The sequence below is a fragment of the Sciurus carolinensis genome, chromosome 8 (assembly GCF_902686445.1).
Source record: "Sciurus carolinensis chromosome 8, mSciCar1.2, whole genome shotgun sequence".
Taxonomy (NCBI): Eukaryota; Metazoa; Chordata; class Mammalia; order Rodentia; family Sciuridae; genus Sciurus; species Sciurus carolinensis.
Genome location: NC_062220.1, coordinates 118,058,892 through 118,130,980, shown reverse-complemented (window position 1 = coordinate 118,130,980; position 72,089 = coordinate 118,058,892). Strand labels below are relative to the sequence as shown.

General features: G+C 39.2%; 1 protein-coding gene across 1 annotated transcript; it reads left to right on the top strand.

The window, feature by feature from the left end:
• Nucleotides 1-44,659: 44,659 nt before the first annotated feature.
• Nucleotides 44,660-50,356, top strand: LOC124991212 (melanoma antigen preferentially expressed in tumors-like). The gene is made up of 4 exons (XM_047562073.1): nt 44,660-44,704; nt 47,613-47,920; nt 48,267-48,872; nt 49,780-50,356. The coding sequence occupies exons 1-4, from the start codon at nt 44,660-44,662 to the stop codon at nt 50,354-50,356; spliced, it is 1,536 nt and encodes a 511-aa protein (XP_047418029.1).
• Nucleotides 50,357-72,089: the final 21,733 nt, after the last annotated feature.

The window sequence follows — 72,089 nt, the reverse complement described above, 5'->3', positions numbered from 1 at the left end:
AGTTTGTGTGTGGAAAAGGGATTGTTTGGCTATAAATGACTATCTACAGATTATCTCTGGAGTGGACTAGCTGTACTTTGCCAAGATTCTCTTTTTTGGGGAGTCCATACTGTTCATCCTTGGAATTCCTGATAACCACCATGTTTCTGATGAATATTTGAGTAATGATTAAAGTTCCTATGCCCAGATATGAAGATGGATCCTTTTCTGTCTAAAGCTGTAGTTTGAGGATGAGTTTGAGGCCACAGAATCAGCAGCACAGATCTATAGAACCCAAAGGAAAGAGAGAGGATGTATAAAGAATTGTATAACTTTCTTACACAACAACCAAATCAACTGTTTTCCTACCAGATCCATATATTCATCTGCCTGTCCATCAATATGTTTGTTCGTTTACCAATTATCCATTCCAGCAACAGACTGCCAACTAAGAGGCTGTCAATCAATTCCACACTGCCATGTTCCTAGTCGCATGTATCATGTTCAATAAATCATTCTTGATTATTTGTGATTAAACCTTTAATTCCAACTTCCTATCAATGTAATTTCCCAGTGTTCTGCACAATACACCCTCCATTTCATTAATGTATATCTCTTCATTTTTCCTACATATCTCTGACTTTCTAACTCTTCTCCAAGAAAAATCATGACTAGTATTTTTCTTTCTAACTCTTCTCCAAGAAAAATCATGACTAGTATTTTAAAACAGTTCTATTAAAAGTGGAATAAATCTGACTTAAATATCCTATGTACATATATAAATATACCACAGTGAAGCTCACCTTTATGTATATCAACAAGGCATTGACTTAAAACTATAATAGCAGAAAGATCCATAGAGTAGAGGGAAGGGACCAGGGGGAGGGAGGAGGGAAAGGAAAGGGGGAGTACTGGGACTGATTTACAGCAAATTATATTACATGCTTTTATAATTATATCAAAATGAATCCTAATGTTGTGTATAACTAAAAACAACTTATACAAAAATAAAGAGACCAAGCTTAGTTGTCCGAAGACAGAATCTGAATGCAAGTGTTTATAGGGTATTTGTAGGGGTCTTGGTTCAGTAACTTAATGCAGGACTTTGAATACAAATATCAGATTTGAATCGGGCAATATCCTATATATATAGACAAGAATTGGTGGATCCAGTGAGTCCTGGGTGCTAGAGAATGTCTTGGTGAGTGAACAGTTGTTAGATAAGGAAAGAGGGTTCACCAACTTGAATAATCCATTTTACCTCACAAGTCCCTCAGACCTTATTGTCTCAAAAAAGAGCTGGTCGATGACTATATATTTCAGACAAAAGTATTTTCAGAAATTTCCTCAAGTCATCAGTGAAGCTATATATATTAATTCACAGCATTATTTCCTGGAAAATGATTTCATAGAAGAAATTGAAGTAGAGATTTTGACAATTAAGCAATCTGAGTGAAGTTGTATTTGAGTTTGCTCAAATTGTAATACAATGATACCAGTGACACTTTTTCCTTTTTTTTTTTTAGGATTCATTAAAATAATGTGTATAAAATCTTTTGCAGAATGTCTGTCATTTGGTAAAAGTAAGATGGCAACTAAATATCTTCCTTTTTTAATTTTGAAAAACATAGTTTTAGTCTCTTTTCTTTCATGAAAATTTCCTCAGAAGTCTTTTTCATGACTCTTTAATGTTTTAAAACAAGGTTTTAGTACTTCAGGACTTGTCATGAACTGGATAGTAATTGTTTTTAGTTTTGAGTCTTTAAATGGGAGGAAGGGTCAATGCCTTCTAGTCCTGTGGGTTGTTTATTTCAGATATTAAAGAAAAGGGTAATATAATTTTCTTTCCATTGCCTTCATCTTAGTCTAATTTTGAAATTAACCCTATACTTCATATATAGTTAATTGGAGTATAGCCCTTTTTGTTTTATTGAATTTTTCAATAAGATTGGAATAATTTGCTGAAATTTTGGTATTTTGTTAAAATATCATGGGCCTCATGCGTGTGTGTGTGTGTGTGTGTGTATGAAAGGGAAAGACAGAGAAAGAGGCTCTTTTAAAAATATTTTTAGTTGTAGATGGACACAATACCTTCATTATTTTATTTAATTATTTTTATGTGGTGCTCAGGATCAAACTCAGTGCCTCACATGTGCTAGGCAAGCACTCTACCACTGCGCTGCAACCTCAGCCCCTGGACAGAGGTTCGTCTTAGCTAGTGATTGAATTTATATATTAGCTGTTGCTAGTATTTAAGTTATCATTTCTTCATGTAACTTTTGAAGAGTTTTTACATTTTATACACATTTTCAAATATGTTCACATAAATTTGTTCAGAATATCTCTTTACTGTCTATCTCTTTTAGCTCAAGGGATAAGTCTTCCTATTAATTTCTAATACAGGTGTGAGATTTTTCTTCAAGCATCTCACTAAATCTTGCCCTGCTTATCTCAAACAATGCATTTTAACTTTAATTTCTCATATTTATATTATCATTTTCTATTTCATTCATCTTTCTTCTCATTTGGATGCTCTTTCATTTATACTATTTTTGTTTTATTCTTAAGTTGAATGTTCTAATTTATTTTTATATTTACTTCATTAATTCTCATTCTTTTTAATTAACATGTGATAATTGTACATAATTATGATATTTTAATACAACATAAATAGAAGTATACAATACATCTCAATGTAATCAGGTTGTCTCATAATTTATATTTGACCAATTGTTATTGTCATTGATTACGAATATTGTCTAATTTTCAACATGATTTTTATGCACATTTGATTCCAAATTAACAAAATTAGAGATGAAAAAGGTAATATCACCAACTACTGAAATCCACAGCATCATTAGAAACTATTCTGAAAATTTGTACTCTAATAAGCCAGAAAATCCTGAAGGTATTGACAAATTCCTAGAAGTGTGATCTTAATTTTCTAACACTGCCACAAATGACCTTGTACATCAATTTTTTTGTATCTTTTGTCATCTTTCTTTGGGACAGATTTTGTGATGTAGGATTGGTAGTTCATATGGTCACAACCTATGCAAATTCCCTTTCCACAGGTGTGGAATCATGCTATCCTAAAAATAATGTGTGCATAGCCACATGACACAGTTGGATGTAAGAGTTTCAAATTTTTGTCTCTGTTAGATGAGAACTGTCATCTCAGCAGGGTGCACACAGTACTCCTGAGTCCTAGAGTTGAAGTGGGATGTCTCAGGCCAGTCTTATGCAGCCCCAACACTGGCCTCATAAAGAAGTAGTAATTAATGCAAAAATAATCCCACCCACTGCCTACAGGTAACCTGCCCATGCATTTATTCAGAACCTGGAGCTAATGTATGAAGGAGACTGCCAGGCAAGACATGAAAGAGGAGAGGTGCTAGGACCACATTCAGTGAGGACACAGCTAAGTCTTTGTGAACAAGTGTAGATCCACTGCCCCAGATCTTGAATTTGGAGAATGCTCTGCTGTGGACACTCAGTGTGCAGAGCCTGAGAGCCTCACAGTACCCCATGGCAAATATCAGTCTCTCAGTGGAAATCGGGTCAGTTGTGTCTCCCAGAGAGCAAGGTCACTGTCAGTCCACAGACAACCCCAGACACTCCAGTACTCTGTCCCAAGGTAAGTGATTCTGGTAAATAGCCTTTGACTCTGAGGAGTTCTTGGTGAAAAGGAGCAAGATAAGGGAAATATGCCAACCACAAAGTATAAAAAGGCTGCAGTGATATAAGAATGCTGAGGACCCTGGTAGCAAAGTCCTGAGCAGCTTCTTCCACAGAAGCCAAGAAGGGAGGCAACTGTGATATGGGTATGAGTGGAGAGGGGGTACTGAGGTCACAGAAAACCATCTGAGCATACCATAGTTCTAAAGAGAGATGTTCTTATTAAATGGCATGATACGGTGGTGATAAAAGAACACATCATTCCAGGAGGATTAAACAAATGCAATAAAAGTGCAAGAAAACTTGCCAGAGTGTGGAGGTCCTTCTATGTCACAGTGAGGCAATGTGCTCCTTTCATGTTTGCAGTTGTTAGAGATTGTAAGCAGGAGACACAAAGGATGCAAATTATACTTCAGAGAAACTTCCCTGACATCTGTTTTGGAAAAGTTTCTGAGAACACTCCAACTTTTAGGCACAGGCAATAACTTTCTCAATAAAACCCCTAAAGCTCAGGAAATAATGCCAAGAGTTAATAAAGGGGATGGTGTCAAGTCAAAAAACTCCTGCAGAATAATTAAACAATTAACGAATGTGAAGAGAGAACCCATAGATTGGGAGAAAATCTTTGCTAGCTACTCTTCTGACAGAGGATTAAGACCTAGAATATTTAAAAAGCTCATAAAACTTTACAACAAAAAATCAAATAACCCAATTAATAAATGGTCAAAAGAATTGAACAGACACTTTTCAAGAAAAGAAATACAAATGGCCAACAAGAACATGAAAAAATGTGCAACATCTTAAGTGATTAGGGAAACGCAAATCAAAACTACCCTAAGATTTCATCTCACTCCAGTCAGAAGGGCAATTATCAAGAAAACAGGTAACAATAAATGTGAGGATCTAGGGAAAAAGACACACTCATACATTGCTGGTGGGAATGCAAATTAGTGCAACCACTCTGGAAAGTAGTATGGAGATTCCTCAGAAAACTAGGAATGGAATCACCACTTGACCTACTACTCCCACTCCTTAGTATAAACCCAAAACACTTAAAATTAACATCCTACAGTGACTCAGTCACATGGATGTTTATAGCAGCCAAATTCACAATAGCTTAACTATGGAATCAACCTAGGTGACCTTCAACAGATGAATGGATAAAGAAAATGTGATACATATACACAATGGAATATTACTCAGCCTTAAGAATGAAATTATGGTATTTGCAGGTAAATGGATGGAACAAGAGAATATCATGCTAAGTGAAATAAGCCAATTCCTAAAAACTGAAGGCTGAATGTTTTCTCTGATAACCAGATGCTGACCCTTAATGGGAGTGGGGAATGAAGGAACTTTGGATTGTGCAGAGAGGAGTGAAGGGAGAGGAGGGGCTGTGGGGATGGGAAAGACAGTAGAATGACACAGACATTATTACCCTATATACATGTATGATTACACTACTAGTGTGTCTTAGCACCATGTACAGCCAGAGGAATGAGAAGCTATGCTCCATTTGTGTACAATGTTTCAAAATGCATCCTAATGTCATGTATAACTAATTAGAACAAATTTTTTTAAAATCTAAAAATTAATAAATTTTTAATAAAAAATTTAAAAATTTGAAAATTAAAAATAAAACTACACTGAGATTTCATCTCACAGGAGTGAGAATAGCAATCATCAAGAATAAAAATAATAATAAATGCTGGAAAGGATGTGGAGAAAAAGGAACAATTTTACACCATTGATGAGACTATAAATTAGTACAACCATTATGGAAATCAATGTGGAGGTTCACCAAAAGACTAGAGATGGAACCACCAAATGATCCAGATATACCACATCTCAGTATTTATTCTGAAGAATTAAAGTCATCACACTATAGTGATGCATGCATACCCATGTTCATAGCAGCGTGATTCACAATAGTCAAACCACCAGCACAGATATCTGCCAATGGATAAATGAGTAAAGGAAATATGGTATATATACACAATGGAATTTTATTCAGCCATAATAATATGGAATTATGTCCTTTGTAAGGAAAATGGATGGAAGTAGGAGCCATCATGTAAAGAGAAATCAGCTAAACTTAGAAGGTCAAGGGTCATATGATTTTTCTGATGTATGGAGTTAGAGAGGAAAAAGGGAAAGAGAGTTGGGGTGGATCGTCTAAAAATCAAAGGGAGATGAATAGAGGAAAGGGATCTAGGGACAGGAATCATGGAGGTGGGGGGGAAGTGCTGGGGAGTGATACTGGCCAAATTATATTGCTATACTGTGTGCAGGTATGAATATGTAACAACAAATCCCATAATTATGTACAACTATAATGCAACAATTTTTAAAAAGAAGAGAAGCAAGCCCTGTCGTGTCCCTCGCACCCCCTGACCACTGAAAGTTCTGATTCCCGGGTTTCGGCACCACTTATCGCATTCCCTCTGCCCGCAGAGAGAGACACGACAAACTGGTTGTTCCTCAGAGCTCTTTATTGTTCTTCTTATTGCTCTTCTTGTTTGTTCTTTTTGTTCTCTAACAAGGAAGTCACGGTCATTATATATGAATCATGAGCCAATCAGGTTACAGAACATGTGGGGAGAGCCAATCAGGTTACAGAGCATGTGGGGAGAGCATGATTACTATATAGAATACACTAGGGGCATGAAGAGAGCACGCAGCGAGCACGAGTCACCTCGTCCAATCAGGTCAACTTCCTTAAGCAGTGTCAGCTGTTTGTTGCAAACCAGGCCGCCCCGGCTCAGTGCCAGGACTGAAATGTTGCAAACCAGGCCACCCCGGCTCAGTGCCAGGCGTCATATTGAAGTCCCTGAAAGCCAGGCTAGGGTGGGGTCCGCAGTACCCCGACAAGCCCCACTAGAAAATGCAATTGCTAACAGATTTTTTTAAGAACAGAACGTTTTAATAATCTGGACTTTCTAGCCAGATGAAACATTATGAGGGATCCTGTAAATTCCAAAATATGTGATTGAAATTTTACTGAACTCTGTGATCTCCCTAGGTGTCTGACACAGTATAAGCACTCAGTAAATATTTGTTGAAGGTTGTAAAAATAAATAAGTATATAAATAATTTAAGACAGGGAAAGAAGGTTCTGAGGTCAGAAGAACAAATTAGAAGGTGTTAGGAGGTTTGAGGGCTGACCAAAGAAGGATCTGGAGGCAGAAACGAGTGAAAGGTGCTCAGGAAGAAGAACCCAAAGGGATGATTCTGTCCCTCTAAGGAGGGCCAAGGAGGGGTGGCGAGGAGACCAGGTAGATCTTCTTCCTCATTCACCCACATGGATGGAGACAGCAAGGGAGATATATACAGTGAACTAAAAGGATTTTAAGAGTTCATGATGACCTGTGGTCATGCATTTGTATTGCAGTGTAGGAGCTACCTTTCAGGTTGAGCATCAGAGCATCAGTTCTGGGCACAGAGTGAAGAACATAAAACCAGGACAAGAGCAGGGAGCCACTCCTGCTGACAGAATAGAGGAAAAGCATCAAAGTCAAGTAGAACTACATGAGGAAATTCCACGTTTATTTGTTCCTGTGCTTCTACAATCACATAAATTAAACATGTTCATTAAGCAACTTCTGCTCAGATTCGTGCTCCTGGTTTCATTCAGGTTGATTTGGTTAATCATATTGTTCATATATATTTTATATGTATACTTTTTTCTTCTTATTCTTTTTCATTGGTAAGGTTATGTACCCATATCCATAACAGAGTGAACTGGTAGTTTCTATTTTACTTCTTCCAATTTAGAAGATTTCATACAGACTCAGTATATATACATATATATATATTTGAATATATATATTATTGTAATGTGTTTTTGCATAAAATGTCCCACTTTTCTGAAGTAAAATTTCTCTCCCTTTGACTATTTGGGATAATACCAGGATAGCCACATCAGCTCTGTGTTGGCTCATTTGTCATGATATAACGCTTAGACAATGCTTATGTTCAACTTTGCGACATGTTTATTTTCAGAGTATCTCTTTTCATCTAGTATATCAATCCATTTGCATTTCCTTGAGAATTATTTTTGTGACATGAAATAATTACTGATATTGACTTTGTATGTACATTTCTCTTATTTCACTTTTACTTTATTGCTTTATTCCTCCTTTCTTGCCTTTTTTGCTTTTTTCTTCATGAATTAAATATTTTCAGCATACTATTTTGTGTGTAGAAGGAATTTACTTTGTATTCTACAGTTGAAGTAATATTCTTAGAGTTACAACATGAAACTTTGACTTACTGCCACATTAAGTGAAAACTCTTGCTAAATTTCCTAAGATTCCACAAGCTTTCAAAAGTGCATACACAGCCTTTCTCTTGTGGTAATTATGGTTGCTAGATGTAGTATGTTTACATAGATATGATTGACAAAAATTATAATAGCGAGCATTTTAAAACCAATATAATTGTTTTTTCTAACACATACTTATCCCTGCAAGTGACTCTACGAGATTAAAAGTGTGCAATTGGCAGGGTTCTTCCAGTTCAGCACTAAGAAACTGCTGAAATCCCCCTTTCCCTGACTTGGAGAGGTTTGGATTTATCTCTTTACCCTCTGAACATGTCTAACTTATGTGACTGTAGAAACTCAGGAACAAATAAACGGGAATTTCCTCAGGTGAGATGGGATTTAGCATCTTTCTTTACAAGGACAGTGGTGATTTGAAGCCCAGAATCTCTAAAGCATGGTCAATCCTTAAAGTCATTGAATCACACAAAAATCAGTTTCAGTATCCTTTAGCATGATCAGGAATACTTTCTTTTTTCAGTGTATGTTAAAATCTACTGCACCTTTCTCTTTCCCAATCTTACTGTGATTCTCCAGGCATCATTCCAGTGAATCTTTCCATCTCTTTTATAGATAATCACAAGAAGCTGAATACTTCTGCAAGCTGGTTTAGGTAGAGAGAGAAACATGGGATATATTCAAGTTTCCTCCTTGACTCTGTAGAATATTAGCACTGCTCTTCATTGATCCAGTAGTAACCACTCTCATTCCTAAACCAAAGTTCACCTTAAGACATGAACATACACATCAAGACAACATTTCTAGACGTGTTGGGAAAAAAAAGAGTGTTTCTAACTGGGCTGCTTGCCTATGTGGTGTGGGGATGACCAGATAGAAGGAGGATACACTATACTGTGAATCAGGAATGTTCACTAAAGTCCCATGTGTTGAATGTCTGGTCCCCAGCTGGAGTAACTACTGGAAAGTCATGGAAACATTAGGAGGTGAGGCCCAGTTGAAGAAAGTAGGTGACCAGGGACGTATCCTTGAGAAGTATGATTTATGACATAAGGCAAAATAAATCTTTCATTTTTTAATATCTCAACAATGGAAAGTTAACATGAGCATTTCTAAGTCTATATTTTTAAAATTCATGGCTTTATAGTGACTAAATTGTCATAGTGAAAATGGTATTAATATGATTTGTTTCCACATTAGTTGTAATAAGAACATATTCTCTCTCCCTCAGGATCAAGCAGATAAAAATTAAACATATTTCAAGAATGCATGTAGCAGTTATGTGTGATCCTTGACATATGAATCATAGAAGGAAGGACAGAAAGGCAGGACATCGATATGCCATTGGTTCAGAGGCGAGTTTTTTGCTTGTCTCCCAAGCCAAGGATTCCTGGTAGTCCTGGGACTGAAGGCTCCCCTCCCCAACCCAAGAGACAGCACAAGCCTCTCATGCAGGCTTGCATCATGAGGAAGATGACACATGATGTACAGAATAGGACAAAGAAATCACCTTCTCATTCCTTGGCTTTGTTTCCCACATTGTCCTTTCTAAACACACTGACCTCCAGGACATCATCTGGCATTTGCAGTTGTCAGAGTGAAGGTAGTAGTGGACTGATCACCTTAGCTGCAGAAGAATACTCCAAAGAGATTGTATGAATTGCACTTCATTTTGTTTCTCTTATGACTTCTTGGTACTATCTCTGGATATGAGAGGAATTGAATGTGCAGAGAAACACAAGTACCACTTTTGTTTGTTGATTTTGCTGGTGCCAGGATCAAACCCAGGGCCTTGTGCATGATGGGCAAGTGCTCTATCAACTGAGTTATATCCCCCTCTCGTGGAACATTTCTTGACCAGAGAAAAAACAAGGAGAACCAGCAACTGGTAAGAGCTAGGGAGGTTGCAGAGAGGAATGAAGTTGGGAACGCAATCCCCCAAATTACTTATGAATTTCTGGATTCAACTCTGCACTGTACATACAGGGATCTGATGCTAAAGAAGGTAGGAAGACAGTGAACAGAGTTTTAAGGGATAGACCACCACCCAGTTCCCAGGTGGGAGATTACATGGTTCACACACAGAACAGATGAGAATAACATTGAAAAGCTTTTGTTAGTGAAACTGCCATAGCAGTTTCATACACCCACAGCAGTTCCAGCAGTTCTGAACTTGTCTTCTGAACTCATCTGGGAGAATCCACTAATCAGAAATATGCAAATAGAATCCAAAAGAGGGGCTGGGGGTATAGCACAGTGGGGAGAGTGCTTGCTTTGCAAGCATAAGGCCCTGGGTTCAATCCCCAGCACCGCAAAAAAAAAAAAAAAAATCCGAAAGAGACGGGGAGTTTTACCAAATAATATTGCATCATTCCATGATGGAAATTAAATGTCTTGGCACTAAAAGTACCCAGAGAACTTCAACGGTCCTGTGAAAGACAGGAGATGACAAAGGTGTTGAATTTCTCTCACGAAGGCTTTAGGGAAGCTAAAATAAATATTATCCCAGAAATAAGGCAAACCCTGCTGAAGTGAATGGAAATCTACAAAATGACAGGGAGGAAGTTAAAGTGTGAAAGAACCAAGGCACTCTGAAGTGGAGGTTACACACTATGGATGGGTGACCCTGATGGCTGCAGTAGAAACTGATGAAAATACAACACAGGCGACAAACAAGAAATGAAGAACTGGGCTGGGGTTGTAGCTCAGTGGTAGAGCATTTGGCGCCAATGCTCAAGGTGCTGGGTTCTATCCTCAGCACCACAAAAAAATAAATAAAGGTATTGTATTCATCCACAACTAGAAAACATTTTTTTAAAAAAAGAAGTGAAGAATCCTCCTAAAAGTAGAAAAAAAATCAGTAACATTTGTAATAACCTCATGATCCATTTTACAGGTAATCGGTGTCCCCAAAGGAAAAGAAACATGGAAGGAAATAACAGCTAAAGGTATGTTTGTGTAAGTACCACTAAATTCATGACTCCCAGAAGCTCAAGGAATGTCAGTACGGACACACAATGAAAACCACATACAACATTCAATGAAAACCTTCTACAGTCCAATCAGGCTTCTGTAACTCTCCAATGGGTAGTAAAATGTCAGCTAAAGAAATTTGTTCCTTGGGGATATTTTCACAAAGTCACGTTTTCTATCTTGGTCCCAGTGCTCACCACGACAGAAGCTTAGTCCCACAACACCTTCTCACCCTTCCACTGTGGGTCCTGGATTCTGGTCATGTCATCACACTTGACCTATTTGTTCAGGAAAGTTGCACTTGGTGTAACTAATTTATTATGCTGGATGAGAGGGTGTGAATCCATGTGTGTTCCTTCCTGAAGTCCCAAAAAAACTGAATCAAAAAGTTCAAAAAGTTGCTGGGTGCTCTGGAGCAAGTCGCTAATCCCAGGAGCTCAAGAGACTGAGGCAGGAGGATCACGAGTTCAAAGCCAGCCTCAGCAAAAGCAAGACACTAAGCAACTCAGTGAAACCCTGTCTCTAAATAAAATACAAAATAAGCTGGGGATGTAGCTCAGTGGTCAAATATACCTGAGTTCAATTCCTGGTACCAAAAAAAAAAAAAAAAAAAAAAAAGTCAAAAAGTGCTCACAACTAAGGACATCAGAAGGAGAATGAAGAATGACAGTTTTAAAGCCAAGTCTCACGTTGACAATTTTTACTGCACTTGGATCATTAGAGAATCAAATGCCCAGTATACACTAAGAATCATCTTGACATACCTGAATGATTCTAAGGGGACTGTGGGTTAGCAGTGATGGGTCTGAGGCAAGGTGAAACGAGAATGAGTGGAGCTAATAGAGAACCAAGTTGATCTCCATCTTTTCCCCATGCATGGCACAGCCCACCAGTTGCCCCATCCTTATTTATTCTCTGCAGGAGATAAAACACAGCTGCGGAATGAGAATCCTGGGAGAGCCTGACATCATAGTATCTTAAAGAGAACCCTATGTACCTCACTAATGCTGTGTCCTGTAATGACCTCTCTGCAGTGGCCATACCCAAGCAAAACCTTCCCTCAAGGCACTTGAGGCACGACTTTCCAAGGCCCTGGTGAAAGGAACATCTTATACGTCGGAAGATGTGACACCAGGGAGGCCCAGATTATTGTCTGTACTTTCTTATCTCTGCTACTCTTGTCTTGATAATGAGCAGGAAGTTTTCTGTATTCCCTTTATGCCCAAAGACTCAATATTCCAAATTATCTTCAACCCTCTTCCTGTCAGGAGAATGTTCTCATACACACTGCTGAAGACTCTGCTAAGTTGAGGACCAAAGAATATGGGGAATATTATCCCCTGACAAGTATTTGGCTAGGTCCTCTTTATGTGGTACCCAGCTGAGCAATGACAGATGACCAACTGAGGAACACTCTTGTCTTGTCCCATTACATCTGTCCACTTAAAATGAGTGAGTATAGAAGTGTAAAGATATGTTTGACATTTTTTACTATTCATTAAAATGTATGCTTTTATTTCCATGAAATCCCCTTTAATATAATATCTGACACAATAACAAATTCTAAAAATGAAAGTGAAAGTTACCTTATTTAACTGTCCTTAACTACAAAGAGTAAAGATTCAGAATAAAATATATGAGGAATAATTTCCAATAGGGAAAAATGGAGTGAAAGAATTTACTTCTGTGCTTTTGTTCCTATTTTTTTTTTTTGTTTAGACAATAGGAAAAAAGTTATACAGAATGAATGAACAAAGCAATCAGGAAAGACAAAAATGGAGCTAAACAAGAACACTATCACTCTCACACTGCTCTGATGAAGCTGAGGTCAAAGCCTGACTCCCCTCCTGTCTGATTCTGCCACTGCCTCCAGAGCTGGATTTCCATGTGATCCAGACCTGGAGAGGCAACTGGTGATCCAGTGCATCTACAGTGCATTCAGAGGTTAGTTTGAATCCACCTGCAACTGCAATGACATGCAACCTTCCTGCTATCTCCTGTTAAGGACTGCAAGGACTACTCCTGCATCTGCTTTGCCTCCAGCACCCAGGGAATGCACAGCAGAGGAGTTGCAGGAGGAAGCAGGACTCCCTTGGCCCAGGGTCCTGCTGAGATCTGCTGGGGGAGCCACCTCCATGTATCCTGTGACTAGAAGGAAGCAGGACTGACCACACCTCTCTTCTCCTGAGAGCCATTTCCGGGACCCTCTTCACATTCTATGCCCTCAGACTCAGTAACCTTGCCAAGCCCAAATTTTCTCCCATTTTCAAGTAGAGAAAGTGATAACCTGTCCCCTCACCCCAAATCCTAGACCCTGATCCAGATGGGACTGCATCCTAAGACCAGATCCTGTCTTGACTGTCCCTTCATGTCAAAGCTCATCTGGAGGCCCCTCTGAGTAGGGAGGACCCAGGTCTATTGCTTCTAAGAACTGAAGCCACAGGAGCAAGCAGTTGCCACTTCAGCTTTCCCTGCCACCCTCAGCATCCCAGAAATGTTCCTGACCTTAATGTTTGTTGACTTTCCTGTCTCATCTCTCTGAACTCCAGCCCCATTTTAGATCCTAATGCCCTCCTGCTCCAATTTCCTGCCAATCACTGCCTCTTCCCTCAGCAACACATCTTCCCAGCCCCTCAGTCAACACATCTAAAAGTTTGGCTCCCCAGCTGACGCCTGATTTGGGCCCACCCTCCTGGACATCTCCTTCTGGAGCTTCCTCTGGCTTTCTTGGGAAGCTTCTCCTCCCTTCCCAGAACTTCCTACAACCCATCACACTCCAGTGTTATCATGGCCTCACCATGAACACTTCTGCCCTTTCTGCCAGGATGTCCTTCTGCCTCAGCTTAACTTTGAAATTTCTAATAACCCTGGATTCTCTAAGTCACCCATAGTTGGAGACTTGAAGGCACATCCAGATGAGGTTGACAGTTCTCTCCAACTTGTGAACATGGCAGGCCCTGCCCAAGTCCCAACCTTCAGTCCAGGTCAGCCAGTCCTAGGCAGCATAACACACTCAGCACCTGGGAATTCATTACCACCAATACCCACCTTGGGGTTCCATGGCAGCATCCTGCCTCCTTTTGCTAACACCCAGGCACATATTCCTCTAGTGGACACTGCCTCTGATTTTGCAGCTGCTACCTAAACTGTGACCTATATTCTGCCTAACACTTGGCAATTCAAGCCCAGACCCCTCAAAGTAGTCGGTGTCCATGGCACTTTATGGGCTTTGGGGAGATCAAGGTGCCCCTCAGTAGGACTCCACCATAGGTCACTGAGCATCACAGCAGAAGGGAGAGTGACCCTAAGCATAACACACCACTGTGGGGGTAACATTGGGCCTAAGCACTCGGGGCCCTTCTACCAGAGCCACCATGTGATGATCATTGGACTCAGCACTAAGAATAACAGTGGGTTTGAAGCCACTGTTGCCTTTATGTTTAGTCCCATCCCTTCAGTCTTGTCCAATGAGAAACACTCGAATTTCAAGATTAGAGCCAGGGGCCACTGCAAGCAAGAATGCCATGAGATACATATCTGCTAGAGAACAGTGTAGACAATACTGGAGGATCCTTGAGAATAGGGAACTTGGTATGTCATCTTTCATAGGAAATATTATGTACCCACTATGTGCCATCGCCAGTACTAGGAAAGAAAGATACAAATAGAGAAAAAAGTAGCTTCCCCTTTCCATGGTTTTGCTTCCTGTGGTTTTAGTTAGCCCTGATCAGCAAAGGTCCAAAAATATTAATATTTGTCTTGAGTCTTTGAGAGAGAGAAAGTGATTATGCCCACAAATTTAATTCAGACTACATCTGTAATAATTCCATTTTGTTATTAGTATTTCAAACTCTTGCTGTGCCTAATTTATGATTTAAAATTTATCATAGATATTTGCGTAATATATGAATTAAAATGGATCATAGATATGTTCCTATGGGAAAAATAGTGTACATAGTGCATGCTACAGTCCAGTTTCAGGTATTCAAAACGGAACTTGGAACATTTCTACCATGTAGAAGGGAAGATAAGTGTATAAAGACTTTTGGACCTGATGTTCTGATATGAAATGCAATTTGGAATAAATGTGCAATTCATCATTTGACTTAGAGTTGAGATGATTAAAGGGAACAGAAATGAGTTATGCAGTACAAGAGACACTGGGTAAATGTGGCTCCTGTTACCTTCGGTGAGTCATCTCTGAAATGAGATGCATTTTGAGGGTAAGAGATACACTGAATTTTGAAGACATATTGAGAAAATATGCCTAATAAATAACCTTGAGATAGGCAAGCTAATTCTCACTCTTATGAAGACAACACGCACACCATAAAGTAAGGAATTCAAAAGTAGAACAGTCTTCAAGGCCATACGATCATGAGATGGAAGGTCAAGAAGTCAGCTCATGCTTCTGAAACTGTGTGCTTAGCAGGAATGCCAAGAAGTCAACGCCAGACAAAACACTGTCACTAAAATCAAACCTGCTGAGAAAGGACAATCATCTCCCAGGCTATGAAAATAATATCAGGGACTTTACCAGATGATCAGGAACAGTTGCAGGTGGGGAGAGGCAGATGCATATGTAGAATAGTTAGGAAAGTAAACTGCACTTACCTTTACCTTATCAGCATAGTAAAACACACATCCTGAACAAAGACTTAAGATGCTAATGAGACAAGTCTTGCATGAAGAAGTATGACAAAGAGGAGTGCAGACACATCTAAAATACAAACCCTACATGTGAAAACAGCAAGACTCCATGACTCTGGAAACCTAGATGGTGTGAAAGTTGTACACCTTTGTCTTCTGTTTGAGTCAGCTGGAATTTCTGTCTCCCACATATTGTCTCCTTGTGCATCAGCATAGCTATCATACTCTTGTTCCTGTTCCAGGTGTGCCTTTCTTTGATTCTTCTGATGGAGAGCACAAGAATCCACCCTACAGGGATAACCTGGAAAAAGATTTACATTTTAAAATAATTCTCTGGATGTCAAAAATAATTTGCATTTTTTTTTACGTTTTTTACTATGACAAGAATGGAAAATCTAGAGCTAAAAAACATGAGACACAATTTTTCTCTAGGAACCCAACTGGTTCAACTTAGCTGTGGCACAGATGCAGACCAGAAGATGTGAACTTGAATACTCAGTATGCAATAATGTGGGGGGTGGGGGGAGACCATGATCAGAATATACAAGAGCGAGCAGGTGTGGTGGCACACCCCTGTAATCCCAGCAGTTTGAGAGGCTGAGGAAGAAGGATTGAAAGTTCAAAACCTGCCTCAGAAACTTAGTGAGGCTGGGGAAGTGGCTCAATGGTTAAGAAACCTTGGGTTCAATTCCCAGTACAAAAAAAATCCACAATATACAAGAACTCTGGGACAACATCAACAGACGAAACCTGACAGTTGCTTGGATAGAAGAGAACATGGAGATATAGGCTAAAGGTATTAAAAAGCTCCGCAGTGAGATAATAGCAGAAAAATTTCCCCACCTTAGAAATGAGTAAAACATTCACATTCAGGTTCATATAGGACCCTGAATAGACAAGATCAGCAAAAAACATCCCCAAGACACATTAGAATCAACACACCTAACAAAGAGTAAAGAATATTAAATGATGCAAGAGAAAAATGTCAGGTCCCATTTAGAGGTAAACCAATAAGGCTTACATCTGACTTCTAAACTCAGTTCCTAAAATAATACAGGGCCTGTAATAAGATCTTACAGTATCTAAAAGAAAACAATTGCCTGCTAAGATTACTATATCCAGAAAAGCTATCTTTCAGAATAAATAAGAAACAAAAATTTTCCGTTGTAATTTTGAACTGAAATAATTCATGACCACTAAAGCAGCACTACAAAAAATACATAAAGGTATTCTCACAAAGAGGACCCCAATAGCTACCCCAAAGCTTCAAAGAGTTGAGGATCAAAAGAAGTACTATTAACTTATTTTTAAAAAGCAAAATTAAATATAATAAACTAACAAAACTTGCAGGTAATAATAATCATTTCTTCATAATAACACAGAATGTTAATGATCTCATCCCCAAAAATAGATGGGCAGAATAAGCTTCAAAGTTAAGGTTCAACTACATGATGTTTGCAAGAGACTAATCTTCTAGGCAAAGACATTCATAGGCTGAAAGTTAAAGGATGGAAAAGATTCCATGTAAATGGAGTCTAAAAGTAGGAGTGGCTGTTCTCATATCTGACAAAGCAGATTTCAAGCAAAAATCAATTAGAATAGAGAAAGAAGATCACTACCTATGGGTAAAGGGACCAATCAAACAAAAGGTATAAGAAGAATAATTATGTATGTCCCAATTTCAGTGCACCTAATTACTTAAAAAAATACTTCTTGACATTAAATCCAGATAGACCCCAATACAACAATACTACATGATTTCAATAAACCCTATTACCAATAGACAGTTCATCCAAATATAAAATCAATAAAGATATTTCTGACCTAAATTATATCATCAATTAAATGGACCTAACAGTCATCTATAGAAATTTCAACCAAAACAGCAGAATTCATTTTATTCTTATTCCTAAAAAAAAAATTTTAACTTAGTATAGAACAACTTCCAAATTATTTCCTCTAAAAACATCTGGTGAGTCTGGAATAGTGAAAATAGATATTTCACATGGTATTTCAAATCAAGAATGAAAATTTTTATTCTCCACCTGTTTTGTTCCTTTTTACCCTGAAGTTAATCAACTAGGACTGAAGAAAAGTCATTTGTTTGTTCATTTGACATGTTTTATCAACAAAGAATAATAATATATAGGTTGTGGGTCAAATTCCTGAAACAAAACATGTACTCTTAAAGGACAAACACAGACACATGAAACAAAATTGTCTAGCGAGCAGAATAACAGCACCCTGTAGTGTGGCATGTGCTCACTCTGAAAATTCTATGATGGCCTGTCACCATGGAGATTTGGTGATGCACATCTTGCCCTCCATGGCAACTGCCACTCTGTCAACTCGAGAGTCAAATTTGAGAGCAGTGGTGAGGTTCTCAGGTTATAACTAGGAATCCTCTAAGATGGGAAAACTGAACTGCTGCTATGGAGGTATGTTCAGACTGAATTTCTGAATGTTATTTCCTCAAACTAATCAGTTAACATCAACTTAACCTATTTTCATTGTTATTTCATTTTCCACACTTCGATTTCTCCACATAATTTTTAGATTTGTTTTGTAGTTGGGTTTATTACTCAGTTCTATTTTATCATTCTATAAAGATGGTTGCCTTAAATATTTTTTAAATTTAGGAAACGTTCATTTCTTTATGGTAATTTTCTGTACACTCTGAAAGAATAGACATAGAGCAGAAGAGATGAGATCGGGAGAACCATGACTCTAAACACAGCAATTCATGTAAGGGGAACTACAAGCCACACTTTTCTGAATGTTAGCATCAAAATACAAAACCCAGTGTTAGATCTGTACAAACCCAGACATGCTTGGAAATGAGAAAACTTGGGATTTCCCAATGAGACGTCCACAGGGTTGAGAAGTTCAGGACGCTTCTGTTTGGGTGCTTATGGGAGAGTGGAGACAAAGGACAATACCATCAGGCAAAGGCGTGGAGATTTCATTTCACGACAGAGAGAATGAAGACCCAAATTGCTCTCAGGGAGCACTTCTCAAACTGTGACCTATGTCAGGTCCCTCTAAGATAAGAGCTGGCCTCCCACCTCTGCAGGATCTACAGAGAACTGAGTGGGTATGAGACTGGGTTTTGGTTGAGGAACATCATGAGCACATGTTCAGAGTGGATGCAGCAACTACCTATTCTCGGTGAGGCCTTGTTCCAGACATTCAGTCAGTTGCTCATATCAGTAGCCAGCAGATGTGGAGACTCACTACACCACCAAAGCACCAGTCTGGTGCACCACTGCCCTAGTCATTAGCGTTAACTGCCCACCCACAGTGGGGGAGTGGAAAAAAAAGATTAATTCTTGGCACAGCCATCAAAGGGCAGTTGATTTAGGATGTCCTGAGTTCCAAGTCAGTTTGAGAGCCATGGAGACCACCGGTCACTTGAAGTGGTCAGTTGCTCATCAAGGTGGCTCACTGAGTTGACAGTGAGAAGACACTGAAGGAAGATGCCCGAAGGTTGGGCTTTTTTTTTTTTCTTTGTTCTACAGAGGGGCTTTAACTGAAGAAAACTGCCATATTTTATATCAGGCATTAAAAGGTAAGGGGCGTAAGACTGGGTTGGGTGTTGACTCTTCTCTTGGCTCAGATGCCTCTTCAAGGGAATCAGATTTCTCAAGGAAATCTTGGCACAAGAGGATTTGAAAAAAGAGTAGCAACAGCTCTTCATTAAGGGATACAGAGCATCATAGAAGGGGTTCATATGTTAAGGATCTCTGTCCCCAGGGAACCAAATGTATTCTTGTCGAAGACCCATCATTTATTGGTGTTGTGACTGCCTGCAAGTCTCTTAAAATCTCTAAATCTCAATTTCCTGAACCAAAAGATGTGGGTTGCGGCCCCTACTCTGCCCTTCCCCTGGAAGGCATCCCTGATGTGGGGATATGTCAAATAACAGCATCACCGTGAACTGCAAAGCATCATGCTCATGTAAAGGAAGAAGAGCTCACAGCTTACATACGTTTAACAGTTAACACTTTACCACAGGCTATGTTGACACTTCCACATCTACAAATAAGGACCTGAGGCACAGAGTGGGTCTTTCAGTTTTTACTGGTGCAAACAACTTCTAAGTAGCATTTGATCCTAGACTATGAGAGCTCCTGTGCTCTCAGTCACTGTTCTCTGCCTTTCTATGTGATCTCATCTCAGTGAAGACATTTACTCTCACATCCAGTCTGTTGGCTTTTAAGTATATGCAACTCTGAGAGATCTTGTAAAATCCAACTCTCAGGTGGCTTTGCTGACCAATCCATAAGAAAGGATACCAAAATCTGTAACTGGGAGAACACTTAAAATCTGCTTTTTTATGTTTACAAATATATTGCATTGTGGCTAAATATAGCTACTGTATAATATAAAACCAGATGAGACCCTAATGTCCAATTGTAACATGGCACACACTGACCAAACTCCCCTCAGGCTCTGGTAACTACTCTGTCCCTTCTCAATTTCTATGAGATAATCTTTTTCTAAAAAATTCAACCTATGAGTGAGATCCAGCAGAATTTGTCTTTCTATACCTGCTTATTTCACTTAATATAATGTCCTCCTGGTCCATCTGTACTGTTGCAAATGGCAGGATTGTTCTCAAGAAAAAGAAACCTAATGTGCCCGGGTCCGGCCCTAGCAGGAGTCCATGGGTTCCACACAGGTAACGGGGCGCAGGGAGACAGCATCGGCGATGGATGGAGAATGAAAGACACAGACTCTAGTTCTTGTGCAATCACTCCCACTTTATTCTGGGTAAGGCTGGGTTTATATACATTTTTCTTCAGGCTATAATGGCAATCTTGTGTTTAATGAAATTAAAGAAGTTTCCAAAGCATAGGCAGAAATTGTTCTTAACAAGGAACCAAAAGATTATGAGAAAACAGTAACCTTACAGATTATCCTTACCTAATCACAATTATTTTAAGAATATCTAACTATGTCAATGAGCTAATACAATGTTTATTTCCTTAATATCTAAACTCTATGTGACCTAAGATATTCTTATTACTCTCGAGGTTAAAGCAATAGACACGTAATCTCATGTGACCATCTCTACTAGGTCCATCTGGTTAATATCTAAATTGCTGAGTTAAGGGCTACAGGAGGGCAGCGATCGCAGTGGTTCTCGTGGCCAAGTTTTTTTACTGAATAGATTACATTGTCTTATGTAGCTCTTTTTTCTGGAACAGGGCATTGTGCACCAACGTTTATTATAGAGGTGACCTATTCTTTGTAGGAAGGAAGGAATGTTGTGAAACCTTATTCTTTTACCTCACCACCACACATAAACAAAACCATTGTTAGGATTTAACCAGCCTGTTGGAGACAAAGGCAGATCTATATCTATTTTCTCCAGAGGCTTTCAGGGACTCACTGCATGTTTGCAAAATTATTTTTAATTTTGTTAGTGGTAAAGACCCATTATCTTTCAAATTGTAGGTAATATTTTCTGGAATTTTTGTTGTATTCCCCTCATCCCCTTAAGCAATCTTTTCAGACTGAAATGAGTAATATATTATCAGAAAAACACAGCAGAGAAAACACCATGCTCCAGAGCAAAACATCCGGCAATTCCCTTTATTGCAAATTATACTCATATTCTAAAACATGATATTGGAATCCAAGAATATGCACATATTTTCTGTGTGCATCCAAAAAATGTGGATGATGAAGAAATTGATAGTACTAACCTATGGTTTTTCTGCCTGCAAGACATCAACAGCTTTCTCGATAACATTTCCCAGTTTTGGGCCTCTCCACTTCAAGAGTTGTTCCTCAAGAATCAATGAAAGCTGCCAAACACAGGCAGTGATTCTCTAAAATTGTCATTTGTCAGGAAAACAAAGTGCATCTACACATGCATCAAATGAATGTACTATGGAAATTCCACCATTAAATTTATTCAAGAATGATGATTCCTCTCTCATATTTAAGAGAAGACCTTAAAAGTGCTATGCCATTTTCTTGTATTTCATATGTGAAATTATAAATTCCTAAAGACAATCAGTAGTGCTACACATTTGGAAGTAACATATTTATAACTTAAAAAGATTCATTCACTTAGGGCTGGGGCTGTAGCTCAGTGGCAGAACACTTGCCTAGCATGTGAGAGGCACTGGGTTCAATCCTTAGTACCTCATAAATATAAAGAAATAAAATAAAGGCATTCTGTCCATCTACAACTACAAAAAAATTTTTAAAAAGTTTTGTTCACTTGCAATGGTAAAAATCTCAAGATAATATTTAGACATTAAACCAGTTAATGAAAATTAGCTTCAATAGATCTCTTCCTGAAACAGTATCCTCTGATTCAATAGAACTAATTTGGAATGCCATTAACAAATTATGCAGATAGTAGAGATAGTTCTCACATCCTCCACTGCACTGGCCAGATTGCTCATTTAAGGAACATCTTACATTAATATGGAATATTTCTTAGAAGATGAGTAAATGTTGACACATTATTATCAACTATTATCCAGATTTTGCATGAAGATTCTCTCAGTGTCGCACAGTTCTGGGGTTTTTGACAAATGTATAACATCATTCATGGTCATTACAAAATAGTTAACTTGCCCTAACAATTCCCTCAGCTTTGCATGTGAATCTTCCTCCCCTTTTCCCAGAAACCCTAGCATCCATTGAACTTCTGCTCTCTATTGTCTTTCTTTCTCATAATTTCATATAGTTAGAATCACAGTGTATGCAAGTTTTTCAGTCCTATTTATTTTATTTACCAGTACGCATTTAAGATTCCTTTTTAAAAATCTGTTTGAAACTCCATAACTCAATGATTTATACTACTGAATAATATTCCACTAGATAGATGTAGTACAGTTTATTGAACATTCCACCTACTGGAGAATACCTCATTTTTTCTGTAGTTTAGGCAAGTGTGAACAAGTTGCCATAAACATTCCTGTGCAGGTTTTTTGGTGGTTGTAATTTAAATTTTTTTATTTATGCACTTTAACTGTAAAGAAAAGTGGATTGCATTGTGGTGCATTTGTGCATATCACATTACTTTGATCATTACCCACACTTTTCTTCCCCTTCTGCCGCTTCCCCATCCCCTTCTTCTTCTCTAACAGTTTCCCTTCTACTTTCATGGACATAGTTTTTTACTATAACTGTTTATTTATCTAGGATTGTGATAAAATGCTTGAATGATAAAATGAGAATTTCATAGTTGGTATTGTTTGGATATGAGGTGTTCACCCAAAGCTCCTGTGTGAATGCAGAAATGTTAGGAGGTGAAATGATTGGATTGTGATACTTTCAACTTAGTCCATCCTAGTTTGAATGGACTAGCTGGGTGTTAATTGTGGGCAGGTGGAGCTGTGGGTGGAGGTGGTTCACTGGGTGCATGCCCCCCAAGGTTTATCTTCCCTGCAGCCCCTGCTCCTTTTCCTCTCTCTGGTTCCTGGCCACCATGAAGGAAGCAGTGCTCCTTACCATGTTTGTCTGTCATTAAGTTCTGCCTCACCCTTGGGCCCAGAGCAATGCACTCAGCCTACCATGGACCAAATCTTTGAAAACATGGGCCAAAATAAACTTTTTCTCCTCTAAGTTGTTCTTGTAAGGTATTTTGATCACAGTGACAAACTGATAGCTAACACAATAGGCTTCATCACTGAACCCATCTAAGACTAGTTCTTTCTCTTTTTAAATGCTATTAAGTGACTTTTCAGTTTCTCTAATATAGCGAGAACTGTTCACACTATGGTTCCCAATGTGTATCTATTAGTGATGTCTGCCATTAAATAACTGATCCATTTCTACTAAAAAAGTATAAAGTCAAGAGAGTGGTTAAAAATATTCTGTTGTTGTGCCCAAAGGCTCGAGACCCCACAAAGACCACCAGAGACCATGATCGATGCAAGCAACAAAGAGTCATTTATTAACAAGCTCGAGCCTGGTCCTCTGCGCACTCGGAAACTGGTGATGCTAAGAGGCCCCGAGCCCTCGTTTAGCAGGGTTTTTATAATGAAAGGCAAGCAGTTTTACAGTGTTCTTTTAATTGGTTAACATTTGAACAGCTAAACATTAGTCCTCCACTGGTTGGGTCCGACCAATCTATTTGATTCTCATTGGGTCCTGCCAGAACTGAACGGTCCTAGTGGAAGAAGGGAGGAGGGAAGGGGTGAACTATGCAGGAGATGAGTCAGGGCTAAGCCCCCCCTGTCCTTGACAGATAAGGTCTCCAGGCAACTGCACATTCCTCGGACAAATATCTCTTAAGAACCTTGGTAAGCACAGGGGCCCAGCAGTCCTGTTTGTCCTGTATTGCCTGCATCTGGGTGATTGAGACAGTTAGCAGAACAGATACCACCCTGTTCTCAACACGGTCATTTTCTTTTTTGTTTTGTTTCGTTTGTTTGTTTATTACTGGAGATATAATCTAGAGACAATTTAACTCTGAGCTACAACTCCAGCCTTTTTTTGATTGCTTCCCTTTAAATGTCCCTAGACTTAGTAATGATAACTGCTCTTCATAGGTAATGTTGGTTCATTGTTTTTTCTTCTTCTTCTTTTTTTTTTTTTTTTTTCTTGTGGTTAAGCTGGCTAATAGTTTGAGAGCTCTGTCGATCAATTCAAATAACTACATTTTGGGTATACTAATCTTTGGTGTTGATTTCCTTTTTCCATTACATTGATTTTTCTCATATGTTTTTATGTGTGCTTTATAAAAGTGGCTTTTCTTCATTCCCTAGGCTTGTGGCAGAAATGGGTCACCCCTCTCTCAGAAAGTCCCACGCTCTGGACTTGCCTACTTTACTACCTGTGCTGTCCTGTAAGCTGCACTCTGTTCCCTGTTCCTTGTAACCTAACACTGAGGCCTGAGCAGACTGGATCCAGTCTTTTGGGTGAGAGCACATGGCTGTGCTGAGGCCTTCTGAAGCACCACCCTCGGGCCCCAGGTTTCTCCTTTGGAAAATCCCCATCAACCTTCCACATAATAAATTGTTCCTTTGGAAGAAAAAAAAAAAAAGTGACTTTTCACCTCTGATTTCCAAGGGTGTGAGGTTTGATTATTGGTTTTAGGTCTTTCTGTTATCTCAGTGATAGAGATTCCCCTCTGAGCACTGTTTCCACTGAATTCCACAATTTTTAAAGGCACATTTTCATTTCATTTTAGTCAAAATACTTTAAAATATCCATGTAGATTTTGTCCTTGACTCATCTATTTTACATACTATGTTGTTCAATCTTCAAATAGCTGAGGGTTATCCAATTCTATTTTGGTTATTGAATTCTAATTTAAAACCACAGTGATCTGGAAACACATTTTGTATTTTTCCATTTTTTCCACTTTTGAGATATGCTTTCTGGCCACGCTGTCATCTGTCTTGATCCATATTTCACGTAACATTGAGAAGAAAGAATATTTTCTCATTGTTAAAGTATTCATTACACAAGTGCCAAAGAGGTCTGATTGAATGATAGTGGTTTTTTAAAAAGATTTTCTGGGCTGCCAAAACAAAGTACCAGGTTGTTTGGCTTGAATTACAGAAATTTATATTGTCATGTTTCCGCAGTCTCCAAGTTCAAAATCAAGATATAGGCAGGACCGTGCTACCTCTGAAATGTCTCTGTGTGAAGTTCAAGTTCAATGTCTCTGTATGAGTTCAATTCCCACCCTCTGTACTTTTAGGACATCTTGTCTCTCTTCACTGTGCACCCTTGGATTAAAGCATGCTGGAAGTGGGGGATGGGATGGGTTCAAGAATATTGCCTCTGGGATTACTGTGTGCACCTCCTAGAGCAGGGAGGCAGAAGATTAACCTCAACTTACATCAGCCTCCATTCCTCACCTAAAGCTGATGATTTTAATTTCCTGCTATTTGTGAGGCTGTGTCCAACTGCCCCATGAGCCCCTCCAAGGCCAGGAAGGAATGCTGGAGGATGTGTGGGAAGGGGCTGCTGGGCTTGCCCCAAACTGGCCTTATGGCCCACTGGTTTCATCATGTAGAATACAGCAGACCCAGGGATTTACACAGGTCTTGGTAGTTCTAAACTTGTGCTTGCCATCTCTAATGCTACAGGAAATATATGGTGTTAGGGAAAGGATACAGTATTTCCCAAGTACCTAAGGTTAGCACAGGCATAAAATACTCACTGTATATTTGGAGTTGGTTGTCATTATATACAATAGGATCCAACACGAGCCCCAAACCCATGGAAATCACTTTCAACATAGGAAGGGATTCGTTGGTTTTGGCAGTGGATGGAATCCATCTGCACTATTTCCTCGTAGGTTTTTACACTGGAGAGCACTAGGATGGGTATAGAGATTGAGAAAGCAAAAGTAAGTGGCATGACACAAGAGAATGAGAGCAGGTAATGAAGGGAGGGAGGAGAGAAAGAAGTCACTGTCATGCTCAGAAAGTCATGCATATGGTGGCTGCCTCGAGGATGAAGAGGATGACACAGGAACCTCCATGCAGTTAGGGAATCTGAGGGTTTGGAAAAGAAGTACGAGATCAGAGACCCACTTCCTCATTCCACAGTTACAATCCAGGCCCAGGAGAAGGGAATGTTGATGAGAAGCCAAGAGGGATCTGAGTCTTCACCTCAGGTTTAACTCTCTCCTTTCCCTTCCCACAGCCACCCCATCACTACCACCATTCCTGTGCCCTCAGAAGATTCCCTTCAGTTGTCCTGCTGTGAAGATTTGGAGACACACAGCTACAAAGTCCATACAATTCATTTTCTCTCACATCTTCTGTCTGTTCTCTGCAATTTTGTTCATGAGCCCCTGTTTTTAGATCTTCTTTTCATTTTTCCCACTTCTGATAGTTCTCTTCTGGAACAACCTGGTTTCACCTAAGCAGTTCATTCACAGTGACTTTCCTATGAGTGATGGGGACAGGTTCCAAGAAATCTGTCCTCTTGTGATTTGGTCGTTGTGTGAACAGCATACAGTGTACTTAAGCAAATAAAGTTGGTTAATACATCATTAAGTGAAGCAATCTCTAGGGTCCATGACTGCCTATGCAGTGCTCATTGACCCACACTTCATTTAGGGGCACGTGACTATAGTCAACCACTTAATGTCTATAAATTTTCACAACTTGCCCTCTTCTTTCTTGGCATTGTCCTAGTTTCCCACCACTAGGTTGCACTACTGATTATACTGAGCAACCAACCCTTCATGGCCAGCCAGCAGCTGGGCTGGGGATAGAAGAGCTGGAACCCATACTCCTGGAATGAGCTGGGGAAAAGTCGACTTCTCTGTGTAACACAGACATGTTCTTATTCTGGGTAGCTCCAGACACCCATGTACCATTCTTGCTTTCCTTCCAAATGTCACAAACATTCCTTTATCTGGAGTCAAATGAAACTGACCAGGAATTCAATGGTTTCAACCTGGAAGAGGAACAATGTGAGGATGGTGGGAGTATATGGAGAGTGAGTCAGATAAGTACACATCTCTATTCCTTGCCTACTTTTTCTTTCTGATACCTCAAGAAAACCAAGGAGAACCCTGCACTGGGAGCTACTGTGTGGGAGCATGCAAGTGGAAATAAGAGGGTTGTAAAAATCCATGTGTGCAAGTGAAGGAGGGACCAGAATATCCTCCTAGGGAATAGATACCAGTATATGAGCTCCCTCTATTCCTGCCAGGCCAAAGCTCATATTGCTGCTTGAACTAGGAGAGGCTGTAACAGCTGGTAGGACCAACATGCCGTGAATTCAGAGGGGGCTTCTCCTTTGGTGTTTTGTGGATGTGCCACAAGTATTGTTCAACTTCACACTACAGGAAACACCTACTTCTGCCCAAGTCAAGAGGGACCAGTGAATCAGTAGTTGTAGGGAGACATTGGTAGGTGATCCTGACCCTCCATCCTTTTGGGCATCCTGGGAAGAACATGAGGTGGAGAGAGGCAGGACACGATACCTCTCATGCAAGAACAAAAGCCCACCAGGCCCCGGATTGTATCCCTGGGGCACTTAGCAAGCCCCAGCATCCAGGCAGGCACAGTACAGTCTCCAAGATCAGCTGGGATTTGGCCAAGTTCTGGGGGCCCTCAGGTTGTGTAGAGCCCTGTTGCAGCCTTGAGTCACCTAATGGCAATATTTCTTTTTTATACAGAGATTCTTTGGATGATTTTTTTCTGTAATTTTTTGAATACATATTTCCTTATAAAAAATTTTAGTTGTACATGCACATAATACCTTTATATGATTTATTTATTTTTATGCAGTGCTGAGGATCAAACCCAGGACCTCACAAGTGCTAGGCAAGATATCTACCACTAAGGCACAACCCCAGCCCTTAAATACCTGTTTCAAATAAAATAAACACTTGTATGGAATACAGTGTAATGCTCACATGGATGAGATAAAGGAGCTAGATTGCAAGATTGTAACTTTTATTTTCTCACTTTGGAATTCAATAACATAAATATAAATGACTTCATGACACAATAAAAACATGGTATTCTGCAACTATTTTCATGCTGGAATATTCTAAAATGATGAAACTTGTGAATGCACAGTCAAGAGACTATTTCAATTAAAATGAATAGAGACAAAATTGATGGGAATGTACATGAGGAAAAGCAAAAGAGCACCAAAAAATTGTCCATATTTAATGGGTTGGTTACGTGACAGATTCTAAGGAGTTTGGGGCTGCAGGGGCAGGGTCATTTCATTCCAGACCCTCCCTGTGTCACCAGACCTTCTGCGCCTCAAGGGTCACAAGTGTGTGGCACTGGATCTCACCATGCAAGTGTTATCCAAACTCCCCTTTCCTTTACTCCGCATCAGGTTTGCTATTTAGATGACCAGCTCCTGAAGGCTGCCCAAGTGAACGTCCAGGTAAATTAACTCCTGGGGGACATTCGTCGATACCATATACCTGCAGATAACACCCACAGCAGAGGCTAGAAAACAGGCCATGTACACAAGATGTGAGTCTGGGTGGTCAGGGTACAAAGTCACCATTCAGGGCCTAAGGAACCCTGTGCACCTGAATACTCCTCTCCGCCTGTGCCTACTCCCTTCTATCTCCCCAGTCAGTCTCACCTGTGTTTGTCTGGCAGATTTCTATTCTGACTCATTAGAGGAGAGTGACCTGCAGTCTTGGGGATCAGAGGAGCTGGGGCTTCCCTAGTAATGAGAAGCTCCAATCAAAGAAGAAGCACAAGGACAGAAGCGACATCCTGCCCTTCTTCTCCAAAATTTCAGTTAGATATAGTTCATGTTGTTGTATGGATAATGGATCAGTTTTGTAAATAAGTTCTGTTTGCAATGGTGGATGTTTTTGTATTAAATGATAGTCACTTGATGTCAATTGCTTTTTCATTCTTTTCCTCTGTCAAAAAAAATCATAGGAAACCAAAGGTAAAACTTGATGTATTATAAAGGAGTCACCCTAATGACTACGACCACCTTCACTCTTTCACTCCTGTATCCCCCATTGGTCTTAATTGAAAATGTTGGCACCAACATTTTCATGGTAACTTTCAATTCAGCCCTTGGTTTATGTCCTCATTTCAACTTCTCTCTTGGGATTTTGTTGACTGAAATCTGTTCCTATGGAGGGGATCTTGAAAACAAATTTAATCAAGATCTTCCATGATCACTAGGACATTGAGGCCTTTATGCCTTGTGTATTGATTCCTTGATTCCCATTGTTCCCTCAAGGAGTTTCAGTATACTGCTCCATTTCCTTCAGGCACAGAGGGTTTCTCTCTAAATAGCAGAGAAAAGGCAACTTCGCCATTATTTGCTCTTTGATCTTAGGTGCCCAAAGGATTTCTCTTTTAAATTCTAGATTTTATTGCAGTCTCACTTTCTACTAAACATTCCAAACCAATGCTCAGGATTCTCTGGAAGAAACTAATTCAAAGAATTTTATTTATTTCCAGAAAACAACTTGAGCTATTGTTGCAATATTTCCTTTTCATCTTTCCTTTGGTTTCTATCAGGCACCTCAATCAATTATACATGAGAACTGCTATGGTATTTAGCAACTCTTGGCATTTCTCTCAATCTTCTCTCAATTTTCCCACTGTTTATTCCATTTTTTTAAATATTCCCATTTCTTTCACATCCTTTTTCTTTTAAGGCATAGTTCTTCACTTTATTTCTTCTGGTTTACTATTCCATGCTCAAGTAATTCTTTCAGTGTCTGCTTATTCTCTCGGGAGTTCTATCCATTCTTTTCTGATGGAATTCATTCTCATCAATGAAGTCTTTTCAAGCTTTGTGTCATTTTTCTTAGTAAATTTACCTCCTGTTTGAACAAGGACTCTGCCTACAAAGTAAGTCTCATCAAGACTCAGAATATTCATAGTGACCTTACTCTGTACTTATTTTCCTGTTCCCCTATGGTATCTGTGCACAGAATTGGCATCAACATTTTGCTTTCACCCAGCTTTACATGAAATTTGTTTTTATGAATTTTTAAGAGCAACAGGATTCAGCAAAACTTATCATTTTAACAGAGCTTCTCTGTGTCACGTCTGTGCAATGCTCAAAACAAAGACATCTTGCTTCCTGCCATTTCCTGGCTCTGTACTTCCCTCATCCTTCAGTGACTCTTCTGTCTCATCACCTCCTTTTAGCTGTCATTCTCTATTGTGATCCCACACCTGGTTATTGCTCTTCCATGTCAGGTCTGTCTTAGAAAGGTACAACTGCTTCATGTTCCCAAAATCCATAGTCATTTTCTTCAAATGGCTTCCATTTTCAGGATTCTGTAGTGGTTTCTTTCCTACTATGTACAATGTTATTTCCTTCCTGAATTATTTATTTTACTTCCGTATATTGATCTGTTTCATTCTAAAATAATCGACTCATACTTGCTGCTGGCTCCTTTCTCTCATAGAATATTTCATCCTTTGATCCTTATATCTTGACTTATCTGATTTTGAGTTATTAGTTTTCACTTTATTTCTAGGACTATTTTTGTTTTGTTTTGTGGTGCTGGGAATTGAACTCAGGACTTTACACATGCTAGACAAGTGCTTTTACCGCTGAGCCACATCACCAGTCCTGGGACTATTTTCGAAGTGATTTTTTTTTTTTTTTTTTAAGCTGTGAGAGCTAATATTTGGTTAGTGCTTGTGTTTATGTCTTTTAAATCCCTTATATCCACAAACATGCATGAGCATGAGCATGTGAAACCAGGCCTACAACTCTGTTGGCAAATGAGTTTTACTGTTTTCAGGCATGATACCTTGTGTATGTCATGGGATCCCGAAGCTTGTCTTTAAATTCTTACCCATGTTATATTTTGCATATTTTGCAAATAAATTCTGAAAGTCTTCAGTTTTCATTACTAATTTTTATATAGTAAGCCCACATATAAAAAGATGTCAGCCATATGAAGCTGAGAGTAACTTTCATGCTTTAAAAGAAGACAATGCTATCATTTGCAACAATGTCTATGAACATATAGGACAGTATGCAAAGGGAAATAAGCAGACACAGAAAGAAATGCTACATGATCTCATTTACATCTGAAATCTAAAGCAGAGGCAGACAGTAGGATGGTGTTGTCATGGGTGTGGTTCTGGGAAAAATGGGCAGCTGTTGGCAAAAGGGTATAAAGTTTCAGTGATGCAAGATGAGTAAGTTCTGGGAATGGAATCTGCATTCAGGCAAATACCCTACATAGCTCCACTTATGCTTCAAACACAAAAACATTGTCCTCAGAGTCATAAATTATTAAGATTATGTCACATCATACATTTGCCCACAGTGACAGAAATTACCTTCAAGTACCTCAGTTGAATATCAATTTGCTAAAACTACATGCTGTCATGACATAATCAGTAAATTTATGTAAAAGATAGTGAGACACATCACAGGATTTATCAAGCTATTGATGAAGTGTTATATTGTAAATGGATGACACCAAAAAGATTATTTGTAACGTATAATCTGTGTTGTTCTCATGCATCTTTACTAATTACATTGTGTTGTATATAGAATAAAGAAAAAAAGATCATGATTCATTTTGTGTAATTCCTTTTTCTGGTGCTTTTTTCATAGGGCTTCTGAATTTTCTTTTTGCCTTAGGGCTCTGTTCTGTTCATTCTGTTCTGTATTGATGTAATAAAATAGCAGAAACTGGAAAACTCATAAAGAAAAAACGTTTCATTTTTCAAGAGGCTGGGGAGTCTCAGAAGAGGGTGCTGGCAACTGATTATCCTTCTTGCTCTATTATCCCCATGACAGTAAGTGAGAGGGCAAGCGAGGCCAACAAAGGGCTCCATTTGCCTTTATGAGAAAGCCATTCATCATTCTCAAAATTAAAAACTCATTTCCACAGAAAAGGATATTAGGGGAGAGCCCTCATGACTGAATTACCTCTCAAGGATGCCATTTACCAACCCTCTTACAGTGAGGATACAATTCCAGCACATGAAATTTGGAGGGTACAGTCACACCACAACAGTCACTTAAAGTATGTAGTCAGTCCTGCAGTGAGGTCACAATTTTCCAGCCTTATATCTTGACAACTCTAGTGAGCAGACCTGCAAGTGCACTCAGCAGAGGGGTTTCATGTATAATGCCACATAATGCCACAGGTTGACTCTACCAGTTATCGGGCCCTGAACTGTTAGAACCTGTCTTACCTGAGGAATTCAAGGGAGGGTATTTCCTCCAAGGGCAGCATGAACCCAAGAACAAGGGGTCTTCCAGGTCAGGCCCCAATCAGCAGCATAGAAGATTCCCTGTCCAGCTGAAGAACTTCCATGGTAACCCCATAGGTGAGGAAGGAAAGCAGTAGGGGAGAGGTGGTAAACTGCACAATGTGACTTTCACACCTGAGAGACCAGAGAAATCCTAGGTTTGGATTATTATTAATTTTTTTTTTTTTTAGTAATGGAAACCTGAAGTAGAAATTATTGGAATAATCGGAAAAAGAGGTGTTTTTGTATACTTTGTTTATGGCCCGGGGAAGAGCACACTAATCCAAGAAGAGTGTCACTGTGTCACTTGGCACCCTGGGGTCTTGTGGAACTCAGTGCTCAGTCTGGGCTGAGGGGTGGGACAAAGTCTTTATCCTAAAACAATATTTTTTTATAACAAAGGGTTAATAGTGTAGACTTAAGTAAAATTAAATTCAAAGCTCCCAGCTAAGTAAATGAAGTTTAAGAACAAATTATATCTATGAAACAAACCAAAATTACTAGAAATAATGAATAAACATCTGTCCATAATAACTCTGAATGTAAATGGTCTCATTCTCAAATTAAAAAATATAGACTGGCAGAATGAATTTAAAAAGATGACAACCCTATCACAGTCTGTTTACAAGTGACTCATCTTAGAGGTAAAGATGTCCAGGGACTTAAAAATTTAAGGATGGAAAAGATATCTTCAAAAACTGACTTTGAAAACTAACAAGAGTAACTACTTTGACACTGAAGAGTTCAAGCAAAAATTAATCATAAAAGACAAAGTCTGTCATTACATACTGTTAAAATGAACAATCCAAAAAAAAGATATAACAATCATCAATATTTAGAAATCAATGTTAGTGTACCCAGTTACATAAAACAAACACTTCTTGACTTTATGTCCAAAAATAATACAATAAAACTTGGTGATTTCAAGACACACATTTCAATAAGAGACAGGCCATGCAGACATAAAATGAATAAAGGTATTTCTTACCTAAATGATACCGTAAACAACAACAGTTGAAAACACTTTCTTAGAAGCTCATGGAATCTTTTCAAAAATAGACCATATTTTAGTACTCAAAGCAAGTCTTACTGAATACAATAAAATTGGTATTATTCCTGCATTTTATAGATCATAATGGATTGAAATTAGAAATCAACAGCAAGAAAAGTTACAGAAACCACATAAATACATGGGGAATAAATAATACTCTTCTAAAAGAGAATGGATCATAGAAGAAATCAGAGGAGAAATATGAAAAAATTCCTAGTCAAACTTAAAGAGCAATATAATATAACAAAATCTCTAAGGACACTATGAAAGCAGTTCTAAGAGAAAAGTTTATGGCATTAAGTGTCCACATTAAATAAAAAGAAAAGAAGAAAGAAAGATCACAAATAAACAATCTAATACTATATCTCAAGACCCTAGAAAAGCAGGAACAAATTAGTTCCAAAACCAGTAGAAAACATGAAATAATTAAGAGCACAGCAGAAATTAATGAAATAGAGAATTTAAAAGCAACACAAAGGATCAATACAAAAAAAGAGTTGGTTCTTTGAAAAGATAAACAAAACAAATATACCTCTAACCAAACTAACCAAAAGAATGAGAAGATAAACCAAAATCAAGAAAATTAGAGATGAGGAAGGATATATCACCACAGACATTCCTGAAATTCAGAGGATCATTATGGACTATTTTGAAAATTTATATTGCCATAAATTGGAAAATTTGGAAGATATTGACAAATTTCTAGATACATATAACCTACACAAATTGACCCAAGAGGATATAAAAAACCTAAATAGACCAATATCAAGCAATGAGATTGAAGTAGTAATAAAAAGTTTTCCAACAAAGAAAAGCCCAGTACCAAATGGATTCTCAGGAGAGTACTATCAGACCATTAAAGAATTCATACCAACAATCTTCCTCAAATTATACCATGAAATACAAAGGGAGAGAAACCTCCCAAATTCATTCTGTGATGCCTGTAATCACTCATATCAAAACCAGGTAAAGACACATCAAAGAAACAAAGACAGACCAGCATTTCTGATGAAGATTGATGCAAAAATCTTCAGTAAAATCTTGCCCAACTACATTCAAAAACACATTAAGATGGTTCTAATCCATGATCACAGTCTTCTTTCTGAAACACTCCTGACCCTGGACGGTTCTCTTTTTAGCACTGAAAAATTCATGTCCTTGACCCCTTAATCCAGGGCAAACAGGGAATGTTTGTCATTCTCCTGGTAACAAATGTCACAGACCAAGTTGTCTGGAAACAGGCCAAGGCTGAGGTGAGTACACAGAGGTCTATTGGGGACATTAAACACAAAGCAAGTGAAGAAAGAAAATAAGATTAGGGAAAGAGCCCTCATAATATGATACATCAGGCTCTCCTAGAGCAGTCAGCAATTCAGTGAGAGTGTGTGGGGAATTGAGCATAAGGGTTAAGTGGAGATTATAAGCAGGGAGAGCACTCAGATGAAGATGTAGATTTGAACCCCACATAGAGAGCAGGAACAAGAGTAGGGTTTAAGGAGCAAGAGTCTCAGAAGGCAGACCAGCACTGAAAATAAGCCTGGCCTCCATAGAGAGCTATGGAATAAAGGTGACACTAAAAGTCCCAACTCAAAAAAAAAAAAAAAAATGACTTTATGCACCTATGACATGCTTAGTGTCTGCCCAGGAAACACACAACTTCAGCTGGAAAGCTGAGGCAGATCCTCAAGACACCCATGCCTCGAGGTTTGGCTGATGCCCATAACAAACCTGGGGCAGGTTCTTCAGGCAGGGAGGTATGAGGGGCTCATCCTGCAACAGCCCCAACCCCCTGTTGCACTGTGGTTCCATCCCAGCAGAGGTGAGAACCACATCTATCAGGGTTCCACCTCCACCTCTGGGATGGTCTTTCAGGGAGCTACCACATTACAACAAGGGGACTTGGACTATATATCCCTGTGTCCAGCAATCACTAGATGCAACTTGTCTCTGAAAGGAGGGTGTGATTGGAAAGAGAGCTGTGTAGAGAGCAGAACCTTCTAAGGGATCAGCTTCAGGAGAGAGCTAGCAGGTGACTGCTATCCACTGGCTGTGGGGCAACAGGTCTTTGACCCTAAAGGAGGATCTGGACCAAACAGCACAGCATCCATGTCATTGGCCCTTCTACAAATGGAAAATTCACTTTGCTTAGCCAAAAAGCTGGGAATGAGAAGCCCTAGGGAAGGTTAAATAAAAATCATTTCCAACAGAATGTATGATACATTTAAAAACTTTAAGTACGTAAGCCTCTGGTCAATTAGGGGAAAGCCTCAGGAATTGAGAGGAATGAACTTCAAATATTATGCATCTTTCCTTTAAGGCATTTTTCAAAATCAGCAGATCACCACCAGAAGATAAAAACGAGAATAAAATATCTGTGAGAGACAAAAGAAAACCAAAACAAGATAAATGTTTGAGGTGACAGATATACCAATTATCCTCATCTGATCATATTGGATACTTGTATTATCACACTGTACTCTATAAATATGTACCATCATTACACATTCATAAAACACAAAATCTATGGGGCTGGGATTGTGGCTCAGTGGTAGAGCCCTTGCCTAGCATGTGTGAGGCACTGGGTTTGATTCTCAGCACCACATACAAATACATAAAGGTTCATCAACAGCTAAAAAATCATTTTAAAAAACACAAAATCTACCAATGCAAATTATGTAGCTTATACTAAAAAAATTATTAAAGAATGGAAGCAAAGAAGTATCTCCAATTAAAGAAGCAGAAAGCATAAAGGGAATGCAGGAATAAATATTTATTGTGAAAACAAGAACAAAAACTGAGAGTAAATAATTGTATCAGAAACCCATCGGATGGTGTATAATGGGTACCAGTCCCCATCATCTGGGATATAACCAGAGAGTAACCATGGGAAGCCAGAAGGTACTGGTTGCTTCCTCCAAGAAGCAAACAAAAGGGTTCTCCTCTGCAATCAACCATTACCAGGAGGCTTCCAGGCACTCCAAGAAGCAGGTTTTCCTATTTAATTTGTTCTAGAAGAATCTGCTCATACGATTAGTCGTGAAACAGACATGAGCTGCAAGTTTGTTGCAAATTAGGAGACAAACATGATAATTTGCACAGACATAACTTATCACCCACAAAACCAAAGTGAGTATACTGAAAAATATTAAAAAATAATTTCCTATATACCCAAGGTTTAACAAGGTGAGAAGGCATTAGCACTAGGGAGGCCATGTGCAGCACAAATGAAAATGGCACAATACACACAGAGGATGTCAAAAATGTCTAAATCAGCTGTATTAAATTCCTGTTGTTGCTGTAACAAATTGCCACAAATTTAGGAGTTTAGAAAGACAACAATTTATTTTGTCCTCAAAGCTTCCTTCTATAGACACCTGAGATTCCATTTAGGGCCCACTGAATAATCCAGGACAATGATTCCTTCTCAAAATCTTCAATCACATCTGAAAAATCATTTTTACCATATAAGGTAACAATCACAGGTCCTAGGGATTAGGATTTGGATATCTCCAGGAGTTATTACTCCCTCCCATTACAACAATGGAGGAGTTAACAGCCAGAGGTCCTGATGGCAACCTGGTAATTCTACAAAGATACCAGGCTCAGTCCCTGAGTGAAGCGACTTACAGAAACAAAGGAGACACCACCAATCAGGATATGACTCCACCAGGCAGAGAGGCCTCTCCAGATTGGTTTCTATGAAGTAACTGTTGTTCCAAAAGGTGGAAATGAAAGTATGAATTACCAACTGATGGCTACAGAGTCAGATCTTGGGAAAATATTAGAGAAAAGAGCTGAGTACACAAAGACTCCAGGTTAAGATTGAGTTTATTCAGAAGATCCACAACAGACCCAACAGTCATGATGTGTGGATGCACCTGACTTCTACATTCCTTCATCTAATACTGCTAATGTCTGAAAGTCTGCCAACCGCATCCTACCCTACCTCTCTACCCCAATTCCAGTACCACAGGTCCTACCTGCTGCTTTCACTGCAGCCCTCGTCTCCCTCCCTTCTGCTATAGTTTCTTCCTTTTCTGAAATTGGACATACACTTTGCTACCTCAATCTGGGTACAGTCTATGTGCACGCCTAGAACTGAGGCCCGTCAAGCTCCCTAGCTACTTCCTGGCTCAGGCATCAGAAAGAAGTTGCTAAGCAACCCTGTCAGGTGTTCATCTACCTTTGAAATTCTGCACCCAGCCTATTCATTTTTCTTCACAATTTAATTACAATTTGCCACTTTATAAGATTTCATTTTTTATTTTTTGGAAGCACTGGTGATTGAACCCAGGTCCTCCTGCATACTAGGCATGAGCTTCTACAGGTAAGCCACATCCCACCCATACTTTGTCACTTTAAAACAATGGTCAACTAGCTGGGCATGCTGGCACTAGCTTGTACTCCTGGAGCTCTGGAGGTTGAGGCAGGAGGATTCCAGGTTCAAAGCCAACCTCAACAACTTAGCGAGGTCCTATCTCAAAATTAAATAATAAAAAGAGCTGGGGATATGGCTTGGTGGTTAAGCAGCCCTGGGTTCAATCCCTGGTACAAAAACAAATTTATTTCTTTTGTTTTAATCTTGAACCACAGCCCCTCAAAAACAAACCTGGGAATGTTTAGGTAATGACAGGACAGATTCAGGAAATAAAGCAACCCTTCCACACTACCCGTTTCTCTTAGCCACCAGGATACTATGGCCAGGACTATTTGGAATTTCTTAAGACAACAGGAAAGCAGTCCTAGACCCCATTCCTACCACTTACTGAGAAAAACAGTTTGTGTAAACTACTGCCCAGGCAGGAGTGAAGAAGCTGAATTCAAAAGACCCAAAGAGATCCCTGCACAACTTGAATGACGTTCAATGTGGCCTCCATTTTACTGGTAACCCTCTCCTACCTCTTCACCAGGGAAAGATCCTCCATATCCCTCCAGAAGTCTGACTGCCTCTCCCACCCCCAGACCCCACAAAAAAGTTTGGGAGGAACCAAGTGCCAAAATCTGACACAAACTTTGCAATCCATCTCAGAGATTTCATGCCCCCAGCGCCCACTGCTGGCCCCGGACAATTTCCCCATTGTGGTCAAGATGCACAGGTGCAATCTGAGTGTCTACAATCCTCCACATCCTTCACCAGTTCCCAGATCCCAACTAACAGGTACCTAGTTGGTTAAAAAAAAATAAAAAAATAAAAGAACAGCAGCAGCTAGCCCGGGCGCAATGACACACACTTGCAATCCCAGCAGCTCAGAAGAGAGAGGCAGGAGGATGGCAAGTTCAAAGTCAATCTCAGCAATTTAGCAAGCCCCAGTCTCTAAATTATATATAGAATTTAAAAGGGCCGGGGATGGGGGATGTAGCTCATTGGTTGAAAGCCCCTGGGTTCAATTCCCTGTACAAAACACACACACACACACACACACACACACACACACAACCTTGGAAAACCAAATCCTTGGGAAGACAAATCTGAGGGAAAACCGAAGAAAGCACACTCCGAAGGAAGGGAAAAATAAACTGAATCTGTCTGGGAATTTCTTCAGTTTACTATTACATAAATGAGTCTAGAGAGATCCCCACCAAATGTGGGGAGACCCACCAAGAGAAGTGGTATCTTTCTAGGAAAAAAGTTATGGGGTGGAGCTGGGATGCTCAATCAAGGAACTGGGAGGTGCCCCTGTATCCCAAATGCATGGAGTAAAAGGAGTACCCCGCCCCCCTCCCCCTCACCCCCCACCCCCCACCCCCCGACGCCCCTCCAAACACAGGTCCCAGGATGTGTCGAGGTTAAGACTTCACTCTCCCCATCCCAGGGTCCCCTATCCCTCCCCACAGACCTCCCCCTTCTGCTTCTCCTCCGCCAATCCCTGCCCCCACCCCATTGCCTTCCCCCTCCCTCCTCCATCTCACTCCCTGCTTTCCCCACAGCTGCCTTAACCTTCTAATCTGCATCCGCCCACGCTTGTCTTCCTCCCAACTCCAATCTCCCCCTCCACCCAATGGTCCCCAACCCCATTCCCTCCTCCCGGCTCTTATATTTCCAACCCACTCCTAGACCTGCCAGGTAGGCGGGGCCTTGGGTGCCACTCAGGCTCCTTTCACCCAACTTCCATCCCCCTCCCCTATCTCGCGCCAGTCCTAGAGAACTTTCTGGATATCCTGTTTGATCCCGCCCTGATCTCGCGAGATTCCGTCCGAGAAGAAAAGCGAAGCCAGGATTGGTCAATCCGGCGGTTTCCGAGGTCTAGGGAACTTGCTGAGTCAGCGTCTGCTTCTTTCCAACAGCTGCGCGAGGAAAGCGGCCACGTGGCGAAGCGCGCGGCGTAGAAGAAAGGGTGAGTTCAAACTCTGTCCTCCCCTTTCTCTTAGGGCGTCCTTGGCCGCCTCCCCAGCTACCACCCCTGCCCCGAGATTCCTGGTTTCCATCTGTAAGGGGGTTATCATAATTGAGAATTGAGATGAAGAGCATAAATAACAATGTGCTGGATTTGAGATAGTCAAGATACCCACTTCGGAAAAGTAGCCTTAGGGAAGAGGTTTAGACAGCATAATTCAACGGATGGAGGCGTCTGGGTTCACGGTTTGAGCTCATTTGCTGCCTGGGGTAGCCGCCCTAAGGATGGCCCCTCTGGCGGGCGAGGACGTACTGGGCGATGTGGGGTAGCTCAGCCAGAGGCGTCAGAATTCCGAGAAGAAGCTAGGGAGGGGCAGAAAATTGACTGCTGGCCAATGTACTTGAGGAGAAGGGTTAATTGTGAACAAACACAGGGTATGCCACTCAAATTGCCCTGCAGTCCCCCTGAGAAAGAAACTAGTGCTAAGGTTTGGAGATAATAAGTAGTCTCCCTCCCAAAAGGTAGGATTGAAGCCCAGTGGGGTTGTGCAGGCCTATAGTGAGGAAAATTGCAAGTTTGAGGCTAGCCTGGGCAGTTTAGTGGGACCATGGTTTAAAATAAAAAGTAAAGAGGATTGGGAAGGTAGCTTAGTGGTAGAGTGTCGCTGGATTCAATCCCCAGTACCTCAAAATATAAAAGGGCAGAATCAAGGCTCCAGTGCTGGTTCTTGGCAGTACTGGCAGGGGCCGTTGTTTCATAACTACATGTGTTCAAACACGATCTCATTGTTTTTGGAGCCTTTTGGTTATTGCTCTCAAACTTGTTTGGAAACTGGTGACACAGCAGGACATCTGGAAAACGAAGTATTGGAGGACCTGAGGCCAGTCTACGGTGTGCCAGTGTGCAGAAGACATCAGCAGGTAATTTAATTCCTTGTCCCATGTAGGTTTCCTGGAGTGGCCCTTCACCATCTTACCTTGTCACCAAGGAGCTAGAGTCAGTATCCTGAAGACCCTCCCAGTAGAAGCAAAAGCAGCCTTTGTTTTTTTCAAATAATTTTCCTCTACGAGTATTTTATTTCTTCAACTTTATTTTTATAAGAAGTAGCCCTAGCATGTTGGGGATTCTATTCCCATAACTGTGGTTATGTTAAGAATGTCTACTCATAAAATAATTAGACACCAAAGACTAGATCTGTGCAGGATGTCTAATAGGGAGGGTACATGAGCTCAGGAAGGTTTGATTTCACTTCTGGTGAGTGTGGATCACTTCTAGAAAGTGAGGAACAGGACTGCCCATCCTTGTCCTCGAGCACCACCTGGGGAAGGCCAGGGAGTCCTATGGTCTGATCTATATCTGGAGAATTGAGTTAGGTCAAGGATGACACCTGGGGAGTGAGCAGCAGGGTGCCAGTTTTAGGTCCCAGGTTAAGTGATTATAAACCCCAATGTCATTGACTCCAGAGCACGAGACTTGACATTTTGTCCAGTTTCAGACTCTGAGAGTGCTTATGTTAGGCACAGTGAACCCAAGACTCTGAGAAAAGAGGAGCCACGTGGAGAGAGTAAATTCCAGTCATGACCACAGAGGAACTTGGGGCAGATTGAGATGGTTCAGCCCTGGGCTGCCAGAACGTCTCCTATGTGGTGAGGAGGAGAATGAGCAGAGCAGAGCATAGGTCTCAAACTGTGGTCATGATGCTCCAGGGAGCTGTCTCCTGGAGCTGCTAGGCTGGGTTTTTCACACCCTTCTTAATCTCCGACTCAGAAGCCACCTTGCACATCTGCTGCACCCCTGACTGTGAAGAAGGATAGCACCCAAATGGAGGCTGTTACACTCCTCCATGATTTTGCCCATGTCTGCTATACACATATAGTGGAATTTCCCCTTTCTAACTCCTTTAGACACACCCCCAGCAGGCTCACACCCAGAGTCCAGTTGTGTCACCCTCACTTGCGTGGCCCTCTATGTGACTCAGATGCACGTGACATACCTTTGGGAGCATCATTTCCTGCACATGGAAAGGAAACATTGATCTGAGACCAGTGCTGAAGTTACATGTCTTCAGAGAGGAGCTAATGAGACCAGAAAAGTGAAAGGCTCTGGTATCTTTTAAGTTCTACCAAATATAAGGAATTATTTTTACTCTGTCATAGGCTGAACCATACCCACTCAGATCCAGGCCAATATTCCCCAACTTCCCACAGAAATATAATGAAGAAAATTGACCAGAAGAATGTGTCCCGAAGGAAATGATTGGGGAATCTCCACATTGAAGACACGCTCAGTTATTGTAATGGTCATAGAACAGTCAGAACTTAGCTTCAAATTTTATGAGGGAAAAGGTATTAGTCATGACACTGAGAGCATAAAGAATAATATGCTAGAAGCTGGTCCAAACTTAATAGGGCATAAAAAAGATGCTTGCTCTGTATCCAAAGTTCTGCACCAAGAAAACAAGCATTGTTCATACTAATCTTGATAAGATCTTTACAAAGGAACAAAACTTTCTCAATATTTCAAACATTACACTTAATAAGTCTGGTTTACATTTTTCATTTCTCTATACATTTATCACCAATAGAAAAATTATAGTGACTGGAAACATCATAATTTTGCCTGAGCAAAGTTAAGATGACTGCATAGTTTCAGTTTGCATGGTCATTTTTATGGCCTTGCTCTGGGAGTTCCTCCCTATCTCTCAGAATAACACTTGATGTCCCCTAAGGAACTCAGTAGATCTTTTTTTTAAATTTTATTTAGTTTTTATTGGTTCTTTTTAGTTATACATATTTTATTTTGACATAATTATAGAAACATGGAATATAATTTGTTCTAATTCAGTTTTCACTTCTTCCCCTCCCTTCTGCTACTCCCTGTTCCCCTCTTCTGCTCTAGAAAGGTTGGTAATTTTTTTTGAGTAAATCAAGGAGAGAGGATCCCCTGTGCCAGAGACTTCAGGGAACAAGTGCACAGGGCCACCCTACCTGTCCCAGGACCTCCTTCCTGCCCTTACCAAGGGATGTGGAGAATTTTTTCCAGTCGAATGTGAGACCATTGCCCCGGTATCCCAAGTACCATTGTTCCCCTTCTTTGTTCAGGAGAAAATGTTACACAGCCTAGGGAACCCTGGTTTTACTCCCATCACCAAGGGGCTAAATTTTGGATGACACATTCTCTATTACACATGACAGAGAGGGACAATCTTCACAGTCCAGTGATCTATGATGAATCAGGAGAATAAGGTGCAAACATCCCAAAGAGCATACTGCTCTGGGCTGAATGTCAAGGCTGGAACCCTCCCTCCTTCCCTATAGTCTCTCTCTCATCTTTGCATTCAGGATCTGTCCCTCTCCCCACACTCCCTAGTGTCCTGACTTGGGCCCTTGGGGTGGGGTAGGTGGACAGTGACCTTTAACAGTGTTACCTTATCCAGGCCAGACCCAACAAAGTCATACCCTTAGGACACTCCAGCCTCCAAATCCAGGCCCACATTGTCTTTGATTGGTCTTAAGACACTAACCTTCAACCTTTAAGGAACCCCGCTCTGTGAGAGCCAGTCCTGACTTCCTGCTCTACTGAAATTCTCCTTTCCCATCATTCTCTGACTTGCACCAACAACTCTCCACCACTCTGTGTCCTTGTTCCTTTTCCCCTGAGTTTATCAGACACACCACACACAATCACCACTACTACCACATCCCTTGAAATTAACTGACTGGACCCAGGAATACCTTGTCAGCAAGTAGGTCCTCATTGACAAGGAAGAAAGGGACAGTCCCCGTTTAGATGTAGACAGTATTCAGTCTGAAGTGAGACCATATCCAGTTGCGAACTGGAACGTGCCAGAAGAACCAATAGAGACCTTTGAATTTTTTGTTTTCTAAGGCAAATGTTTGACTGGATAATACTCACCATTGTAGAAATTACCTGGTTTGTTGTTTTGAGACATTTGTTTTTTGTTTTTTGTTTTTTTGTTTTTTTTTTCACCCCCAGTACTGGGGATTGAACCCAGTAGTGCTTTACCAGGGAGCTACAATCCCTATTCATAATTTTTTTACTTTGAAATGGTCTTGCAGCCCAAGCTAGCCCCGAACTTGTTATCCTCCTTCCTTGGCCTCCTGAGTTGCTGGGATTACAGGCATATGCCATAGCATCTGGCTTCTAGATACTGTAACAAGCAGCCCTAGTTAGAAAACTATGGCTTTTGATGGTCTTCTCTTCACCAGTGAAAAAAACATCAGCTCTAAACAGAATATCTTGTAGTTTCTGAAAAGCCAAGGACATGTGCATTTGGCCCCTGTGTATTTATCTGCTTGACTCCAAGATCCCAAAGAACCTACAGCTGTCACTTCTCAGTGGCTTTCAGGCTTGAAAAGGTTGCAGTCCCAGGTTTAGTCTCTAAGTATATCATCCTCTGCTCTCTCCCCAGCCTGCGTTCCTAGATTTAATTTTCTCAAGTCAAAGTTTTCTGAGCGAATCCTGAAACTCTTCTGGGGAAGGAACACCTTTTTACCTATAGGGAGAAAGGAAGATTGACTCTACCTTCTGCCTCAGTGATTATCTTGAGTTATTTTTTGAGACAGGGTCTTGCTCTGTTGTCCAGGCTGATATTGAACCCTGGACTCAGTGAATCCTCCTGCCTTAGCCTCCCGAATAGCTGGGATATGGGCCACTGCACCAAATTTATCCTTTCTTTTAATCACTCAGTTTCATCTGGGCAGAAGTCTTGAAGTTTCCCCAAACAAAACACTTGGACTTGTGTAATCAACTCCATCCCATCCCCATCCTTCCCAGCCCACCCCTTACTCCTATTTGTAATTTTGACTTAACTTTCTTTGGGGCAGCCTTGACCTTCAAAGTCTGGAAGACCACCACTCAGTTGTACCTTTGTACAAACCTAAATGGGTATTTGATTTGCATTGTTAGGGAACATAAATTATAGATTAAAATGTGGTATTTGTGAATTCTTAATTTGAGGGTTTTTACCCCCTTCTGAGCTGACATCATTCTTCATAGAGCTTTTTAACTTGAAATTTTTATGTGGCCACAAATTCTCCCAACAATTATACTTTCAGATGCTTTTGCTTTTACTTTCCCTTTTATGAATAGACATGTGGTTCAGTGAGTTGAACCCAAAGAATGCGAAACACCTTATCAGGGTACACAGAATGAAGATCCAATAATATAATCAGATTTCATTCTTCCATTATAATTGTAGACTTAGGGCTACAAAGGGGAAGGTGTACTCAGAAAGTCCTATGATAACTTCTGAGAACTATGGAAGGGGACCCAAAAGCCTGGAACATTGGAGTTAATTCTTTGGTCCTCCCTGACTTGAGGCACAAGGCTCCCTACACTGCATCTGGACCTGATGGGTCAGGAACCTCAACCAAGGTCTTCGTGGTCTGGGAGGCTAACTCTGTATAGAGTTTTCCTTTCCTTATGAAAGATCAGGATTAAGCTTTGCTCTTTCCTCTTAATGCATTTTGCCTTAACTTGAAACATTTTGTTTTCTGGTTTGGTTATGCCATTTTATATATGTTTAAAATAATTAAATATTTTTGTTTGTTTGTTTTGGAAATGAAAGACATGACTAGTTGGAATTTTATTTGATGACATTTAGAGTGCAACCAGTTCTGATTTTGTCATTTATAAGTTTTGTGGTTTTACTAGTTGGGTTTTTTTCTTTATTTTAAAAGCTTAGAAATACTTCATAGGTGAAATATAGAAGCATGCCTGTAATCCCAGTTGTCAGGAGGCTGAGACAGAAGAATCGAAAGTTTAAGACCAGCCTCAGCAACTAAGTGAGACTTTCTCTCAAAATAATAAGGGACAGGGGAAGTAGCTCAGTGATAGAGTGCCCCTGGGTTCAATCCACCATACCCCTTGGGGTGGGAGGGATTCATAGGATGTTTTTAGAGTGAAAGATTTTTCTCTCTCTCTCTTTTTTTTTTTTTTTTTCCTTTTTTCTTTGTTTTTTTCCCCCCTTTTCATCTTCTTGGGGATTGAAAGTTTATTCAAGACATTTAGGGTACAAGTACTGACTACAGTTAATGACAGTGAATTGTATACTGGAAAATTGCTAGAGTAGTAGATTTTAAAGGTTCTTACCACAATTACTAATGTAATTAGTATGTATATGATATAATGCCTATGTTAGTTAGCTTGAGTTAACCATTCAACAGTTTATGCATATTTCAAAATAAATGTAAGTATTTTTTGGTACTGGGGATTGAACCCAGGGTCACTCTACCACTGAGCTACATCCCCATTCCTTTTTAGTTTTTATTTTGAGACAGGATTTTGCTAAGCTTCTGGGACTGACCTCAAATTTGCCATCATCCTGCCTCAGCCTCCAGAGTCTGGGAATACAGACGTGCAGCAACACACCTAACTTGCTGTTTTAGTCAGTTCTTTGCTATGACTAAATGAACCAACCAGCACAACTTTAGAGGAGGAAAAGTTCATTTGAGGGCTCACAGTTTCAGAGGTGTTAGTCCATAGAAGCCTGGCTCCATTTCTCAGGGTTCGAGATGAGGCTGAATATCATGGCAGGAGAGAGTGGTGGAGGGAAGCAGAGAGAGAAATTCCACTCTCCAGATACAAAATATATACCCCACAGCTACGCCCCAATTCCTACCTCCTCCAGCCAAATCCTACCACTTCATTTAATCCCATCTGTGATTAATTCACTGATAGGATTAAGACTCTTACAACCCAATCATTTCTCCTCTGAAAGTTCCTGCATGGTCTCACATGTGAGCTTTTGGGGACACCTCACATCCAAACCGTAACACTCACTATACACCATGAATACATACTTTGTCAGTTAAAGTATTTTAAAGAAAATGGAGGCTTTGCTGTACTGTATATTATTCATTCCTCTGTATTTCATGTTAGAGTGATAATCCTAATATCACTGTGTAGTAGAGACACATTAAGATGTACCTCTTGGGGCTTGCCTAGCTCATGTGAGACAGTGGGTTCTATCCTCAGTACCGCATTAAAAAAATTGAATAAAAAAAAAATAAAGGGACTGTGTCCATCTATAACTAAAAATACTTTAAAAAGATGTACCTCTTGAATTTTTTCTTTCTTCCAAATGCTATGACTGCTATGACTAAATGACAGCATTTATAACTATAAACTGCTTTTATAGTTTCTCATTTAAAGGTTTTTTTAAAGGGAAATACAGTGGCACCCATTGTGCATGTGTTCCTTACCTGTCCCACCTGGCTTATTGTTGGAGCAGAGAAGGAGGCTTTGCTGGGCCATGTGATATTCCCATTCCCAATGTCCTTGGAAAATACAGGTGAGCATTACTAATCCAAAAATCTGAAATTCAAAATGCTCCAAAATCTGAAGGTTTTTGTGTGCCAACATGGTATTGTGTATGGAAAAATCTACACTAAAAAATTTGTTCCATGAAAAAATTATTATATCTGACACATTAAATTACATTCAGGCTATAAGGGGCATATAAAACATAATGAATTTTGTGTTTAGACATGGGTCCCTTACCCAAAATACCTTAGAGTCTACATGGCAGATATTCCAACATCTGAAATAATAAAAAAATCCCAAACGCTTCTGGTCCTGAACATTTCAATAAGATAGTCTTAATTTATAATTTCAAACTTTTCCCTAAAAGGGGCAGTCAGCTTTCAGGCTCCACAATACTTTCTTCTCAGGTGAATTAGAATTAAATGGAGCAGTGAATGGGTGGATATGAGATGGGGTCAGTGGTCATCTTGCCACCACCTCAGCACTTGACCAGATGCTCATTCTGGTGCTGGCAGAGACACAGAAGTGGCTCTGTGGCCACCAAGTACAGAATGGAATCAGGATAATCTGAGAATTTCCTTGCTATTGCCAGAGCAGTAACTAACCCTAAGTTGGTCCCTCTGAAGGATTGGGAGAATGTGGAGCTGCTTATTCTTAACCTGAGAATACCTTGTTCTCTGCATGTTTCCTCAGGATTCTCTTTAGAGCAGAGATTCATCAGGATAAGCATGTGGGCTCCACCAAGGCTCCTGGAATTGGCTGGGCAAAGTCTGTTGAGGGATGAGGCCTTGGCCATTGCAGCTCTGGAGGAGCTCCCCACAGAGCTCTTCCCACCTCTCTTCACGGTGGCCTATGCTGAGCGACGCAGTAAGACCCTGAAGGCGATGGTGCAGTCCTGGCCCTTTGCTTGCCTCCCTCTGGGATCCCTGATGAAGGAATGGCAGCCTCACCAGGAGAACTTCCAAGCTGCACTCAATGGGCTTGATGTGCTGCTTGCTCAGGAGGTTCGCCCCAGGTGAGGGTAGTCCAGTAGCCTCAAAGGGCCCTGGGAGTCAGCATGACACAGCTGGATTCAGGGAACATGGAGAGCCAAGAGGGTAGACCAGGGGCTTCTGGTGGTGCTAGTGAGGAAGTTCAAGGAGGCCTGAGGTCTGTTGCTTGGTGTCACTCTGGGAATGGGATTCTGGATGTGGAAAGCTGATTAAAATGCATAGGGTACTCCCTCCCAGGTACCAGAAGGGTCTTGGGAGAATGGATTCCAGAAGAATCCAAAGGAGAAGCAGGTTCCTGCAGCTTTGCTTCTTTCCAAGGTTATGAGTTTTCTGCTCTTATTCTGAGTTAATTACCTATTTTCCCTACAGAAGATGGAAACTGCAAGTGCTAGATTTACGCAAGAATGCTCACCGGGACTTCTGGACCATATGGTCTGGAAGCAAGGCTAGTGTGTACTCACTGATGGAGCCAGAGGCCACCCAGCCCATGAAGAAGCGAAGAGTGGATGGTTGCAGAACAAGGGGGAAGCAGCCCTTGGCTCCTGTGGAAGTGCTTATAGACCTGTGTCTCAAGGAAGGCAGCCGTGATAAATTGCTTGCTTCCCTCATTGAGAAGGTCAAGCAAAAGAAAGGTTTACTACACCTGTGCTGTAAGAAATTGAAAATTTTTTCAGTGCCCATGCAAAATATTAAGACGATCCTGAAAATGGTGCGGCTGGACTCTGTCCAGGATTTGGAAGTGAATTGTACCTGGAAATTGTCCACCTTGGGGAAGTTTGCTCCTCATCTGGGTCAGATGGGTAATCTGCGCAGACTCCTCCTATCCCACATCCACATGTCTTCCTACACTTCCTTGGAGGAGGAGGAGCAGTGTGTCAGTCAGTTCACCTCTCAGTTCCTCAGTCTGCATCACCTCCAGGAACTGTATTTGGACTCTATCTCCTTTCTCAAAGGCCGTCTGAACCAGGTGCTCAGGTGAGGGATGATGGTAAGGTTGCTCTGTAGACTAGAATAAGCCTTTATTCATTTCAGTAACAGCAATGGGCATCTTCTGTGTGCCTGCCACAAACAATGAAAGAGGGATCAGGTCACTAGAAGTCACCATATCGTCTTGTTCCCAAGTATGGTATCACACAGCTACCCCAATAAAGGTTAGAGGTTGTCTTAGTCTCTTTTCTGTTGCTAATAATACAATAGCACAGACTGGGTACATCATAAAAAATAGATTTATTTTAGATCACAGTTTTATTCCAAGGTTGAGGAGCCACATCCAGTAATGGCCTCCTTGCTGGCAGAGTTTCTGAGTAGTGCAGGCATTGTAGTGAGAGGGAGTGTTCAAGAGTCCTCACCAAACTAGCTTTTATAGTAGACCTACTCTTGAGATTACCCGTTACTAGTCACCGTGAATGCATTAATCCAGTCATGAAAGCAGAGCCCAAATCACTTCTTAAAGGTCCCACCTCTTAATATCTTATAATACGGGTTAAATTTCCACATGAATTTTGGAAAGACCAAATTCAGTTATAAAGTTGGTTAGACGCTATTAACAGTGACTTACTGCTACTAGACACTAAATAATGGATTTATGTCTGGGGAGTGTGGCTTTGGGAAGTGATGTCTAAGATGACTAAAAATAGCTAAGCAAGGAGAGCATTAAAGAAGGGAAAGCCCATCAAACATTTCAGATTATAGGTTCTGCACTTAGCGATCTTATCAGCATGAATCTCTCCCTCCAGATTTGTCTCAAATATCCCGTCTGTAAAGGGTTGTTTGGAACTCCAGGTAAGGGAATGTGTGGAAAATAACTTGTTTCTGGGTCATTCTCACCCTCTGATACCCACTACCAATATTTCCCAGCACTAACTGCTCTGTCTTTCCCCAGGTGCCTGAAGAGCCCCTTGGAGACATTGTCAATCACTAACTGCCTGCTTTCAGAGTCAGATTTGACACATCTGTCCCAATGCCCCAACATCAGTCAGCTAAAGGATCTGGGTTTGAGTGGGGTCAATCTAACCTGTATAAGTTTTGAGCCCCTCCAGGCTCTATTAGAGAGAACCTCCACCACCCTTCAGGATCTGGACTTAGATGAATGTGGGATCATGGACTCCCAGTTCACTGCTATCCTGCCTGCCTTGAGCCACTGCTCCCAGCTGACAACCTTCAGCTTCTGTGGGAATCCCATCTCCATGGCTGTGTTAGAGAACCTCCTGCTTCACACCATCGGGCTGAGCAAGCTAAGCCATGTAATGTATCCTGCCCCACTGGAGAGTTATGAAGATGTTGAAGGTACCCTCCACCTAGGGAGGCTTGCCTACCTGCATGCCAAGCTGAAGCAAATGCTGCGTGATTTGGGGCGACCAGGCATGGTCTGGTTCAGTGCCAACCCCTGTCCTCACTGTGGTGACAGGACCTTCTATGACCCAGAACCCATTCTGTGTCCCTGTTACATGCCTGCTTAGATGAATGCACATATCCACAGCTTTATTTTGGATGTGTGGACATACTGAAGCACAGAAAGTAAACACATTTAGAAGAAAGAAGCCAGTTTCAGTTTTCAGTTTCAGTTAAGTGGGAAAAGAGTGATGGGATTGGGGGGCAGTTGTTTACTTGGAAGTTTGTTCATGTCTTTGGGGAGATGCATGTTACAAAGTTAGAAGTATGAATCTGAATTTCTAGAAATATATGTTGAGAGTTACCTCTTCATGAATGGCTGTAAAGAAATGGCCAGAAATAAAAAGAACCTCAATGCAAACCATTTTGTATACTCTGTGATATTTGAACCTGCTTCCCCCTCAGGAACATCCAGCTATTGAAGAAATGAGAAGGCACTAAGATGCTTAGAGCACTTGGATGGTGCCAAGAACTCATGGCACCATTTATCATTCTCTCCATTTGGTTCTCTCTGGGGCATACCTTTCCTACTTATTTCTGTGGCTATTCAGGGGGTCAGTACACACAAGTTGTATTCTCGGGGCCTGAAACAGTGTCCAACAGTGAATACCACTGGAGTAAAGTGTTCTTTACATGAGCTGTCACTGCTAACCCCACTGAAACTTTACACTCACTTCCCTGTTCTCTATAGCATCCATAAGTCTCGATCTCTGACCTTTTGCTGTGTATAGGGATTCAATGTGTACCAATTAGGCCCTCAGTACTGGAAGGGATAAACATCCCTTGTATGATTTGGAGCTTACGAACCCATTTGACCATGTCTTGCCCCTACTTGAATTTAATTAGTGGCTAGTTAAGAATGTATAAATTCACTTTAATAAAATACATCATATTTAATATTTGTATCCACATTAAAAATTAGGACATCCTTAGGTGGTCTTATTAATGACAATGAATTTCCACCATATGATTCCCTCCTTTGTTAAGGAGGTAAAAAACCACCTTGGAACTAATGAGACAGTTTGGATCTGGGGTCTCAGTAGTGTGAACAAACCCATGCTAGGTCCCAGGAGCAGTGAGGTGGAAGCAGATGAATGGGAGATTTGGGAGTTGGGAGTAGATTGGGGCCACTCCATAGGACAATATCCAAAAGTAAAGGAGATACCATATTGTGGGATTGGACCTTATAATTATTGGGCATTTGGCTTGCCTGACTGCCCAGGGAGCAAGAGGACTGCCTGCCTCCCAGCCACTACCTGCACCATACCACTGCATTCTGCCCCTGGGCTAGCACACCGTCTTTGTGACATAACCTCTCAGGAAAGCACTTGGGGAGAAGACCACACACCCAAAAAAAAGGTTAGGGCTCCATTTGCTTGTTTCTCTGAGTTTTTTTTTTTTTTTTTTTTTTGGTGTTGGGGATCGAACTCAGGGCCTTGTGCTTACAAGGCAAGCACTACTACCAGCTGAGCTATCTCCCCAGCCCCTGTTTCTCTGAGTATGATCAAGCCCAATCCTATTTGTTCTTCAGAGGCCTTGCTTGGTGCTAGACACTCAGGTGAATGCTGCTGTCATTGCTGACAGCAACTTTCTATCTTGCTACACACAGCTGGCCCTCCTTCATTCTCTTCCCATAACAGTTACTCTTTCTGCTGTTATCCCTTTCCAGTCTCCTATTCTAAATCCCATAAGAAAGAAATGGGCCCATAAGCTTGTAGAGAACACTTGGGTACATCCTAGAGAAGATAAAATGTATAACCAATGGTATACCTGAAGTAGGACTAAGAAAAGATGCCTCTTTTCCTGAAATATACCTTTCCCAGCATCACTTCCCATAGACCCAAGTTACAGGAAATATTTCACAGAAGGGGAAACCTACACCTTTAGGGTCTGAGGAAATGGGCAGATTTTCCAGGAGTGAAGACCAAAGAAAAGGCATTGAATTGCTTCAAGTTTGGGACCATTTACTGAAAGACATATCTGGTAATATGTGCCTCCTATGAATACCATGAGATTCATTGGGGCTAACCTATGTAAAACATGTCAGAGCACTCATATGAATGACCCAACACAGGTCAGTGATTATTATTAGCTTCCTGATGCAAGTAGAGAAAGAAAAATAGATGCTGTATGTTTTTGTCCATACTTAACTGTTATAATGAAATGCTGAAGATTGGGTCATTTATAAACAATGGAAACTTCTTAAAATTCTGAAGGCTGAGAAGTTCAAGATCAAGATGCTGGCAGGGGGCTGGGGAGATAGCTCGGTTGGCAGAGTGCTTGCTTTGTAAGCATAAGGCTCTGAGTTCGATCCCCAGCACCCAAAAAATAAAAATAAAAAAAAAACACAAGATGCTGGCAGATTTGGTTTCTTGCAAGGCATGTTCTCTGCTTCAGAGACGGTATCTTGTTGCTGCATCCTCTGGAAAGAAGAAACACTGTCCTCATAGTGCAAGGGCAGAAGGGGTGGAAGGGTTTAGAGTGTTTCCCTCGACCTCTTTTATAAAAACTCTAATCCCATTCATGACAGCAGCAAGCTTATGACTTAACCACTTCTCCATAGAACCTACCTTTTAACACCATCACTTTGGGTTTTGGGTTGCAACGTATCAATTTTGGAAGAACACATATAAGCCATGGCACTGAATCTTCTTAAAAAGGATGTACTACAGTAGGGACTTTACCTGGAGACCTCATTTGAGAATTGAATCTGGTGACATTAATAAGAATTAAGCCTTTGGCATAAAAATATTCCAAGAAACATGAATACAATGAGATTTTTGTTTTTGTTTGTTTGTTTTGTTTTGATACTGGAAATCACAGCCAGAGGCACTTTACTACTGAGTTATATCCCCAGCCCTTTCTATTTTGGTACAGGGTCTTGCAAGTTGCTGAGGTTAACCCAAGTTCAAGTTGCTGGTATTAACAGGTATGCACCACCCTGCCCAGTTAATACGAGTTTTTGAAAAGTTGAGTTTGGCTAAAGAGAGGCCTTGTTGGTAAGGACAGCCATGCAAAAGGAATGGAAGGTAACTATCCATGGCGGGAGGACCCTATATATATGTGAAGGCTTTGTGGGCAGGGGATTCTCCAGATTATTAGGAAGCAAGCAGGGATAGTATGGCATACACAGTAGGTTGCTTGGTATTAACAATTCACCCTGGAGATGACTGATTTGTTTAGCAGACAGGCAGGTTGAACTTAACCGAAGCTAAGGGATACACAAATGACAGGGAAAGATCTAAATAGAAACATGACAGTGGGGTTTAATGCACATTCAGGGAACTATCTGGAGATGAGAAGAAAGGCCTGATGTCCAGACAGAAATAAAAGGTCAAATAGCCTTAGGGAAAGGAGTCAGGGAGAACTCAACAATTTCCAAATGCCAGAAAGGATTGCTGAATTAACCCAAAATTCAAATTATTTTAAAGAAACCAAATTATTATTATTATTATTATATTATTTTATTATATTATTATTATTCTCCTTCTCCTCCTCCTCATCCTTCTTCTCCTCCTCCTTCTTCTACTCCTGCTCCTACTGAGGGCCCATACTACTAGGTTCTGAGAGAAATAGTCTAGATTATTCATCTGACATGAAGGTGTTATTAGAGGCATATTTTTATCATCTGTCCAGTTTTATATCTAATTGGCAATCTTGTGTCTTGGACCCTGAAACTTAAAAAGAAATTGGACAAAGAGAGGTTTAACAGGAGGAGCTGAATTCTGATTCAGATTAATCCATTGTTCCAGAGAGAACAGAACATCAGTTTGAGGAATCATCCAGGGGTCCTCACAAGAGGTTGCTGATTCAGACAACTAAGAGAGCTCCATTATCACTCAAATAACTTGACATCTTATGTATTTATCATTCTTTTAGCTCTCCTCAAAAAAAAAACTTGACTTTTATATATTGAAGAGTGCTCCATAGCTGGATTACCTTCAGGAAAAAGAGAAAAAAAGGGAAACTTTACCTCATATTTAGATAAGTTAAATTTAAGATGTTGAGGCAGAACCTTAGCAGGTCAGAAAAAAAAGGGGGAGGGGATTGCCACAGAACTTTTGTTGGAAATTTTCTTCAGTGAATCTTTTCATAATCACAAGAAAGTTGAAACTGAAATATGATTCCTTGAGATTGTGTTAAATGAAACTGCAGACTGTGAAAATGATGTGCAAGAGTTGGCTATTAGTCCATTTTCTGTTGCTAATAACAATACTCCAGGCTGGGTAAGTTTAACAGAAAAGAGGTTTATTTATTTGCCTTACAACATGTTCTGGCCCAAGATTGAGAAGCAACATCTGGTGATGGCCTTCTTGCTAACAGATTCCCGAGAAAGCATAGGACATCACATGGGATGAGACAGGGAACATGCATATATAACCCTCTGGTCTCTCTCCCTCTCCTTATAAAGTCACCAGTATTAAATCATGAGGGCTCCACCCTGATGAATTTATGTAATCCTAATTACCTCTCCAAAAACCCACCTCTAAACACCATAATCAGATTAAGTTCCTACCCTCTTAATACAATCACAATGAGGATTAAACCACATCTGTTTGAGAGGGAATAAACCAAATTCAAACCATAGCAGCCAGGTTTCATGTGAGATATGCAAGTACCCAAAGAATCTTGTCTGTCATATGTCTGCATTTACCCTCCTTTCAAGGCCTTGACAACTTTGTAGCTTTATTGTACCCCAGAGGTATTCAGTTTTATATCTTCTCTTGAAGAGATGGGCCTAATACTTTTATCACTGTACTCCTTGGGTGAAGATTCATAAGTTGCACTTGCTTCTTTCTTATTCCTAGGTCAACTCTGCCAACTTTGACCAAGGGATAGAGAAGTATTCCCATACAATGTTTAAAAGAACCAATATAGATTAGGACAGAATTTTTATGACTTTGCTATTACCTGTCAAATATGCTCGCTGGATAAGGAGCCCATTTTAGTAGTTGGGTTCCTATATAGTTGGTAATAATTCAAAGGAAGTAGAAATATGAATCAGAATGGGAAAGTATCCTGGTTCTTTTATTTATATAACAGATAAAGGCTTGTTAACAATGTTTTATGTGCTAGATCCTGTGGCAGATGCTGGTGGTTCCTAGAATGTAAGGTAATATGGGTGCCTCCTTCTCAGTACTTAGGAATACATGAGGAACTCAGGAATGGATCATAATAAGAATGAACCATGGAGTGTAGTTGTGATCCTTCATAGATTGTCCCCCATGCATACTCATGAGGTTACCTCACACGTTTTCATTTCCTAGGACTTTCCTATGTCAGCTTTTTGAAATACAATTCATGCAGCAGGGTCTAAGGAATTAGAAGAGAACCTGATATTATAGTTCCCACTCTTAGTCTATTTTTGTTACTATAACAAAATACCTGAGATTGGGTAATTTATAAAGAACAAAAATTTTTTTTCATGGTTCTGGTGGCTAGGAAGTCTAATGTTATGACAATAGCAGACTTGATCTCTTGAAGATTGATCTCTGTTTCCAAGATAGTGCCTTGTTGCTGTGTCCTCACGTGGCAGAAGGGAATAGAAGGCACAAAGGGCTAAAACTTTGGGAAAAGGGCATTATTCTATCCTTCAGAACAGAGCCCTCATGGCCTAATCACCTCAAAAGGCCCAACCTCTTAATACTATCACATTAGGTTTTAAGTTCCAACATGAATTTTGGAGAGACACATTCAAACCACAGCACTCCCTGGTTATAGAAATTTAAGGAGGAATAACAGTTACTGTTTTTAGGATTAATTCATTTATATTAATATTTATATTAATATAAATTAATATATTTATATAAATATATTATATAAATTAATATATTAATAAATTAATATTAATAAATTAATAAATTAATATATTAATAAATTAATATATTATATAAATTAATATATTTATTAATATAGATATATTAATTTATATTAATGGACTAAACTCATCAATCAAAAGACAAAGACTTGCAGATTGGATTAAAAAACAAGACCCAACAATACAATGTCGCCAAGAGACTCACCTCATAGGCAAAGACATCCACAGACTGATGGTGAAAGGATGGGGAAAAAAAAAATCAGTCATGTGGATTGCATAAACAAGCAGGGTTTTCCATCACCATATCAGATAAAGTAGACTTCAAGTCAAAGTCAATCAGAAGGGACAAAGAAGGGAATTATACAGCAGCAAGACATAAAAATTGTAAATATTTATGCTCCAAAAAATGGAGCATCTATGTATATCAAACAAACCCTTCTCAAATTCAAGGATCAAATAGACCACAACATAAAAATACTGAATGACTTTAACCCACCACTCTCACTACTGGACAGATCTTCTAAATAAAAACTAAATAAAGAAACTATAGAACTAAATAATACAATCAATAATTTAGATTTAACAGACATATATAGAATATTTCATCCATCAACAAGTGAATTCACTTTTTTCTTAGCAGTACATGGATTCTTCTCTAGAATAGACCATATCTTATGGCACAAAGCAACTCTTCATAAATACAAAAAAATGGAGATAATATCCTGCATTCTATCAGATCATAATGGACTGAAATTAGAAATCAACAATAAAATTAAAAATAGAAGCTACTCTAACACATAGAGACTAAATAATACACTATTGAATGATGAATGGAAAGTAGAAGAAATCAAGGATGAAATGAAAAAATACTTAGAGGTAAATGAGAATACCAATACATCATACCAAAATCTCTAGGACACTATGAAGGTAATATTAAGAGGAAAGTTCATTGCATTGAGCACATTTATTAAAAGAATAAAAAGTCAACAAATAAATGACATAACATTACATCTCAAAGCCCTAGAAAAAGAACAACAAATCAATACCAAAAACAGTAGAAGACAGGTAATAATTAAAATCAGAGCTGAAATCAATAAAATTGAAATAAAAGAAAATTTTTTTTTAAAAAATGACAAAATATTGGTTATTTGAAAAAAAATCAATAAAACTGATAAACCCCTTGAAACACTAGTGAAGAGAAAAAGAGAGAAAACCCAAATTACTAAAATAATTGATGAAAAGGGAAATAGCACAATGGACACAACTTAAATACAGAAGATAATTAGAAAGTATTATGAAAATTTATATTCCAATAAAATAGAAAATTCTGAAGACATTGACAAATTTCTAGAGACATATGACCTACCTAAACTGAATCAGGAGTTCATAAACAATTTAAACAGAACAATTTCAAGTAATGAAATAGAAAGTGCCATTAAAGGCCTAACAATTAAGAAAAGCCCAGGATTCTCAGTCGAGTACTAAAAGATCCTCAAAGAAGAATTAACACCAACACTCCTCAAATTATACCATGAAATAGGAAAGGAGGGAACCCTTCCAAACTCATTCTATGAGGCTAAGCACCCTGATACCAAAACCAGAGAAAGAAACATCAAGAAAAGAATTTCAGACCAATATCCCTGATGAACATAGATGCAAAAATTCTCAATAAAATTCTGGCAACTTGCGTACAAAAACATATTAAAAAGATAGTGCACCATGATCAAGTGGGGTTCATTCAAGGTATGCAGGGTTGGTTCAACATACAGAAATAAATAAAAGTACTACATCATATCAATAGACTTAAAAACAATAATCATATGATCATCTCAATAGTTACAGAAAAAGTGTTTGACAAAATACATACCCCTTCATGTTCAGAACACTAGAAAAACTAGGGAATAGTAGGAACATACCTCAACATCATAAAAGCCATATGTGCTAAACCCAAGGCCAACATAATTCTAAATGGAGACAAATTGAAAGCATTCCCTCTAAAAATTGGAACAACACAAAGATGCCCTCTTTTACCACTTTTATTCAACATTGTCCTTGAAACTCTAGCCAGAGCAATTAGACAGAAGAAAGAAATTAAAGGTATACAAATAGGTAAAGAAGAACTTAAACCATCACTATTTGCTGATGATCTTTTTGGAAGATCCAAAAAATTCCACCCAAAATCTTCTAGAACTAATAAATGAATTTAGCAAAGTAGCAGGATATAAAATCAATACCCATAAATCAAATGCACTACTATACATCAGTAATGAATCCACTGAAAGAGAAATAAAGAACACTACCCCATTCACAAACCACCTAAAAATAAAAATAAAATCCTTGGGAATCATCTAAAAAAAAAAAAAAAAAAAAAAGGTGAAAAGACCTCTACAATGAAAACTACAGAACACTAAAAAAAAAAAAAAAAAAAAAAAAATCAAAGAAGACCTTAGAAGATGGAAAGACCTCCCACGCTCCTGGATAGGCAGAATTAATATTGTCAAAATGGTCATACTACCAAAAGCATTATACAAATTTAATGCAATTCCTATTAAAATCCCCATGACATTCTTCATAGAACTAGAAAAAAGCAATCATTAAATTCATTTGGAAAAATAAGAGACCCAGAATAGACAAAGCAATCCTTAGCAAGAAAATGAAGCATGAGGCATCACAATACCAGACCTCAAACTATACTACAGAGCTATAGTAATAAAAACAGCATGGTATTGGCACCAAAACAGACATGTAGCTCAATGGTACAGAATAGAAGACAGAGACAAACCCACATAAATACAGGTATCTCATAGTAGACAAAAGTGCCAAAAACATTCACTGGAGAAAAGATAACCTATTCAACAAATGGTACTGGGAAAAATGGAAAGCCACATGTAACAAAATGAAATTAAACCCTTATTTCTCACCCTGCATGAAACTCAACTGACTGTGGATCAAAGACTTAGCACTAGAAAAGAGACCCTCTGACTACTAGAAGAAAAAGTAGGCCCAAATCTTCACCATGTCAGTCTAGGACCTGACTTCCTTAACAAGACCCCTAAAGCACAAGAAGTTAAATCAAGAATCGATCAATGAAGTGGACTCAAACTATAAAGCTTCTTTTCAGCAAAAGAAATAATTATGTGAAGAGAGAGCCTACAGATTGGGAGAAAATCTTTACCACATGCACCTCAGATAAAGCATTAATCTCTCTAGGATATATAAAGAACTCAAAAATTTAACACACACACACACACACACACACACAAACAAATAACCCAACCAATAAATGGGCTAAGGAACTGAACAGATATTTCACAGAAGAAGATATTCAATGAATCAATAAACACATGAAAAAATGTAACATCTCTAGCAATTAGAGAAATGCAAATCAAAGCTACTCTAGGATTTCATCTCACTCCAATCAGAATGGCAATTATCAAGAATACAAGCAACAATAAATGTTGGCAAGGATGTGGGGGAAAAGGTACACTCATACATTACTGGTGGGAATTCAAACCGGTGCAACCATTATGGAAAGCAGTATGGAGATTCCTCAGAAAACTTGGAATGGAACCACCATTTGACACAGTTATCCCACTCCTCGGTTTATATCCAAAGGACTTAAAATCAATATACTCGAGTCACACAGCCACATCAATGTTTAGAGCAGCTCAATTCATAATTGCTAAACTATAGAACCAACCTACATGCCCTTCAACAGATGAATGGATAAAGAAAATATGGTATATATATATATATATATATATATGATGGAATATTACTCATCTTTAAAGAAGAATGAAATTCTGGCATTTGCTGGTAAATGAATGGAGTTAGATAATATGCTAAATGAAATAAGCCAAACCCAAAAAAACAAAGGCTGAATGTTTTCTCTGATATGCAGAAGCTAATTCACAATAAGGGGTGGGGCCTAGGGAAGAATAGAGTTACCTTAGGTAGAGGGGAGTGAAGGGAGGGGAAGGGGTGTGGGGGAAGAAATGATAGTAGAGTGAAACAGACATTATTACCACTTGTACATGTATGACTACATGACTGATGTGATCCTACAATATGTATAATCAGAAAAATGAGAGATTGCATTCCAGTTATGTATTATCTATCAAAACATATAAATGCATTCTACTGTCATGTACAACTAATCAGGACAAATAAAATTTTAGAAATTTTTAAAAATGATTAATTCATTTAATCCCAAGAGTTCACCTGCCTCATTGATGAAGAACAAGATTTAAGAGAAAAAGTATGTAGAGGTCTTTTTTCAGGTAATCTTAACCATTCAGATCCTACATGCCATCTGTTATGGTTTGGATATGAGGTGTCTACCAAAAGCTTATGATTGTATTATGAAAGTTGTAAACTAATCAGGGAATTCATCCCTTTGATAGATGGATAATTTGACAGCTACTGTACTGTGTACAATAAGCAGAGAGGGTGTGGTTGGAGGAAGTAGATCACTGGAGGAGTGCCTTTGGGTTTTATATTTTGTTCCTGGAGTCCCTGCTTTTTCTCTCTGCTTCCTGGCTGTCCTGAGCTGAGTAGCTTTCCTCCACCATGCTCTACTGCCCTGGTGTTCTGCCTCATCTTGGGCCCAGAGCAGTGAAGTCTTCTAATCATGAACTGAACCTCTGAAACTGTAGACCCCAAATAAACTTTTCCTCCTCTAAGTTCTTTTTGTCAGGTATTTTGGTCATAGTGATGAAAAACTAATGAACACACCCTGTTTGAATTATCATCATATTAAGTGCTCTCTCAGATACCAAGGCACCATGTGTAATAGTACTGCTCAGTACTTTGTTGAGTGTCTCACTTAGACAGTAGTGATTCTCACCAGACAGGAATGATTTACAGTTCACTCTTTAGCAGCATTCAACACTAGAAAGTACTTTCACTCATTCACTAAAACATGAAGTGCTGGGGAGATAGCTCAGTTGGTAGAGTGCTTGCCTTGCAAGCACTAAGGCCCTGGGTTCAATCCCCAGTACTGCAAAAAAAAAAAAAAAAAAAAAAAAATGAAGATTTGGTCTCAAATGTACTCAATCATTCACCATTGCTTTTATTCTCTGAAAATTAATAAAATTAAGCACTGGAAGCAGCCAAACTCCTATTGATCAAGCCAAATGTATACAAATTCATTTTTCCTACAAAAACTTGATTTATTATGATAAAAGCAATGCTTAGGTCTTAAAGTGAAAAGTTAGGCCATTCAATAATGTAGCTTATATTACTGAATTTTTTCCCGCTACATGGTAATGATGTGTTAGAAGCTAAACAATGCCTCCCTCAAAATTCCGATACTGTAGTTCTAACACCCCAGTAGCCTCAAAATGTGACTTTATCTACAGATAGGACCTTTAAAGAGGTGATTAAGGTAAAACAAGGTCCCATGGGTGAGCCCTAGTCCAATATGACTGGTGTCCTTTGTAAGAAGAGGAAATTAGGACATAATCAGGTACAGAAGAAAGATCATGTAAGAACACAGCAAGAAGGTGACCATACATAGTCAAGGCCTCAGAAAAAGTCATACAATGCCTAGGTCTTAAATTCTAACCTCCAGAATTGTGATAAAATAATTTTTTGTTGTTTAAGAACCCAGTCTATAGTATTATATAATAATAGCCCTTGAAAACCAATGCATGATATTTACTGGTATCATTAGACCATTGAAAAACCTCTGCGGGGCACATTTCCCCCTTGAAATCCAGTTTATTTCAGTAGAAAAGAATACACATAGAATTTGTTTGATACACAGAATTTGTTTTATACAACAATGCACTAATATAAGTGGTAATTATAATTGAGTACCAAACAAGTGCACTTGTTCATGCAACTGTATTAGTTATGTATTATTATGTAACAAATTATTCCAAAACTTTGTGACTTAAAACAATGATAAATCATTATTTCACAGTTTTAGGTTTAACCAGGTGGTTCTAACTCATGGGTCTCCATAAGGTTATTCCCAAAATATTGGCTTATTCATCTGAAGACTTAACAAAGGTTGGAATATCCCTTTGCAACTTGGCTGTTGGCAAGAGGCTTCAGTTCCATATTGCTTCTAACACAAGGCCTCAAACCTCACAACATGGACCTCTCCCAGGGCTATTCTAGTGTTCTCATGGCATGGCAGTGGCTGACAGAGCAGGTGACTCAAGAGAGCAAGACAGAATGTCATATATGACCTAGTCTTGGAAATCACACACTTTCATTCCACAATATCAAACTAGAATCCCTGCTCACCGTGACACTTTACAAAAGTGTGAATACCAGGAGACAGGAATCATTAGGGACACAAAACCTTTCACATGTGTTACTTAATTTACTAATCACAATAATCCAAGGATGTAGTTACCATTTACCTCTGTATTCCAGAACTTGGCATGTCTGATACATAATAGGTACTTCAGATTTTTTGAAAGAGAGATGCACCTGAGGTATTAAGAATTCAAGGTCTATGGTCATATTATCTAGGTGCAAATCCTACTTACTATATGACTTTGGGCAAGTTTCTTAACATCTCCATATTTTTTAAACATGGGTGACCATAATTTGTCATCTAAGAACTTTCTAGAAATTCGCATGTTCTTGATTCCTCTCTGTCCCACTTTTGCATTTAACATAGTAGACCATTCTTGTCTGGTTTCTTAAATCAGGGACTGAGCAGAGGTGAGAGCAGAAACAGCTTGAAGTCAAAAGCTCTCCCAGGGAAAGAGGAAGAAGAAAAGTTGCTAGAACAATTTAAAAGCTAGATCTCCCATGGAAATGAAGGAAGTGACAGAGGCTGGCCACCTTGATTAGTGACCTCAGAGACAAATGCACTTCTGAGAGTCACATCAAGTCAAGTTCACTTTCTCATAATTTTGGTCTGCACATGAGGATACACCAGCCTCTCATTCCTGTGACCTTATCTCCTGAATACAGAGTTTTTACATTATCAATAGATAGTCACAACCAGCCCTGTTGGTTGATAATCAGCATGACCTTTTTTGCAGACATGGATCCCAGACACAATGTTGAGGTAAAAACAGTCTACTTGACCACATCATATGGCTCTATTGGCCATGACCCTCCCAGGGTAGCAAGGGAGGGAACCCACAATTTCCTGAGCCTGGCCTACTACCTGGGAGAATCCTCATGTTGAGAGGTAGACCTTTGTAGACTTTTCTTAGGCACATGGCATTCAGGATCTGGAAAGGGATTACTCTAAATTTTAATTTACTTGGCCTATGATGGAGTGAACTGAGCACTGGTGTTTCTAAAAGCTCCTTGAGTAATTCTAACATGTGGCAGGATGAGAGCCATGTTAGAACTCTTAGTTCAGATATCCTGCAAAAAATGATACACAGTTATCTCTGCTGGAACCTTGGGGGATTGGTTCCACAAGCACACCCACCCAACAAGGATACCAAAATCCAAAGATATTCAAGTTCCTTATACAAAATAACCTAATGTTTGCATGTAACTCAAATAAATCATCCTATATACATTAAATCATCTCTCTAGATTGCTTATAATACCTAATATAATGTACATACCACATAAATAGTTGTTATGCTGGGGTTTTCTCTTTGTTTGCTTGTTTTCACAATACTGGGGATTATTTCTGGGGCTTCATGCATGCTAGACAAGCACTCTACCACTGTGCTATATCCCCAATCCTATACTGTGTTGTTTAGGGGGGAAATGGCAAAAAGAAAAGGTACATATATGTTTGTACAGATGCAAGGCATGTTTTAAATATTTCCAGTTCACAGTTGGTAGATTCTGTGGGTGCAGAATCTTCAGCTCTAGGAGGATAACTATATTAAAACAGTTGGGAGCACAGTGGGGAGGGCTGGTAGTATACTAACTCTTAGAACTCCTACAAACACTAGAGGTACCACTTCATTCTGCATGTGCCGTTAACTGTAATTTCAGAAACTAGGATATTATAAAATTCACCTCTCATTAAACCAAAGGTGGTTAACTGGCAACTCAGAAGCCAAATAAACAGAAATGTGCCTTATTTGGTTTCATTGTATTTTAAAACATAAAATGTTAACCTTTTAGCATTTTAAAATTGGAAAACAACATGGGGATTCAAGTGTTCACTGATGCTTGGAAAACAGATTGGCAACACCAGCATTTCCAGGAGGTAGAAATCAAATCAAACTAAACATTACCTAATACTGTTTTAGATGGCCCCCTGAGCACTTCCATTTGCTAAAAGCTCCTTTTTCTTTTGCCTAACCCACTGATTGCAAATGGGTCTACTGTTTGGACCTAATAGGATTTTGAGTTTAGGAATCCTGTCCCAACCTCATCACTAACTTACAAGAGTGTTAGACTCAGGATAGATTCTCATACTTATCTCAGAAGAAGAATGATGGGATTTAAATAAATAAATATAAAAGAAGATAAAAATGTCCCTTCAGTGAAACCATGACACTATATTTGAATTGGAAATATTGTTTCCTAGCTCTTTTTCACTGAAGCAATAATAATTGAGCCCACTTAGGGTCTAGATTTGGTATTTATTTATTCATTTTCAATTTAATTGAAGTGGGGTGGTGGCACATGCCTATAATCCTAGCAACCTGGGGAGACTGAGGCAGGAGGATTGTAAGTTCGAGGCAAGCATCATCAATTTAGTGAGACCCTAATCAACTTAGCAAGATCCTGTCTCAAAATAAAAAAAAAAAAATTAAAAAGGAAAAGAGCTGTGACTGAATGGCTAAGCACCCCTGGGTTCAATTCCTGGTATATTAAACAAAACAAAACAAAACAAAACAAAACACAAAACCTTTTCTTTTTAATTGACAAATGACATATTGTATGTATTTATGGTGTGCAACAATATGTTTTGGTAAATGTATACATTGTGGAAAGATTAAATCAAGCTAATTAACAAATCAATCAAGCTAATTAACAAATCCATCACTTGCATACTTAACAGCTTTGTGATAACATTTTTAAATTACTCTCTCAGATTATGGGATTTGCCAGTAAGAAGGTGGAGCCAAAGAATATCATGCTAAGTGAAATAAGCTAGTCTCAAAAAACCAAAGGCTGAATGTTTTTTCTGATGTGCAGATGCTAATTCACAAGAAGGGGGTGGGGCTAGGGAAGAATAGAGTTATTTTAGATAAGGTAAAGGGGGTGAAGGGAAGGAAGAGGGTAAGGGGGGGTAGAAAGAATAGTACAATGAATCAGACATTATTACCCTATGTATATATATAACTCTATGACCAGGGGGATTCCACATCACGTATAACCAGAAGAATGAACAATTATACTTCATCTATATATGTTGTATCAAAATGCATTTTACTGTCATGTATAACTGAATAGAACAAATAAAAAAATTATTCTCAGGAATTTTAAATACATTATATTATTGATCCTAAACACAATGCTGTGCAATAGATCTCCAGAATTTATTCTACTTTATTCTACCAGTCTAATTGAAACATTGTATACTTTAAACAGCACCTCTTCATTCCCCACATTTCTAGTCCCTAGTGACAACTGTACTACTCTTTTCTTCTATGAGTTCAACTATTTTAGATTCCACATGTGAATCTAAAAGACAGTAGGTATCCATGATGTTGCAAGTGACAGAATTTCTTTCTATTTAAAGGTTGAATAATATTTCTGTGTGTGTGTATTTCTTGATCCTCTATTATGTTCCATAGGCATATGTATCCGTTTTAATCCAGAACCATGCTGTTCTTTAAAGAATACTCGATTTTACTTTTTCTACTGTTTCCTTTTAGTTACACATAACATTAGGATTCATTATGATATAATTTAAAAGGCATGGAATATAATTTGCTCTAATTCAGTCCCTAGCACTCTCCACTTTCCCTCCTCTCCTCCCTCTCTCAGTTCCCTTCCCTCTACTTTGCTGATCTTTTACTCATCTTTCAAATATTTACTTTTATTTATTGATTGATTTTAATTAGTATTTTGTAAAGGTACATGATGTTGAGATTCACTGTGGTATATTCATAAATGTACATAGGAAAGTTAGGTCAGATTCATTCTTCTGTTCTTCCCTTATCCCCTCTTTTCCCTCCCCATCAGTCCCTTTCATCTAGTCCACCAATCTTCTGTTTTGATGAAATTCTCCCCCCCCCCTTTTCTTTCTCTCTCTCTCTCTCTTTTTCCCCCACATCCTTGCTGACAGTATTTTCTATATTCTTGATAACTGCCATTGTGACTAGAATGCAATGAAATCCCAATGTGGTTTTGATTTGCATTTCCCTTATTGCTAGAGATGTTGAACATTTTTTCATATATTTGTTGACCAATTATATTTCTTCTTTTGAGAAGTATCTATCTAGTTATTTTTCCCATTTATCAATTGGCTTATTTCTTTGTTTTTTGTGGGGTTTTATTTGTATGAAGTTTTTTGAGTTCTTTATATATCTTGGATATTAATGCCCTATCTGAGGAGCAGGTTACCAAGATTGTCTACCTTTCTGTAGTCTCTCTCCTCACATTCTTAACTATTTCCTTTACTGTGCAGAAGCTTTTAAATTTTATGCCATCCTATTCACGAATTTTTGGTTTTATTTCTTGTGCTTTAGGAGATTTGCTAAGAGAGTTGCTTCCTGTGCCAACATATTGGCATATTGGGCCTACATTTTCTTCTAGCAGTTGCAGTGTTTTGGTCTAATTTTGAGATCTTTGATCAACTACAAGTAGACTTTTGTGTAGGGTGAGAGATAGGAGTTGAGTTTCCTTCTTCTACATATAAATTTCTAGTTTTCTCAGCACCATTTGTTAAAAAGGCTATCTTTTCTCCAACAACTGTTTTTGGCACATTTGTAATATCAGATAATTGCACGAATGTGGATTTATCTGTGTGTCTTCTATTCCATTGGTATTCATGTCTGTTTGGGTGCCAGTACCAAGTTGTTTTTGTTACTATAGCTTTGTAGTATATTTTGAAGTCTGATATTGTGATGCCTTCAACATCACTCTTTTTGCTAAGGATTGCTTTGGCTATTCTAGTTCTTTTATTTTTCCAAATGAATTGAAGAATTGCTTTTTCTAGTTCTGTGAAGAATGTCATTTGTAATTTGATGGGAGTTGCATTGAATCTATATAATACTTTTGGTCATATGGCCATTTTAATAATATTGATTCTGCCTTTCTAACATAGGAAGTCTTTCCATCTTCTAAGGTCTTCAATTTCTTTCTTCAGTGTTCTGTAATTTTTCACTGTAGAGGTCATTGACATCTTTTGTTAGATTAATTCCCAAGGTTTTTTTTTTTCAGCAAGTTTGTTATTGGAGTATAAGAAGGCAATTGATTTATGTGTGTTGATCTTAAACATCCTGCTACTTTACTAAAATTGTTTATTAGCCTTAGAAGTCTTCTGGTAGAATTTTTTGGGGCCTTCTAAATATAGGATCCTGTCATGAGCAAATAGATATAATTTGAGCACTTCTTTTCCTATTTGTATCCCTTTTCCTTCTCTTGCTTGGTGCTTTGGCTATAGTTTCAAGGACGATATTGAATAGAAGTAGTGAGAGTGGACATAATTGTCTTATTCCAGTTTTAGGAGGAAATTCTTTCAGTTTTTCTCTTTTTAATATGATGTTAACCTTGGATTTGTCATATACAGTCGTTACAATGTTGAGGTAAGTTCCTTCTATCCCTAGTTTCTCTGGTGTTTTAGATGTGAATGGATATTGTACTTTGTCAACTGCTTTTTCTACATCTATTGAGATAATCATGTGATTCATGTCCTGTGACCTAACTGAACCATAAGGATATAGAAAACAGATCAACATTGAGTAATGAAGTCAAAGTAGCTATCAAAAGCCTTTCAACAAAGAAAAGTCCAGGACTGAATGGATTCTTAGCCAAGTTCTACCAGACCTTTAAAGAAGAGTTAATGTCAATCCTTCTCAACTAATTCCATGACATACAAAAGGAAGAATCACTCTGCCAAATTCATTCTATGGAACAAGTATCACCCTGATACCAAAACTAGAAAAAGACATATCAAGAAAAGAAAACTTCAGACCCATGCAGTTTTTGATTACTATAGCTTTGTAGTATATTTTAAAATCAAGTAGTACAGCTGGGCACAGGGGTGCACTCCTGTAATCCCAGCAGCTCAGGAGGCTGAAGCTGGAGGAACACAAATTCAAAGTCAAATTTAGCAACTTAGTGAGGTCCTAAGTAACTCAGCAAGACCCTGTCTCTAAGTAAAATGTTGGGGAAAAAAAGGGCTGGGAATGTAGCTCAATGGTTAAGTGTCCCTGGGTTCAATCCCTGGTTAAAAAAATAAATATAAATAAATAAATAAATAAATAAATAAATAAATAAATAACATCAAGTAGTATTGATGCTTTTAATGATTTTTCTTTTTTTCCAGTGGTGGTTATCAAACCCAGGGCCTTGCACATGCTAGGCAAGTGCCCTACCACTGAGCTATATCCCAAGCCCTCATGATAGTTCTTTTCAACTAAGACCGCTTTGGTTCTTCAGGGATTTTCGTGGTTCCATACAAGTTTAAGGATTTTTTTTTTCTTTCTGTAAAAAATGTCACTGGAATCTTAACAGACAGTTTGGGGATGTGAAATGCCATATGGCTCACTAAAAGAAACCATGACTCCTTGGTGACATGGCCAATTCCAGGTTTATAATGGAAAATATAAGAAGTTCTAGGATATAATGGGATTTTTATTTGTTTGGTTAATTGGTTGACTTTGTTTTTGTGATACTGGGATTGAACACAGGGGTGCTTTACCACTGACCTATATCCCCAGCCCCAGCCCCCACAACTTGGTTTTGAGTTGGGTCTCACTAAGTTGTGGAGGATGCCTTGAACTTGCAGTCTTCCTGCCTCAGTCTCCAGAGGCACTGGGATTACAGGCATATACTACTGTCCCTGGTTTATAGTATGATATCATGTATCAGATAGCAAGAAAGAAGTAAATGAATGGGACTATGTCAAAATGACATGTAAACCACCTCAAAGGGGATTCACTAGAACATTTGAAGCATCAAAAAATAATAATAGTATCTGTTCATAATGTCTTTTTAAAAAATCCTCTGATACCCTACTGGTACTCAAACAGATACATACAAACAGAAAAAATGGACCACTAATCTTTATGGAAGAATGCCACTTAATAAATGTTAAAGGCACATGAGAATTTGAAAATAACCATTCATAAAGGTGGCTAGACAAATTGTCACCCTAGACATCTTTGCACATTTCTCCACATGAACCTCAAATGGAGGAACTTTAGATTACATAGAGGAAAATGAGAGGGAGGAGGGGGTGGGGTATGAAAGATGGTGGAATGAGACAGACATCATTACCCTATGTACATGTATGATTATATGAATGGTATGAATCTACATTGTGCACAACCATAGAAATGAAAAGATGTACTCCATTTGTGTACAACAAATCAAAATGCAGTCTGTAAAAATTAAAAAATAAAAGTAATAAAAAAAGAACCTATCCCAGATTCTTCAAGCATAGCCCTGAAGTTTCTGAACCTAAGGGCACCGACTGGCCTGTAACAAGTTCTTTCAAGGACTGCTTTATGGAGTTCCATTTACTTTCAACAGCTTAAATTTAAACCTAGATCTCGCCTTGTGCTTCCAGGTCACTACCCTTCTTCCTGCTTGGACTCCTACTCCCAGGTCTGGTTAATCTGCCTCTGAATGTAATGTTTATCTTCATGTCTGCACTAAAATCTCTACTAGAACACTTAACAGAACTTAAAGGGCCAAAAAGTGTTTGTGAATCTGGTACTGCTGGCATGCTGCAAAGAACCCCCTTGCTCAGTTAGTCCTTTTTCATTTTCTAGGAGAAATTGCCATACAGGTAGAAAGTGATGTTACAGGCCAATACACTATGGACCCACTGAGAGATCCCATAGATTATTCAGACAGGTATTGTCTTGGTAGAGGGGCAAACTTAATCCTAGACAGGTAAGGCTTAAACGATTAAACAGGCTTAAAGTAATTTAATTATATTCTAAAAGAAAGTTTAATTATGTATAATATACTATATATATATATGAGTTTAAAATATATGAAACATATATAATTATATATAATATAATATATGATATAATTAAATATATAGTTATATAGATAATATATATAATTTCATATATATATTAAATTAGGAATTGATGCTGAGGATTGTAGCTTTACCACTGAACTAAATTCCCAGTCCTTTTTATTTTTTGTTTTGAGACAGGGTCTTGCTAAATTGCTGAAAGTCTCACTAAGTTGCTAAGACTGACTTCGAACTTTCGATCTTCCCCCCTCAGCCTTCTGAGTCACTGGAATTATAGGCATGTGCCACCAAGCTTGGCAAAGCTCAATTATATTTAAATGACTACAAAAACATATAAACCCAATAATATAAAATTTACAATACCTGGCAACTAATAAAAAAATTATCAAGCAGCAGGGCATGGTGGTAGCTAAGTACCTCTGGGTTCAATCCCTGACACCCCCTAATATATATATATATATTATACAGGCAAAGAAAAAAGAAGCAGGGAAATATAATGCATAATGAAGAGAACAATCAATAAATTGAAACATGCCCATGATTGGATTAATAGGCAAGGGCATTCAAATAATTATTATAACTATACTTCACATGTTAAAAAGTAGGAAAGCAGTTTGAGAATGTAGAGACATGAAAGATGTAAAAAAGTCTCAAGTCAAATTTCCTACAGATGAAAACTACAATGTTTGAGAGGAAGAATAAACTGGATAGGATTTACAGAAGATTAGACATTATAAAAGAAAAGATTATTGAACAGCAATAGAAATGTTCCAAATTCACTGTTTGAGGAAGGTATCCTGATAGCCTATTTGTCTCTGGCCTCTGCAACATGAGTTCTTCACTGAATTTCCTTGATCTCAAACCAGCTGTACAGTCCTACAAAAATTCCAAGCTCCCTGCATCCACAGTAAACCAATTTTTAATAAATTCAAAAGTAAGATTAGCATATATGTTATAAAGGACAGAGAGAGGGGTAGCATGGACAAAATTCTTGTCTCATGGATTCTAGTCTATGTTACTCACCCTGAACAGGGCAAGAGAAGCTAGGTAGGGTAGAAAGGAAATCCTGTTTTCCTTAGAAGGGATTATACTGGGTACCCTACAATGAGAACAATAATACAAATTCCTTGCTTATTCTCTACATATTTTTAATTACTAATATCCACTGCTTTGGACATTAATGTCCCAATTTAGGAAATTCCTAATTCTAGCCCCTAAGCTACAAAGGGAATTCCAGCTTTCTTACAAACTTTAGATGTTCTCTGGTTTTCATAAGTATTCCATTATCATTTACCACTGGGTGACCAAAGGGGCCTATGGAAATGTAGAGGACTATTGGAAATGTAGAGGCCAGCAAGAGGCTTAACCACAGAGGGAGACTTGCATCTGAAAATGGCTTAGTGATTCTGAGCAGAGGTCTCTAAAGGAAGAACACATGCTGCTGTCTATTCACCCAATGGCAAAGTCTGAACTAGGACCGAAAGAGGTGGGCTGGCAGCCTGCCAGATCTCTCAAGGTAAAGATGAAAGTCAATTCCACTTCTTTGTAGCAGTAGTTTTTTGTTTGTTTGTTTTTGTTTGCTTGTTTGTTTTGTCATTGTATTCAACCTAGAAAGAACCTTTAAGCACTGCTATGTTAGAGCTTTATTTCTGACCTATACCCACAGACCCTGCAGTTTACCTTTCTTTAGGAACACCATGCAAAAGGTTGTGCCAATTACATGCTTAGTATTTTGTGGTGAACTTTCCCCTCTACTCCTGCATCCACGTTCCCCTCCTCACTCCCCATTTCTTTGTAGTATTGGGGATGGAATCCAGGGGTACTCTAGCACTGAGCTATATCTCAGACCTTTTATTTTATGTTGAGGCAGGGTCTTGCTAAGTTACCCAGACTGATCTCAAGTTTGTGATCCTCTCAGCTTCCTGAG

Coding starts and splice junctions, on each gene's coding strand:
- LOC124991212 (XM_047562073.1), top strand. CDS start 44,660: ATGTGGCCACAAATTCTCCCAACAATTATACTTTCAGATGCTTTT. Junction 47,921..48,266: donor GCTCAGGAGGTTCGCCCCAG/GTGAGGGTAGTC, acceptor TTTTCCCTACAG/AAGATGGAAACTGCAAGTGC. Junction 48,873..49,779: donor CGTCTGAACCAGGTGCTCAG/GTGAGGGATGAT, acceptor GTCTTTCCCCAG/GTGCCTGAAGAGCCCCTTGG.